The 72,089-nt window shown below is 43.2% G+C and overlaps 1 protein-coding gene across 1 annotated transcript; it reads right to left on the bottom strand.

Moving 5' to 3' along the window:
- Positions 1–24,061: 24,061 nt before the first annotated feature.
- Positions 24,062–70,852, bottom strand: col5a3a (collagen, type V, alpha 3a). The gene is made up of 67 exons (XM_083977574.1): positions 70,596–70,852; positions 61,430–61,597; positions 60,830–61,043; positions 60,229–60,391; positions 55,352–55,474; positions 53,480–53,893; positions 52,522–52,641; positions 52,329–52,439; positions 52,170–52,223; positions 52,018–52,059; positions 51,519–51,581; positions 50,186–50,260; positions 49,936–50,019; positions 49,716–49,772; positions 49,318–49,371; positions 49,118–49,171; positions 48,932–48,985; positions 48,211–48,264; positions 47,918–47,971; positions 47,317–47,361; positions 46,017–46,070; positions 45,778–45,822; positions 45,273–45,326; positions 45,029–45,073; positions 44,587–44,640; positions 43,638–43,682; positions 43,209–43,262; positions 42,619–42,663; positions 42,427–42,480; positions 42,225–42,332; positions 41,687–41,740; positions 41,287–41,340; positions 41,122–41,166; positions 40,868–40,921; positions 40,495–40,539; positions 40,266–40,319; positions 40,079–40,132; positions 39,708–39,761; positions 39,481–39,588; positions 39,072–39,161; positions 38,749–38,802; positions 38,450–38,557; positions 38,003–38,110; positions 37,847–37,900; positions 37,590–37,643; positions 37,391–37,498; positions 37,205–37,258; positions 33,939–33,992; positions 32,352–32,405; positions 32,144–32,197; positions 31,925–32,032; positions 31,778–31,831; positions 31,625–31,678; positions 31,405–31,458; positions 31,230–31,283; positions 31,010–31,117; positions 30,838–30,891; positions 30,590–30,643; positions 30,396–30,503; positions 30,252–30,305; positions 29,557–29,592; positions 29,043–29,096; positions 28,641–28,941; positions 28,394–28,506; positions 28,175–28,243; positions 26,546–26,779; positions 24,062–26,329 (listed from the first exon to the last, which is right to left on the bottom strand). The coding sequence occupies exons 1-67, from the start codon at positions 70,678–70,680 to the stop codon at positions 26,183–26,185; spliced, it is 5,616 nt and encodes a 1,871-aa protein (XP_083833700.1). The 5' UTR covers positions 70,681–70,852; the 3' UTR covers positions 24,062–26,182.
- Between the last annotated feature and the right edge of the window lie 1,237 nt (positions 70,853–72,089).

Genomic DNA, 72,089 nt, shown 5'->3' with positions numbered 1-72,089 from the left:
TCCTGACTGTCTGAGCCAAAGTCTGTCCTTGCTGTCCTCACATGTGGAGACATTGTAGAAGTAGTTAGCCAGCTTTACATCACTTTCGGCTGTTTTTTATTTGGAATCGGAGCTAATGTACAGAATTCCTGGCTCGTTAGTAACACTGAAATATAGTTAAGAAAGTCTTCTCAATAATACCATTATCATAGCTTAAGTTTATTTGTGTCAGTAAAACCATCTAAGCTCAGTGACACTTATATTGCAGTAGTGAAGTACTGCACAATTAGCTTAACGTAAATAAACCAAATGTTTGTGCCAAATGACGTTTTAAACAGCTTTGTGATTTACAAGTACTGGTTCCTTTACAGTGCTTAGCTTCTATAAAGCGACTCCTGCCGCGTCCGTTTCTGATGCAATCATCACACCAATCTAGAGTGAGGAAACACAACTTAACAAGGTCCTAAATGGTAGTCTGTTCAGACTGATTGTTTATCGTGATCCCTGGTGAGAAGAAGGATCAAGTAAATTACTGAAAAATCTAGCCAATTGCTTACACGGGGTTCTGTCTCCCTCTTTGAGAATGACAAGCAATTAGGTTTTCTCCCCCACTGCACTTGTTGTTTAAACGGAAAGGCACCAAAGCAAGTGTTCATTTCCATCATTCTCAACCGTGCTACTGTCGGGAGTCTTCGAGGCCAGACATCTTAAACCAATAACGGCATTCCCCTGGCACTCCTTTGCACCAGTGGGACCCCAACAATATATTTTTTTGCCTCTAAACCTAAATGTGTGTCTTTCAAGTACATGAAACAATCTTCATGCCTGACAACTTAAGCAGAAATTGAGCAGCTTCGGAGAACAGAACAAAGCAGTCTTTTGTCCCCTTGAACAATATTACCTCACCTCTCAGTCAGACTTCAGCATGCTTTTTAAATCAGTTTGATGGCTGGATGGGAATATTAGTGGAACACACATCTTTGTGATCTGCATCCATTCGAGAATGTGAATGATGTTATGCAAAATTATACTGTCAGCAACCACATATTCAAAGTTACTGTATTTGGGATGAAGGGAATATTTCACTTAGGTTACATTTAGTCCTTATTTGTCTGTATTTATTATCACAGCAGTACCTGATCACCTCATGCTGTATATCCACAGAATTTCACCCATCACATTAGATTTAAGCCCTACTCCACAAACAGTACACATCTTCTATTTCCTGAATAAATTGAGTTTTGTGCCAGATTTTCTGTCATTGCTCTAAATTTACATTCTCAGCAATCAATACTAAGCTATTAATATTAACCAGATTTATGAAAAGATGCTGAGTTTTGCAGGAGACTCATAACGATCCGTATTATGCTAACAAACTATAATTTCTAACTCCTGACTGACGACAGTCAATACATGAATGCCGTGCTATATTTTCTATACCTGAAAGTGTAGTTCAAAGATAATCTATGTAAAATGGAGGTTTACCTTTTGCAGAATGATTGTTGGCACAGATTTCTCTGAATGTCTGGGAGCTTACATTTAGAGGAGATGAGTTGCCTGGTCCTTGATATTTTCGACATCATGAATACATTTTTAAAAAGATGGTTTTATGAAATAATTTCAGTGTTTTGAAAAGAACTGGCAGATTTTTTTTTTTTTAGGTTAAATCTACTGCAATACATCTCCCTGCCTATTTGTCAGAGTGGAAGCCATCAAAGTGTAACACAGAGGTAGTGGGCCATACATCACAGAGATGTACTTAATATGCATTTGTGTCGGTGCCTGCCCTGTTACACAGTTTGATGTGTGTGGCCCAGCAAGACACCTGTACCCAAGGTCAAGCAGGTTCCCCACTGTATCAAATTCACTAAGGACCCCTGGGCTTTATGGGTATTTAACAAACACATGCAGTGATCGCACAAGTGCATCTGTCTCATTAAAGCCCTTTAAATATTTCATACAGGCCTGTGCTGAGACTGTATCTGAAAATATGTGGATATCTCATCTCCGCTGGTGGGGGAGTGTTATCCTCGTTGCAGTAGATATGCTAAAAGTCATCAATTCTTTATGTTTGCAGCGCAATCTTTGGGTGACGGGTGGCGTCATATTTTCTTTCAGCCCTGTAAATATTTAATGTGAACACTTACAACAAATTGTCCCCCAAGGCCAATTACAGTAGCAACCCTCTGAAGAGAGGGTTGAGAGATGATAGTAAGTCATCAGCTACATTTTCACATTGACGCATTCTCAAGTGTTTAACAGTGGCATTACTTCCCACATCCACAGTGCTGTGTTGGTGCTTGTGGGGTAGACATGTTGTGTGTGGCTTGGAATGAATCATAAGATTTAAATTGGTTATTAGGCCAAGGGAAACTTATCTACCTCATTTAATTTGAATAAGGTTAAAGAGGCACATCCTCATTTCGTGGTAGTCGTGTGGCAAAGGTTGCGCTCAATGTCACTGTTAAATCAGAGCATCTTGTTTCATACCACCCAGAATGGTTTTCCTCTCATACCATCTGTGCTGGGCCTGATGCCTTTTGAACCCAGCACACAGGTGTAGCCTGTTCATCAGTGAGACCTCCTGCAGAGTGAAAACATACTGTAGCTTCTTCTTCTGTTAAAGGTCAACTGCAGTGTCCACTCACACCGCGGGCGTCGATGTATGATGCAACATATGGCCTTTACTGTTTCTACATGTTACAGCATCAGTGTCAACACTGGGGCGAGAGGTGGAGATACACTCTCCAGACAGGTTACCACTCTGTCGCTCATAAAGACAAACAAACAACACTCGGTTTCATACCTATATTTAGTTTGAATATAGGCAGATATGTAATTGCAGGCAGTGGTCTGGTCATGCTTGAACTCCACCAACCTCAAAGCAAATATCAGCTGTAGTGAAGTGCATTGTTCAGGGGCCTTAGTGATTGAACACCTTGTCGCCCATGGAGGTTTCTGTCCACGGGAACAGGCACAGTTAATAAAAGCGTAGTCTGTCTGCATGGGTGACCCCCCATATATCCCACAGCCTGATATTTTTCATCTCTATCATCACTGTTGTTTTATGTAAGACCCTGCATCTGTCTGGTGGCCTCAGCCAAACGGTGACACTCACCACCACCCAGCAGCGTGGGGGAGGAGGCGCGGTCTGTGGCGCTCCACTGACTCAGACTGCTGTTTTTAAGTGGAGGTGCGACACGGCGCTGTCCGCGGTCCTGAAAACACTGCTGCATGAAAACCAAAGGTGCGAGAGGGCGCTGTCCAACATGCATCTCTCCCAGCGCCTTATCGGATGCACAACTCCTCCACAACCGGCGAACTGTAGCTACTTTATCAGCAGACCCCCTTTATACTTTGTAAGCTGTCGTGGAGGAGGAAGAAGCGGGGTGATGGTGATGGCTCAACACTGCCTGTAATGCTGACCAGCTGAACCACTGCGAGGGTTCAAATGCTCCTGCCTTGACTGAAAGCTTTTCTGGGTCAAATAATTTACCAACCTTCACTTCAATCTACAACTGTCACATCAGACTTCATCATTTTTATGTTACCAAACAGACGCGGCTTTTTTTTACTCCTCTACTCACGATACACTCAAGACACATCGCACATTTACAGCCATTTGTTGGCGCCGGCTTCTGGTTGGCAACACTATACTAATTACGCACGGTTTGTATTCACAGCCACAAATCACACATAGACCCTGTAAACAGACTGTCAGCGTCGCCGCTGTTCTTTCAGCCCATTCAAGTCACGGTGCTTCTCGGGGAGCTCCCCCGGACCTCCGTGCATCGGTGATGCGGAGGTGGTCCGGACGGTCAGTAAAGCAACGACCTCCAGGTGCATCACAGCCTCACAGATCAGTCACACTCTCAAGGTAAAAGGTTACTCTTACTTTTCTCCCTTTTAAGATGATGCCGTCACAATTTGTTCCAAAACATGCGTGAGTTCATTTCCAGAAATAAAACAGAATGAAACCACTTAAGGTGGATTCACTGTCAGCTGCTGCTGCGCTCATTGAACTTTCTTGCCTGTATGTTTTCATTGTTTCTCATCACTACTATAGGTTCTGACAGGAGACACCTCCAGGGCAGTACCACCGTGACTTAATGTAATGTTTTCCGTCCTTCTGAGCTGATTAAGACGCAGGGTTGTGAATGGAATGAGCATGCAGATGGAGGCGATCAGCGCTGCTTTGGGAACTTTTAGACAATGCTTATTCATTGCGTTTGCGCCGGGAGTCCTTACCTCACAGGGCACGATGACAGCTAACATCACAAGTAGGAACATGGCACTGAAGAGATGCATCCTCGTCGAAATGATAGCGTCCCGGCCGACACCAGTTCCCGCTGCTCTTCACCCCCCCGTTCTGGTCCCTTTTCACTGGGGCGGTTTCTTCAGATACAGAGGGATTCCTTTAATGCTGTGTCGGCTGCGCGCCACCAACCTCATCACCAGGACGCGCGGCAGCAGCCCTCTCTGGCTCCGAAAAGCGACCAGCCGCTTGTCTTTTTTTGTTGGAGCATAGACTCTTCTGTGGGTATAAAGCAAACGCAAAACCACGCTCTCAATGTCAGCGCGCGAAACTCTCTCTCTCCCCCCCTCTTTCCAAGATGCTGTGATCGAAGCGAAGCGGACAGTCAGTGAGTCAGCCAGCCACAGCCAGTCATTCAGCCAGCCAGCCAGTCAGTCAGTCCCCTCTCCGTCCTGCAGAAATAACTGCGACTTAGCGATGAGCGCGGAGGAGAGTCGCAGAGGTTGGAAGGTGACTGCTGTGCTTGCAAGGTGCCGACGCTAGGAGCAGCACGTCTGTGTGCTTGGAGCCCAGTCAAAGAAGTACCACTCTTTGATGCAGCCAAGCTTGGCCGTGCGCGTGGGCGTGCGCGCGTGTATGTGTCTTTGACCGAGAGAGGTAGAGAGAGAGCCCTGCTGCTGCACTGACATTATTCCTGCCCAAGTGACTGATGGATGGATGGATGGATGGATGGATGGATAGATAGATAGATAGATAGATAGATAGATAGATAGATAGATAGATAGATAGATAGATAGATAGATAGGGTAGTATTGTAGATTGAGTGGTTTTTTTGCACCTCAAGAAAGACTGACATTTACCATTAGTAATGTCTTCTTGTGTATTATAAGCCATATTGTGAAGAACTGCGTTATTGTTTGAAAGATCGTGGTACTAGCTGTCAAATCTACATTAATACCATCAATTCAGCTGTGATGCATATCCAATTAGAAAATGCCAAAATAGAGGGATTCTCTGGGGTTTAGGGAAACGATAAAGATTATTCTTGCCCAATTACAATGAAGATAATTAATGTCGTCAGCTAACGGAGATAATTAAATGATGGTTTGGCATAATATACTATCCAGTCAAGGTGAGGTGATGAATTGGTGTGTAAACAGCCTCTATGGGCAATGTTTATATTTATACTGTATGTATGTGTCCATGTGATGCATGTCACAGTGACATGGTGTGGGCATTTGATTCCCTTGCTTTTTGACAGGCTGTGCTTCTGGCTCCTGGCGATTTTTGAATTGGTTATGAAAAATACAACAGCCTTCCGCCGACATAATCTGCCCTTTCTTCCGGCTTGGTTTAAAACAAACATGGCAACCAGCTAAATGCACAACATTTTACCTGCGATGGGTGCTTCTAATGACTGACTGCTGTTAAGAAAGCTGAAGCCACAAAGACCAAAGACGACAAAAGCAAGAGCGTGCTCAGCCCTCCCACTCCATTTCCCTTTTTATGTCATTAAGCACCACTTAAGCAACAGAATTTGCCATATTGGTGTTGGTGCATGTTTTGGGTAATTAAAAAAGATGACTTATGGTTGTGTATATCAATTTAAAACATTATTTGGAGATATATCAAAACCAGTTCTTACTCCGGCTCTCTGTACTGTGCTACACAAACAACTTTTTTGTTTAAATGCAATGCATACTACTATAAATACAGCAGTGGAAGGGTGAAAGTGTATCCAGCAGAAAGGCAAGGAGAGCAGGATGGAAGACAGTGACAAATCACTTACACACTGGGACAAACTGGACTGTGGGGCCCTGTGCTGCTCCTACATAAGGTTTATTGGAACTGCATGAATAAAATATTGTCATTGTGCAAAGCACTAATTACCACCTTTTTATTTTCCATTTCCATTTGGGTAATGTTTTTCTGTACGGTTTTCCTTTTTTTCTCCTTTCTTAAAAGGTCACCAACAGTAAAAATCAACAAAATGTTATTCTTAAAGCCCCAAACCCTGTGGCTCCACTTTGTCATGGCTTTTAAAATCGACAACTGTTGGATTAGTGTATATATACAGTAAAACATTCAGAAAAGATTTCAGATCAGACATTGTGATGGCTTCTGCCTTCCAGCCCTTGTCTGGTTCAGCAGAGGGCCGACATTTTCCCCCCTGCTGCTGCCCTCTGTGGCATCGTGCACACCCGTCTATTTTCCCAGCAGGAGAAACCATGAGGAAGTGAAATGCAAGGGTGTTGGTGACGGGGGGGGACAGGAGACGAGGGTGGGGGGTGTTGTGTACAAGAGGAGATGAAGGAAAGAAGAATGCAGGAATTCTTCTTGCCTGCATATGCTGCTGTTTTCACTGCAGTTTGTATTCTATACTGTACAACCCTGGATTGTGCCTCTGCTCAGACTCAGTACAGTAGAGCACGAGGCTGAGAATAATAGAGAAGCCCAAGGCTGCCAGGGTGAGTAAAAGTGATTTTGAGTCATTGCATGGGGTCAGAGTGCCAGTGTGTTTTAATGGTCACACTGAGGAAATACACTGTATTAACAGACTCCGCCTTCCTTTCCCATGGTTGCCCTCCTCCGTCGCCTCCTCTGTCTCCATTCCTTGTTTTGGAGGTAAATGCAAACAAAGCATGACCCATTTGTCAAAAGATGCAGCATTTTTCTCTTTTTATCCCAGAGTCAGCTCAAGAAGGCCGAGAGAGAGAGAGAGAGAGAGAAAGAGAAAGAGAGGGGAGAAAATAGACCTCCAGGGCGACTGTGTGTTCTCTCAGGCAGGCAGGAATTATCTCTCTCACTTCCTGTCACCTCATATGAAACTGCACTGTGTGAGGCAGATGTGGCGTTAAAATAACCATTTAAAAAAAAATGTATTTCCGGTCTAGACCTTTTTGTACCTCTGGAGTCATCGTCTCTGTCCCTGTCTCTGCCTGTGTCTCATTTACGTTACCCTCAGTGTTTTTTGCTATTGATTCACGCAGATTTGACTCTACTTTTATGCTTTATGACTTAATCTCACTTTTTTTTCTCAGTGTGTGTTGCTGCAATTTTTGAGGTAATGCAACATATCTACTATTTTGAAGTGGCCTGAGGACTAAATTTAACAACCACCAGCGCTGTGTTGGTGTATGTGTGCGCGAGTATATGTGTGTGTTTGTTTGTCTCCGACTGCCTGCAGGCACTCTGCTTGTCAAGAAATAAAGTTCTTAAGTCTTAAAACACAACTGTGTAGATGGGATTACTCGCTCTGAGCCACCGTTGCCAAGCCTGTCATTACATAGATTTCCAGGAGTTGATTCTCTTCAAATACAGTGTACAACAAAACTGAGTGTACCCCAGGCTACTATCACTAAAATGTTAATTGCGGATCTTGTCCATTTAACACTTTTTTTATTTGTTCTCGGCAAAAGAAAAAAGAAGTCAATTAAAATTAAACGGAAAAACAGGAATGTTTGATGTTCTTTTAATTATTAAAATGTTTTGTATGTCCCACTATGATTAGATTCTCCTGAGCATGAGGATACCAGTATTTTAGAAATCTGTGAGATGTTGAGATGCTGCCTTTGCTTTTTTTTTTCTCTGCCTGGGTTTTGTTCCTCTACCTGTCTCTGTAAAATAGAAGCACCGTATCAGCACATTCCCACCTCCATGTTTCATAGTGAGCACTGCTCAGTCACTGTGACAGTCCTGGCCAGGTCCACGCCAAACACGCTGGACCTCATCTGATCCAAACTCATTTATTTTGGTCTCATGTGCTGCCAATATTCAACAGGCCTCATTTCATGTTCAATCTTGCAGTTTTGGGAGCAGTAACTGGGTTTCCTCTTGGACAGTGTGCCCTCATTTGTTGGAGAATAGCTACTGTGCCTTCTATCATTGTTGGTATGGTTCTTCTTATACCTACTAACCACTGCTAATGTTGACTGTGGTTAGTTCCCATGAGGTACAATACCATGTTGCTTTAAACACAACCCAGGCTAGAGCTGAGAAAGCTGTGAAATCGTGTCATCGCTCTTTACTGGGAAGTTGTAATCACTTTTTTTTTTCTGTTATCACAGAAACCTGTCTTTTATTGCACGTGTTTTGCTCATTGTTGTCACATTGCCGTTTTCCTGTGGGGCCTGAGTTTCTAACTCGTTTGTTCCAAATACAACATGGTACAGCTATTGTAGGATGACACAGCTTTAAATATTTAACCTTGCAGTGATATTGCACAGGGGTGCACACAGTTGTGTTGTATACTGTAATTGGAAAGCGAGAGGAATTTTAAACATAAACTGTGGTGGAGCCGAGCTGGAGACGGAGGAGCTTAGCGTTTAGTTTGTGGTTATAGTGAATATTAAACAGGCGCGTAGGCCCAGTGTGACTAGACTGCAGATCATCACAGACACTCACACACACGCACACTTAAACACACAGCCAAATTGTATTTTTTGAAGTTGGAGTACAAGTCGCTCTATCCATCCAGCAAACGTTGGAGTCTGTCTTATGACAGCGCTTGGTTGTTACGGATCTTCGTAATGTTGCTGCGGCTGCTGGTGCTGCTGAGTTATTATGGACTGCAAGACCATATGCTTCCTGAAATGATCCAGAAGGTTCAATCTACATTAGGCAGTCCAGTAGGCACTCAGGATACTGTTAAGCATGTGTAGCTCTCAGTCTTTGGTTTAAATGTAATACTCGCTGATTAATAGACTCACAGGCGATCTCCCACGCACAAACAATTCACAACATGTCAATAAGCGTGCAGATGGGCAAGTCTTAACCCCAACACTACTGCAAACAGCACAGATATCGAGGCCAACACAAAAGCCTTACGCAAACGTTACGACAGACTGCATCTCCCATTTGACAGCCATGCTTTCTAATGAATGTCTAATCAAGTCGGGCTTATGTAAACAGCATGAGACACCTCACTCAGCTGTCTTTGAACAGACAAATGGACTGCCACAGCTCACACTCTCCCACCTGCTGAGTCTGTCTTTCCTCTTCACTCGTGCAAAGTCATAAATCTAGGCTAGTTAAAAAATACCGAATTTCTGGATTTTAGACAAAAGCTTATCAATAGAGTTAATCTAAACCTGTGATTCTTACAAATAAAATGTAAAAAAAAAAAGTGTTATCAGTATTTAGGCAAAGGAGAGCTCACTAAATCTGCCTTTCCCCTTCAGACAGATGTATATGTATACAAAACAAGTTAGTGGTGGCGAAGCTCAACCAACCATTGGGTCAGAAGGTTAAGAGTGCTCAGTTGCCATAGCAATGTTCGCTTGAGTGCCCAGAGGGAAAGGTGTGAAACCCTCAATGGCTGCCTGGAGATGGAATTAAACATGGCTTTTCACACCCTCTCTTGCGCCGTCTCACTTTACTACCTGGGCATAACCAAGGCAACCAGGGCAAGGACAACTCAGGTTCAGCTGGGGGGTTTTTCGGAGAAGAAGAGCCCCCCTCTCCTAACACCACCTCCGCTGCCGCCATGCTTCTTGTCTGCGCCTCACTGTAATTCAGCAAACATCATCAATCATTATCTGGATGAAGTGCACGCAGTCTGCTCATGTCGCTGAATCAAAACAAAACACCCGGCGAGTCGCTGCCCTCCACAGACTCACAGAAACATGAAGAAATGAGGGGAGGGGAGGGAGGGGGGCGCAGATTGGCAGAAGTATAGAGATGATCTGCCAAGAGGTCCATCTTTAAAGTGAAGCCACATCATACACACACACACACACACACACACACACACACACACACACACACACACACACACACACACACACACACACACAATCACATCTGCCCATCTTGAACCCTGTCTCCCCTTCCTCTTCCCCTAGCACATCTCCCTCCTTCTGTTTCTCCCACGACGAGTGCTGCTGAGATGCTCCCTGAGTTGTACTCTGTAGCCCGTGTTTGTGTTTAATTGGATGAAAAGATGATGCATAATGCGGGAGGGAGGAAACATGAGGGAACTAAAGTCCATGTCGCCCGCGGCAATAGAAACCAGCAGCTATTTGTTGTTGACATTTTTCTCTACTGTTTTTTCTGCTCGATTGAAAGAGCGGCAGCTTTGTGTTTTTTCATGCATTTAGTGCTCTTTTCCCCCTTTGCAGCCTGTCTGCGGTGTAAAGTTTTGGAGCATCACAAGATTTCACTCTCCACTGCCACATTCTCAAGGGTGAGTGTGTGCGTGAGGGGAGTAGCTACACGTGTTTGTGTGAGTAGCGTGTAGCAGTGTAGTGTAGTCTCTGAAGTGCTACGAGGAGAGCTTTGATGTGCGTCTATCTGAAAAGAGTACAACCACGTTGTCTCCATTAGGGACATGGCAGTAGATGGGTGTTTACCTCTATTGTAAATAACCTGCAGCACCCAGTGTACATCTTCACTCCCATCACCGGAGCAGGGCCTCCGGTGATAATAATAGTCCTGTGGTTGTAATTCGGGGGAATTATGCAAAAGTGTAGTTATGAAGATGAAATCTACAGTGAATTTGAAAGAGAGCAGGAGGAGAAAAGACGTCTCATACAATACCTGCATCTCAGCTCTGACCAATAATAAGGAGGGCATGGAGAAAGGTAATAAGAAGCTCCTTAGAGTGAGGAGAGCTTTGTGCTTATTCTTGAAGTAGCTGCAGGTAATACACCACTTCCCTTATACAGCAACCTTTGTGAACATGCGGTTCTGGCTGTACTTTTTCTCCCCCAGCAGCCATTTTGGCCAACAATTCACAGCTCCCCATACCTACTACATCCCTCTTCTTTTAAGGTACCAGTCCTTTTCAAAAAGATGAAACCGTGACAGAGATGGAGAGGAAGAGAGGGAGAGATAAAGAGTGAGACACTAGTAGGATAAAAGAATGGTTTTACATAATTAAGCAGATAGAAGTGATTACAGCAGCTTATCCACAGAGCACGAACTGCGCACATTCAGCCTCATTATGAAGTTAAAGACTCTAAACTGTCGCTGATGGCTTAATTACAGTTCCACAGTGGAACAAATGCTTTAGAGACATTACTGCAATTCACAAACCCTTTCCTGAACACACAAGCAGTCATCAGAGAAGGTGCTTCCTTTCTTCCCTAATGTTTGTTTTCTCTTCATTTTCATTTGCACCTTTCTCATCTCCACAGCTTTCCCTTCTGCCCTTGATGATCAAACACCGCTTTCTCATTTGCCTCTGGATACTGTTGTGACCAATAATGCAGAAAAAGACATAAAGGAGAAGCTGTCTTTTTTCCTTTTACACTGTTTGGCTCTCCAAAATCCTCACGAAGGCTCCTCCAGACTCTTGTCTTGTTAGTTAGATAGTGGTTGGGGGCTGAAGTTGTCCCTCCAGCTTCCACAGCACTGCCAACACCGCCAAGCTCCACAGAGGCAGGCCAGCAGGCAGGAGGAGAGTGTGGACTCAGCACTTCTCAGGAGTTAGTGTCTAAGGCCAGGCACAGGGGCTTTTATTCTCCAGTCTGCCTCTGCATTATTGAATCAGGGGACTGCCTTAAACCTGGAACTGGACACAGCCGAGAGGCAACATGCAGATTTGATAAATCGATGTATTGCAGTGGAGCAGTGTGGAAGAAAGGCAAGCAGCAGAGGGACACTGGCAGGACTGGATCAGATAGAGCGAGAGCAATGAATATCTTTTTCATGCCTCACTTACTTATCTTTCCATTGCATAGTCATATACTGTACAGTATTTTGAGACATATATACAGAAGTCCTACAATACTGACATTGCATATCCCTATATATATACATATATATAAACACACACAAATCATACTGAGATATAAAACACACACACAGACCCTTGCTCCCTCCCCTGAAGGCCTTCATTAGATAAAAGGAAAACAGCTCTTTCCAGAGCTACAGTGCAATTATTCAGTGTAGTCAAGCATGTCTCTGTGTGACAAAGCAAATTGCTTTTTTCGGTTTGCTGTTCCCGATACAGATAGGGCTTTCAAAATCTGAGGGGAAGCCTCGCGCCACTGCTTCCAACGCTGCAAGAGATAGCGGCAGTTATTTACCCCACTGTGTGAGCTTGTGTTTACAGATGACTTTACGCATGCCTGTGTGCTGTGTATTTGTGTGCAGATAGCATTTTTTTTGCTGTACATAGTGGTGGTGTGTGACAATCAATCACTGTTGTTCCTCATTGCGTTTCGGTGAAATCTGGCTTGATTGATAGGCGCTGGTATGACCTGGTGCGTTATGGTCCGTGTAGAGGAACTTGATGCCCTGCGAACTATGTGGATAATTATGCAGCGCAGAGTGAAAACAGGCAGGCACCTGCTGAAATGATGCACAGTCGAGGAGGCACCAATGCACCGGGCTTCTGTAATGTTTGCAGCTGTATTTCATTTTATTCATGTGTTGATGATGAGAGGTTTCACAGCTGGTTTCATTTAAGAACTATACTCATTACATGAAAATACGGCCAGGATGACGAGTTCCTCTGTAAGTGCAAAACGCATCTCTGAATCCTGTGGATGTCTGGCCATGTTTGAAGTTGAGACCCAGGGCAAAAGTAATAGGAGTGGTTGTCGAGGGTGTTGGTATGAAAGTGGCCTGACAAATACATGACCACTTTCTCAGGCCTGGCAGATGATTACCCTTCCCTTCATGTTAGGGTGAGTGAGAGAGCTGTTCATGGCCACTGACTCCTTATTTATCTTATCCCCACTCCCTCCAGTAGGGTCCCAATCAATATCCAGGGACTTGGAGCGAGAGAGGGAGACAGAGGACAAGTCATTTGGAGGGAGGAGGCACCAGGAAAGAGAGCGCAAGGACAGACAGAGCACGGAGATTTATTTGTGCTGCCTGTCGGTTTGTGACCACACACAGGGAGACAAATGCTTATGGGAAGCTTCAGGGATCTTCTATGTGATTTTGGACTACTTCAATTGATTTTGTAATGATTTTCATTTCTGTACAATATTGACCTGCTGTATATTAGTCAGAGGTAATCTTAGTTTATGATGACACAGGTGATTGGAATTGGAAAACACAGCAATGAATGGTTGGCAGTTATTGGGAAGCTTTATTTCTTATTTTATTTTCCAAACGTTACTCACTGTGCTGTTATCCAGCGAGTTACCTGGGGCCTATATAATGACTGCACTCTGCTGCTGGTGGGTTGTGTCTGTGAGAGGAGCAAGTGCAGGTTTTTAACCCCTACCGGTTCAGAGGGAAATATTGATCGTCATCTTCTGTCCCACTACCGAGGGACCTGGGGAGAGCTTGAAGCAACACTACGTGTCCAAACACCCTGGAATCTAGCTGCCTCCCAGTTCGTTGCCATAGAGACGTGTTGTTGTCATGCCGACAAGCTATCCAGAACATAATGTGGGGAAAAAAAACAGGGAATGAGGTGAGAGGATCCGACCAAGGAGAAGCTCCAAACTTTGCTGTAGGGTGGTGGGATGGCAGTTCCTTTGAAAATCAGTCACCTCTCAGGATGCGGGTGCACAGTGATCAGACATGGAAGGGCTGGTAGATGCATTAGTATTAACACAGAGTTGGATCAAGATGAAAGGCCCAAAGAAAAAGAGTGGGAAAGCTTGCAGAGGCAGACGTTGACACTTTATAAAGAAAAGTGAGAGAAAGAGATTTGGCATGAAACTGGAGGTAGAAAGGAGGGATTTCATGTTCTGGTTCCACAGAGCCTTTTCTGCTCACTATACAAGCAGTCTGAAGAACCCTGCATGGGTACTTCAAAATACTGATGATTTATGCCCGTCAGTGGTGTCCATATGTGCCTGGAATATCTGATCAACTCCAGTGATGTAGCCCTGCGCCTGCTGCGGGAGGGATAGTGGGATGGAGGGAGGCAGGGAGGCAGGGAAAGAGAGAGTGAGTGGATGATTTATAAAAAGAAAAAAAAAGAAAATGAGCCATGGAGAGTACAAATGAAAAGAGCAGAGGATGGGATGAAAAGAAAGAACAAAGAAAAGAGAAAGAGACAGAGAGAGCAGGGGCAAAGGGGTATATGAACAGAGACTGACAATTGAGTGAGAGATGTTAAAAGAAGAGGCTAACAAATGGAGAGAGAGACAGAGAGAGAGAGGGGAGGAGAAGGAGGAGGAGGAGAGAGTGAATGAAGGACAGATAAAGGGAAGAGTGCAGCTGAGCTGTGTTGGGCCCCATGGAAGCCACTGACCACTCTAATTATCCTCGATTTTCTTCAAACATGGCTGAGGCATTGTGAGCCAGTCCCCTGGGACACAACCCGCTCCTCATTTTCTCTGAGATTCAATTCCACTCCATCCTCCTCTATCTTTTACATATAAAACACTTTCTTCAATTATTCCTGCAACATTCATATCTGTATTATTCTACGCCTCCGCCTATTCAGAGTGACTGCTCATTTCGCCCCACTCTAATGTGACTAGAATCAATCCCAGGATCATTCCAAGATGGGCAGAGAGAGTGAATGTGTGTGTATATGTGTGTGCGTAGAGTTGTTTGTTGAGTATGATTGAAGACGAGACACAGAGTGAGATTGGAGAAAAAGACAGACCAGCAGAGGGAGGGCAATATAATTTAAAAAAGGGGTGTGCAAATGTGTGTGTGGTGTGGGTGTTTGTGTGTGTGCACATGCAAGAGGGAGGCCAAGGAACTAAGTATACTGGAGTGTTTGGTGTAATGAAGGTGTTTCCATCTTATCCCTGCCCTTCTCTCTCTCTCGTGTAGGACAGCATGGTTTATTTGAGATCAAATGAGGCTACAATTACACAGTGGATGCCTTTCCCTCTCGATCGATTACCAACAAAAGGAGCATTCCATCAGACTCTTTTAACTAGAGGTGCTGCTGCATGCGATGCCGTCTATAGCTCACGGGCTCATTGTTCCTTCGCTTTGAATCTCGCAAGAAAGAGGAGTTAGCTTTAAGAATAGCCAGAGAGTGATTTTCAGATGGATGCTCTCCGCCCAAATAGACGTTTAGCACTGAATTGAAATTTGAAAGAGCAGTCTTCATGCATTACCATTTCTTTTCCAGAAACACTGGTTACAGGCTGCTCAAAAAGACTTCAGTTGATATTGTGCACTAATTTCCCACAGAAATATATAGGTTTGCCCCTCTATTAAGGCTGGCGTTACATCTATGGATATTTCATGCATGTTATGAACCTGATACAGAGTAAAGTAGGTATATTTGTATATATTTAAATATATCCGTGATGATATTTTATGTGGTAGAACCTGTTGCAGCCATGAATGGTAACAATATTTAATTGTTAATAGCAAGTTTAACATATTCTACTCATGCTGATATATGTTTTTCTTATTCATTTCTCATTAATTCTTAACATGTTTGTCTTCCCATTCCGGGAAAGAGGTCTCAGGCTTTCAAACCTATATGACTAATATCTACCATAAATACGTGTCGTATACCCATATAAGCGTATCATTTTGGTTAGACGTGTACGGATATGTCAAAATACAATTTTTTTTTTATTATAGTTTTTTAATTTATTATGAACATTAAGCATATTTCATGTATATATTTCATTTTCAGTTCATCCATGAAATATATGAGGTGAAGACTATACTGTAGATTAGATGAGCAATTTATCAACACAGTTATTAACAAACATCTTCATGGATATTTGTCCGTTTTTAAAGAACAATAAGAAAAAAAACTCTGTGATATTTTAACAATAAATCTTCATATTTAATTGAATTCATCAAAATCATGTAGGCAGGGAAATTGGAGTAATATGACACAGGAACCTATATCTCGGTTATGAGGTGTATATCAGTAATAAGTAAGTTAATCTACCGTATAATTAAAGCGTTCGGCAGTCCTTTCCCACAATCAGAATGAAAAAGTTAATTAACATGATGGCTAACGTGCTGTCTGGCTGAGTTGAACTGACTTTGGTTTTCTTTGCTGGATAATCTGTGTTATCTTTGTGCCTGCTAAACGTCTGAAACACATGGCCAGCTTGTCTATGACCCTGCAGCTTGCCTGTTATTTCCTGCCCGCATGATTCAGCCCTTCTGCTTTGACTTCCTGCCGACTTAAAACAGATTTTGTTCATTGTTCTGAATAAACTGCCTGTTAAACCCAACGGCCACGGCTTTGTAAAGCATTTGATTCCAGTTTGTTTCCTGTTGTGAGATATTCTGCACATAGAGCAAGACAGGCAACCTGCTGAAGCTTTCCCTCACAACATGTGAGGTATAATGTATCTGTGGCATTGATGTTTACTGACTGAATTGTTAGTTCTCTACTGTAGAAATGCATGTGGTGCACATTTGTTAAATAAATAAAAGGCACATATCAGCCGATGAACTTTAGCTGTGATGTGGAGGTGCTCTCTCCACCTTGCCACCGATGGCGGTAGCCTTTTATGCTTTTTTATGTCACAGCCGTCTTGGTTCAAAATTGAACCAGTGCTCTGAAATCAACACATTTCACACCATATTTGTATTTTCACGCATCAAGTCTCGGCTCCAGTCAAGCTTCAAACATAAACCCTATGTTACACAATGTTGCACAAAGAATGAGTTTAGTAAACAACTGACTTCAATACAAGCAGAAAACTATGATCTTCACTGTGGACCCCTCACAGCTGCAGTGGGTTATCATTAGAAAAACCTACACATTCATGGTTTTATATCATACCCTTAATAATATAACTTTGGTCTGTGAGGTCCCGGGGATGTTTTGCTGACTGTCGACATATATTCCAATATTAGAAATAGAGGAGAAAACATTGCACTGTGTCGATTAGAGGTGGGGCAAGAAGATCGATACAGTGCAGAATCATGATTTTGTGTGGCAATATTGTATGGATACATGGGCGGAAATATTTAATGTTTTATTATGGAAATTGCAAATTCAAAGATTTTCTCTGAGGACATAATTTGCAGTTGCAAACAGGTGATAAAATGTATCACATTATGTCACAAAATCTTTATAATTGTAACAATGTCGTATCATGATATTTTGACTGACATAGGCTATTGTATAATACAGTATCACAATAATATTGTAGTGTGAATGAAGTATTGTGATGATAACTTATGGTGATAATATCGTGTAGTGATAATATCACATTGTGATAATATCGTATCGTGTTGTGACAATAATAATCATCTATGATTCCTATCCCCTAGTGTTGTTATTCTGCTGTTTGCTATTTTGTCATTTAGCAGCCAATCAATTGATTGTACCTGAATTGAAATCCACATTGTGCTGCTTTGCAACTTACAGATACACGACAGTAAACACTTCTTCTTTTCTTCTTTTATATTTGTTTTACCACCAGCTGAGCTGCCTCAGTCTGGTAGGAAAAAGAATGATGACATGTTCCACTGATAAAAAAAAAAAAAGGTGTTTTAAATTTAATTTCTCATAATGTGTTGACAGCCTTTGAAATAGAAAGAGGTGTTTTAAGTCAACACAGCAAATACCGTCATTGTTATTCACATTTCAATTTGTCACATCAGGCTTACATTGTCCTCTTAGATAAGCCTCCAGCTCTGTCCACAATGTGGCCAAACCAAACGTATTCCAAGCCTGATTTCAAGGAACACCATTCACAGTGTGATGTTCCTGTAAGACTGTGCAATCATCTCTGGATTACTGACTTGTTCTGTGAGCAATTTCCTTTGAACAGCAACGTGACACAATTATAAAACTAATGAAACTCACACACATGTACTTACAGTTTCTGGGTCACCTTGCAGAAGAGTTTTTAACTTTCTCAGAAGGTTGTCACAGAATGAAAGCGAGGCAGACGATAAAGGTGGCAGGAATTTCACAATAGTTTGACAGGACTTAAAAAAGTGAATATCACATTCCTCTGTAGCCTTAATCTTTTTGTACCTTTTTTTGCACTCTGGGCTTCATTCAGAATTTACATCTGGCAGGTGTTTCCATATTCACCGAGGGTCTCTCACCCCAGTGGGAACAGTCTGAGCACACAGGTAATAGGCACGCTGCACTCATGCTGTCAGGGGAAAGGCAGGATTGGCCTCTGCTCCACAGCAGGCACAGAGGACCCAGATGAAGGGGATTATGATCTCTCTTCATGTGTGTACGTGTGCGTGTAGTCTTGGGCACATCTGCATGGGCTTGTGCATATGTGCATGTGTTTTCGTGCTTTTGTGTGTTTACGTGCGAGTGTGTGTACACATAGGGGAAGGGCTGCCGTTCCAGTCTGCCGGCTGACAGACAGTCTCTTGGTTAATGAGCAGCTGTCGGCCATCACTATTCATGAGCCCTGTCACTCACCTTCTCTCTCAAAGCACCAGCACCTGAAACCCTGAAACCCAGAGTCTCTCATTAGTTCTGCAGCAGCGAGGGCAACGCACATCAACACACAGTCTCTGAAACACAAGCATGCGCTCATTCTACAACATAACGATAATACTCATACACGTGTAAAGATGTTATAAAAATAAATAAATTAAAAAAAGAAAACATACGGAGAGCGTCGGTGGAGCCTGCATATTCAGTAGGATTCACATGGAAGCATGGAGTCAGTCACATCACTGCACTTTCATCTGATGCTGAAACAGGCATGCACATGAGACTTGACTAGAAATGGCTGTTTGATGTATCCTAGAGGAAATGCAGGGGGAGTGGGGGTTTAACTAAAGACCTCTGTTTGTGCTCGCACAGTATGTGGGACAGTCAAAGAAAATGAAACACTCACATCAAGACTTCTCTTAATGATAGCGACTGTATGTTAACATGGGCTTGCTTCTTCTGCCTTTTATACTTGTCTACTCTAACCCAGAAAAACAGGTCAGGGCTTCACCACAACAAAGACTGACACCTCTGACTTGTCACGCTTCAAGAACCTGCTGTAGCCTGTTTAGTCCAGAAGATGAATTGTAGAAAAAGGCCTTGGTCTGCATGGCCTGCTGATTTTGAAGTGACCATCCAAACATGAACTGCTTTCATCAATATGAAAAATCATGTCATTCATTATGCAAGAGCAGCAGTGATGATTATCAGTACCCAGCGTCCCCAGCTCGCTCTGATCAACCACCAGTAGCGTTTTTTGTGGGACCAAACCGTGCGTTGCATGTGTATGTGCGAGTGAGATGAAAATGAGGGCATGAGTCTCTTGTGCTGCGAGGTGCCATCGTATATACAGTATGGAACAAAAGAGAAAAAACTAGGTTGAAAGAGCAAATCGGAGTTAGCAAGAAAGACAGACGTGGAAAAACAAGTGACTGCGAGAATAATTCCCAATTGAAGATTCAGAATATTGCTACCCGTCTCAGGTTCGTTCTGAATTATTGAAGAACAGCAGAGTCAGACCCAATTGTACTCATTACTGTGAAACATATGAAAGCATAATTCAAATGTTCCCAGTTGCACCAACGAGTAGAGAGAGAGGGATGCACTTTACCCTCTCAGCAAGTTTATTGATTACTGGGTCTTATCTATTTTTGCTGGTATAAGTACAGAGAGATTTCGCAGCACTGGCAATTATGTTCAAGTGACAGAAAACACATTGCTGCCTCTAACCACTATATGAGTTTCAACACCCTCATACCTCAAACTAGGTATTTTGTCTATATCTCTTTTTCGATTAAATGAGGCCTTTGAATACCAATTCTTTCCCGTTCTGTCACGTTACAAGCTCCGCTTCCCCTGCAGCTCACCTCTGCCTTGCAAGATTTATGAAAAGTGTCCAGGTGCCCATGAAATGCTGCCACGTCTGATTCTCTGTGACAGAATAACAACCGTGTCAGTGCCGCTACAGGAACCAATACAGGACAGGCTGCATTGATCATTCAGAGAGGGAAAAGGGAGAACAGGGGGAAGAAAGGTGCAGGAGAGTGAAGGGGAAAAGGGGTGACAGAGTGAGAGGTGGAGAGGAGATGAGGATTTTCTTTGCATGCAGGACACAGACCCGGAGCAGCCAGACTCATCGAGGTGAATGGAAACGATTAGTTTCCCTTGCTTTTCAGCTGAGGTCTGGGCCAGTGTACTCCCACAGCTGAATCACTCTGTCTCTGTCTCTCTCGCGCTCTCTCCCTCGTCTGATTTATGGGAGAAAATCATCTCTATTGAGCGATGGGGTCATGCAGTTACCACTCTCTCTCTCACTCACTCACTTACTCTCACTCAGGAACAAATCAGAAACACACACAGAGACTTTCACACACACAAAGCTGCATACAGGTCTCCTGCGACTGTTCCTCCTGTTTTTCTGATCAGGGCTAAGTTTGTTCATTAACACTGTCTGCATTAGATTTATGATCAGCTGTGTCTGTTTAAATTGGCCTGAGTGATTCATACAATGCAGGCGTGTCAAGTGATTGACTGTCACTCTCTCTCTCCCTCTTCCCACCCTCTCGTTCCCCCTCTTTCTTTCCATGTCCCACCCCCTACTCTGGTAAATAAGACACCACTGATTGTCTTGGGTGTCTGGGGGAAGCTTACAGACAACTCAGTCCTCCTTTTTTTACTGAGGACTTAGTTAAGTGAGACTGGCATGCCTGTAGTAGCGGTTGTGGCTGCGGCTGTGGATGCTGAGAGCTGCAGCAGACGGCAAATTAGGAGTAGGGTGTGTGTGCGTTAGAATCGGCGGGGGAGGTTTTCTCAAGCTGTGTGTTTGAATCCAGGCTCTCTGTCTGCTAGATAATCATCTGACACTCTCTCAGACGCACAGGGCCTTGGGCTTCCAAAGTATCTCCAAGCTCTTTGTCCATTCGCCCAGGGATTTCTATTGCCCTGCTTTGCCTTGAAGTCATTTTTTCAAAATGCTTTACTAATGTTAGTTTTGCCGATAAGCGCTTCTGATAGAAACGGCATCTTCAGAAATGATTCCCTCCACCTTACCTGAGATAAAGGAGTTGAAGATGGGACCTGGCAGGAGAGGTGCGTGCATGCACACTAATTAGAGCACCCCCCCATCCACCCACCGCTTCAGCTCTTGCTTGGCCACACAAATGCGTGCGCAAGCGTTAGGAGGAGTCAAGGAGCATGTTCGGCACATGCCGGAGATAATCCTAGCCACTTCACCACCACTTGTACAGCACAAGATGCTAAACTGAGAGCAGTGTTCGTGCACACATCAGTGGCGTGGAAAATAATTTCTGCTCTTATCTACTGTGACACAACATCAGGATTTTGGTAGTGTCGAGACCAAGGGAATGTCCCTGCTCACCCGGAAATATGGATATTCATATTCCCGCTGACTCGCTCTCATTAATCTGAATGTCTGTTTAAGTTGCTCATTTGTCACTGTGACTTTGTGACACGTTCAGCTTAGTTAGAATCAGTGTCACAGGAGAGGAGCTGAGGGCAGGGGGAAAATGGAGAGGGAGAGAGATTACAGGAGGGAGACTAGACAGTCCAACAACCAAGAAAGAAAAATCTAACATTCTCAACTTGAGAATAATGAGGCAGAGATGTGAGAGATGCATGTGAGAGAGGGAGCCACAGACAGAGGGAGAGAGGAGAGATGGAAAGAGAGAGAGACAATCTTGTTTCCAATATGTAGCACAGCAGCTGAGGATCTCGCTGCCTGTTGGTTATGTGCTTCTCCTCCTCACTCTGCCAAGCGCTGCGGAGTCGGCCAAGAGTGTAGCTCAGGAGTACACCTCACAAGGTGACAGCAGATATCCTGTATCTACCACAGATAATATTGGGAAATCAGCGTGCGTCTGGTTCTGTGTGTCACCCTCTAGATGCAGCAGAAGAGATACTACAAAGATATTACAACGGCCCTGTTCAAAGTCTATTAAAAGACGGAGCTGGACCGGAGGCTGTGTCTTCCAGAGATCACGCTCCCAATCAATAATAGCCCTGCTTTGCCTTCTGATACAAAACTCAACTGGCATGAAATTCAAAAGTCAAAAGCAATTGTTCAAATATTTTTTCACTATTACCACTGTTAATGTAAAGCACCCTTTATCTGTCCTCTGAATTGTAAGCCTTAAAGGAGCCATTTGTAAGTTTAGCTTTTGCCAACGTGAGCAACTGTTTACTTACGAGTGTCAAAAAAATGTGAGTTCAGCGTCAAACTTGAATCCTTTTCTCACCAAGAGCTGTCCCCATTGGTCGAAAGCAATGCTAGCTTTCATCAAGCAATTGCTGCCACCTGCTCAAAGCAAGAAACCCCATTTTGCGGGACAAAGAACTTACAAATAGTCACGTTATTCTCAACCTGTTTTGTATCAATTTATAGGTTTTAGAATATGTAAAGGGATCATTCATTTGTCTTGTTATCTTGTATAACTTTTAGACATTTAAACATAATTTCAAAGCACTTTATGTAATAACAGAGGGGTGAGATATTAAAGATTTTATGATGGCAAATAGTATGTCATTTCATATTAATTTGTAAAATCCTCAAAGCTTTTATTCATGCACACTTTTCATTTGTATGTTTGTATTTGTAAATACAAATTCCTCTCGTGGGAGTGTGATTCCATGGGATTTCTGCAGACTTCATAGAGCTGAGCTCCGGGATCAGCTGGATGAGGAGCTCTTGTTATTGCTTTGCTCAAGCTGGTTTATCTCGGCACAGTGGAGAGACTGTGTACCAATGCTTTCCAAATGATTGTCATGTTTGACAACTCAATTCTAAGAGTGAAGTGCTGCGTGTTGTAGCTTTATGATGTGTGAGACGTTTACTCTCTTTGCATTGCGTTTGTTCCTGTGGAAGTGTGCCTGTGTGCTGCACTGCCTTGACAGACTATTCCCTCTCACTCAAAATGAGATATTATTTGTTGGCTACTGCAGTAGTCCCACACCGTGCCTCCACCAGTCACAGTGTATATTAACCTAGAATAAAAGATTTTCAGATCTCAGCAGAGATAATATTCGTACATAGCTGTACAATAAGAAAGGTTCAGCTTGCAGCAGGAGAGAAACAAGACTTTGGAGACACAATGTCACGGGAACAGAGGGCACTAGAGGATGGAAAGCGAACAAGGAGAAAGGGCATAGTGCTGTGAAATACCATATTGACAGTCACACTGCTCTTCTGCTTGATCATTATTCTGAGGTAGTGGCAACAAATGACCTTTCCTGGTCAAGAGCTTAGTGTGGTTAAAATTCAATTGAGTGGAGGAGAGAGGAGAGGAGGGAAAAAAATAACATGGTAACCTTTATTCTGCCATCGATGCTAACCTTGAACAATGGGCCCCAAAGGGGATGAGTGTCTTGTACTTTAATAGTTGCACCAGAATAGGCTTTAGAGCATGTGCGTGCGTGTATGTGTGTTGTGTATGCGCATGACAGTGTGGTGTTTTTGTGGTTGTAAGAGAAATAAGAACGCAGACAGCAAAGCAAAGAGAAAGACTTATGTGAGGAGATGTGATGAAATAGTTAAGACACCAAGTCTGACAGAGGTAAACACAGTTGTCACGGGGCCATTTGCTATTTCTTTTTCTCTGTCTCACATATAAATATAAATCAGCACTGCTCACGCTACAGCCAGGAAAAATGTCCAAATCTCCCCCCACTGCTGCTTCTTATCTGCAGCCATTTTATTACTGACCTTCTCTGTTGTTTTCAATATCCATCCCTCCATCCTTCCTTTTCCTCTGCGTCCTCCCCACCCTCCCCCCTCTCGAGGTCTGAAACAGGCCTAATTGAAATAAATGAACTGGGGAGCAAATCAGACTTGATAACATCAGTTGTGTGGGGATGCTGATTGCGAGCTTGTTGAGTGAATGTCGCAGACTGGTTGGTAATGAAGAGCCTTGTTTGCCTATTAAACGCTGACTGGACATCGCAGACAGCCACGTGCTCTCCAGGATTATCTCCTAACCCACCTGTGGGAGTTCGGAGAGGGAAAAGAAAAGTGAATGATTTCTTGTTTGTTTTTATTCGCACATCAATTTTGAACAAATGCATTTTTTGTTTTTCATTCAGGCAACAGGTTATTGCTCATAAAGTCCTCAGAATAACTGTACAGTATATAAAATTAGTACAACAAACACTATACACAGGAGGGGCAACGCAGGATGGGGACCAGAGGAGGGGAGTTAATCACTGGAATGTATACTGTAAATGCTGTGGAAACAAATCCAACAATTGCAAAATTACACTTGCTGGGTACACAGTCTACCGTTTGAGTTGGAGGAGGTGAACAGAGCATTAACAAATTTCATTTGCTGGAGGGAAAATGAACCATAAAATAGAATCACATACAGTACACATGTAATTTCTGTAATATTTTGCAGCTCTATTTGATAATTTGAAAAAGAGAAGAATCCATTTAAACCAAAAATGCGGAGACAGACTGTACGAACACAGTCATCCTGTAGCGGCTCCACTGACATGAAAATTTTAATTAGAGTAATCTTACTGGTATGTGAATTTTACTGGGAGCTCTACAGTACAAAAAAAAATATTTGAAAAAGATATCTAGGAGCAACATTTGCACAGGATCAACTTATCAAAAAAATATTACAGCATAACTGCAACTCTGGTGTTCTTGATGTAATTTCTAGCTCAGGGAAAGATGTCTGTATATGTAGATGCTGATTTATCCTCTAAAATCACTTGAGCCAGCAGAGTGTCAATTTGATTTGATTTGAAGAGCTGGTTTTCCCTTTCAAGCGATCAACCACATTGCTCTGAACTGTCCCAAACCTCCTTTCACTGGCCTCTGTGAAATTGACACAATCAGCCATAAGATGTGCAAAAACAAAAAAAACAACAACAACACAGCAGACTGCGTCTCCCAGTTCTGGGGGTGTTTGGTGCTGCTGAAAGAGCAATAACCCCTTTCTCCCTAGTCCTATAATCCTGCCCACAGAGACACACAAACATAGTGACACAAAAATCACAGAATCATCTTTTAGCACCACTGAAAGAGCAAATCATGTCAAAAGAACAGCAACACATGCTGCTCCAAATTTCAACATATGAACAAAACAGAGAAACAAAATCCTTTTGAGCAGGGCAAAAAAAGTGAAAACATTGATATGTCAGCAAATCTAAAATGCTTTCAAGAGCTGGAGTGTAAAACATCTCTTGGTATAAAGGACTGCATTTAAGACTAGAGAACAGAGAACATTTTAATTAGCATGCTCTTAATTCTTGCCCTGAAACATCTCCATTCTAGTTTCTGAGGTATGTCCAAGCAAAGACAAACCAGAGTAGAACGGATGTTAGTCTGACACATACAAAACTGTCGTCAGTGGAAACATGGGGGTACTCAAAAAGCTTATTATCAAGCCCATAGAGGGAAGCAGTCCAATGCAGGAAACAACCTTATTCATTCAAGTAAGTGTCGGGTTCAGTAACTAGCTACACCTATTGAATACTAATCAAGGTAATTCACTGCAAAAAACTGCAGTTGAAGGGTAAAAAGGACAATTTATCATTCCTGCACACAGGAAATTAATTATGGCGCTTCTGTGAAATTAATATGCTAGGCTAGTTCACAGCTGCTATGCAATTGTCATTATAGTGAAATCTGAGCATGCAAATGAGTATGACGACGTCTCTGATTTATTCAGTCTCAGTCTTTTTGTAAAACATTAGGTAGCAACTAGCTCGTCCATGATCTGAGAAGTCCCCACTTAACCAACCCATACCACAGAATCACGAATCCGACAGATCCGTCTCGTATAAGTGGTCATTGCCAAGTGGTGCGGTCCTTGTATTTCTTGAGGATCAATTTGAGCACAGTCAGTAAAAAAACAAAAAACAAAAAACATTTAAATATATCTAACTGGAATATTTCCCTTTGGTAAATGTGCTTTGTGCCCACTCTTTCATGTCCTCTTTCTTGCCATTCTTCTTATTGCTGCTGTAAAGCCATAGAACCCACTTCATTGGCTGCTGAAGGGTCTTAAATAATATACCACAAACCCACCACATACAGTAACATAATGTAATAAATATTGATTGGGGCGGTGGTAAAAGTCCAGTTTTCTGTAACTGAAATCTCGCTGTGCAGGTCTTTTATTGTTTGTTCGTTTGTTCGTTTGTTCATCGCTGGCAAGATGTTAACCATTGAAGCATACTCGTCCAACTTGGAATCCAAACTTCTGGTTGTTGCTGCCAAAGTCGACTGCAGCCACGTCTATAATGGGGAGCAGCTCTGCAGAGGGGGAGTCGATCTCCAGAACAGTCTTCTCCTGACCTTTGCGGAACTGAAAGAGGAAAAGCCAGCAATTAGAATTTGCTCAGCCTAATTCATCTAACTCTCTCCACTCTGGACTTAATCCCTGTTCAAGTCTGTGATTTGATGACAGCCCATTCACTGAATCAAGTACCAGCCAACAAGAGCAACACAACTAATAAACTTCATTAAGGTTCATTCTTATTAGTCTCTGCCTGTGGCAATGTGGCATGTCCCCACTACTGACCTGGCATCCATCATATGCTGCACTGATAAAAGATGTTTTGGCTTGCGTCAGCTCCTCATCATTGCTACCCCGGAAGCGGATGGCACGCTGGTAGGAACGGGCGGCGCTGTCAAACCACCCTGCTGAGTTCTGGCAGGTGTAGGTGAAGCTCTGTTTGGCCGTGGCGCTCAGTAGCTTCAGGAAGGTCAGCTGAACTACATGCACAGGGTTCCCATCCCTGTCATTGTAGGAGAACTGGATGACACAAATACACATATATTAGGGCATGACCATGGTAGAGGATGTTAAAATGTATGTGTTACCTTGAGTGAGGGAAAACACAATAACAAGAGGTGAGTGGAGCTACTGTACAAGTGTCCTTTCTTCTGCCAGTAAATATGGGAGGAAGGCTAATGTTACATTTGGAGAGACTGAGGTTTTATGATGAATATGATGGGGATGACAGAGCTCACAGACCATGGCTGTTATATACAGCCTCATTGTGCATAGGAGTCTGTATATACCTATTTTCTATTCATTTATTTTTCCACTCTTTGATGATTTTCTTTAAAGGGACAACGAGGAGTTTTGGAAAAGCGAAGTGTTTTCACACTACATTTATGAGCCTCCGCGCACCGTGAAATTCTTTGACCGACGCAAGACGGACTCATGTTTTCATTCATCAAGAATTTAAGTCAGAGGTTCAAAGAGGTTCACATACCGTCGTAGTTCCGACCATAAACGGCGATTCGGCTGCATTATTCTCATGACTCGCCACGAAACCGAAAGTAAAGAAAGCTGGTCGGCTCGACCAGCATCTCCGCCACCACTAATAATAACAAAATAACGATAGAGACAAAACGATATATTTATCGAAAATGGGCCCATTAACAAGTGTGGGTAACGTAGATTCATCCACATTAACGTGAGACTTTTTTATAACCAAATAGAAACTCCTCGTTGTCCCTTTAAGGTATCTGCTTTATTATTTAGCTATGACCATGGACTACTGCTGCAAACATACATGTGCTATGTTCTATATGTTACTTGATATTTTCCCTAGAAAACAAGAGGTGAATCCACAGAAAAACATGTCTGAGCTTGTTATCTGCATCAAAAACACTTGGCTTTTTCCATCACATCTTCCTGTGTTCCAGAAAGTTAGGAAATTACAGGTGGGAAAAAAAACAAGTAAATCCAGGCACCCTGTGAGAAATCCAGCAAATTGCAGTTGTGCTGGCAGCTCTGTGATTATCTGAGAGGGTTATGAGACCTCTGATCAGGTGCGCATGAAAAGCCACTGCTCCAAGCATGCTCCTCATGAATACTAGTCAGTGAGACAGACCTGCCAATATCTCTGTGTGTGTCACTGCTCTAAACAGCTGCTGCCAATGCCAAATCTGCCCTCTCCTTCTACATAGGCTAAAGAATTAATACCAACTAGTTCACTCTCTCACTCTCCCTCATGTGCTTATGGGCATACAGACACATATGCATGCCAGTACAGTATATCCATGTCACTTACATACAGTAATATCACTCAAACACTCTCAATTAGGCAGCTGAAAAAGACTGTCAGGCATGTGGAGCCAGCTGAAATGAATAGTAGGAGGTTAGGTTTGATGTTTATTTATTTATTTATTTTTGTACCTGCTTGCCTCTCCTGTACTGGCTGTACCAGCTTCCTGGCTTCTCTTTGTTCCACGCTGCTAATTTCACCTAGACACACAGAGGGAGAGAGGGAGGGAGGATGTTGTAAAAAAAAAAAAAAAAAATTAGGCTCAAGGGATATGAAGAGTTATTTGTGCTCTGATGCAATGTGATGAGGTCGGCTTTGTAAAGGCTGACAGAATGACATTGGAAACTTGCCATCTCAATCTTGTTGTCAGGGTAGAGACAGGTTTCTCCATCAGCTGTGAAGTTACAGAAGACCTTAATGGAGTCCCGGTTACAGCCCTGGTTAGGATCTATCCAGTAGTCTCCTACAAAGTGTACACACGGGACATCCATCAATCCAGCACCAGATGTTAATATAACAAATTGACAGTGTGAAGCTGGATGTGTGTATCTCTGACATGTGTCCGTTTATGGGTGAAATAGGCATCAAGATGCTAACCATCTTTGAAATTAGGTTGAACCATCATCAACTCTTTGCAGGTCCGGGCAGGGCTCTCGAAGGTTCCCAGAGGCCTCCTCATCAACTCTACTTCGGTTTTCATGGAAGAGAGGGTAGCAAAGACTTCTTCCATTCCCTCAGCGTCCTCCAGAGGCTGATCTCCCTGGAGAAACTCCTCCATGTCCAGATCCACATCCTCCTCCCTGGCTGGAGCTGCTCCCCCTGCCCGATCAGAGTGCCTCCGTCTCTTCCTCCTGCCCTCCCTGATGGGAAGGGGCTCAACCATGGTTGCTGGGGGTCCCTGAAGGAAGCACAGAGAGGTGAGCAAGAGGTGAAAGGGAAAAGAAAGGGCATGAAGCTGGCACTGAGAAGGCTGTGATGTGGATCATTGGATGTACTCACGGGGAGTCCTGGGGGGCCAGCAGGGCCTGTATCTCCTCTGGGACCAACGACACCCTGTAGAGTGGAAGAGGACAAAACTTTGTGTCAATCATGCCTCACCTGCAGCCTCTCTCACACCACTTGGCTAAACCCCCGGCTTTATCCAGGCAGATATGGCTTCTGCTTTATAGGATTATCCAGCTTTGTGCATCAGCACTCTGCGGTCAAAGCCTTGGCTCTCAAGACACACTATAGTGGTTTTCATAACATCACACACACCAGAACCAAATCCTATTAAAAGGGACCCGATGGAAAAATCACACACAAGGCAAGAGTGGCTGTACAGCAGGCTTTTAGTTCCAAAGACATGCAGTAAACACAGTAGAGCATTATGATTATGAAGCATGCAACACTTTGGCCAACAAACACTTTTTCTCTCTTCCCCAGCATATGCTCCCAGCAGCTGCAAACCAAACTATGGCCTGAGCACCGGAGAGACGAACTATAAATAAGACTGACGGACTACTGTACTCACCAAATTACCCTTCGATCCTTTCTCACCAGCTGCACCCTGTCAGTCAAGAGGAAAAGTGAGTAAACAGTAAAAAAAACAAGAACATATACGTAGAACTTGTTAAAGCTTAATTAGTTGTAGAAATAGTCTTCAGCTCTTCACTGAAATTTAACACCTGCTTAGCAACAGGTTGTGGATAAACTCGGAACTCTCACTACTTCGTGACCATATGTCTACATGGTAATTATTAAGTTTTAACTCAGAGACTTTATCTACAAGCTTCATTACTTTCTTGCATTCTTTCCTCAACATATTTATTCTGCTTGTTTTTTAGTCACTAGACTACAAGGTTGATACCTGATATAAATGGCATTTACATCTGCATTCACAAGATGCTGCAGGTATGAACTTCATACAGTAAGTTCAGCAATTTCACTTTAAATGTAGCAATGACACAAATCTACACAGATAACATCAAATAACAGGTTTCAACACTCCACGTGAGGAGCATATTTTCTTTATTTCATCCAAGACGGCAATAATGTCCATGTTTATCTTCTCAAATCAAAAGTGGGGATGAAAACATTCCTATAAAGTATTTGTATACTGTGACTGAGCTTGTCTTGTGTTGAAAATGAAAGAACATAACATGAATGCTAACTGGAAACATAATGGATCGGAGGCAGAGATATATTTGTAACAGCTTTGTCACTTACTGACAGTCCTGGTGGTCCTGGAGGACCAGTGGGACCATGTGAGCCGACCACACCCTAGAAGTGACAACAAAAACATGTTGTTAGTGAAGCAAATATTCTGTCTACATACACGTATGAGAGGCATCATGTTGTAATTATATGTACCATGTCTCCTTTCGACCCTTGTGTACCCTGGTTCCCTGGCAGGCCTCTGTCTCCCTTCTCACCAGCTTCTCCTGGGGGCCCAATTAGACCGATCAACCCACCGTGTCCCTGTAGATAGAGATATGGTTCATTAGCATTGTTTCACAGGGTTTACACCAGTTCAGTGTTCTCTATGTTAAAGGCTAAATACTCACTTTATCTCCCTTATTTCCAGGGTCTCCTTTTAGTCCTAGAAGTCCTGGTGGTCCCTGTTAATGATGCCAGAGCCATTAGTTGGTCACATAAGGTCTGTAGAGTCTATATATGTAAACATAAGTCTGTAGAGTCTATATATGTAAAAATCCAGTTTGGTTGTGTTTGGTTTAAATGTATCATTATTAATTTACCAATCCCCCTTTCATTTAGTATGCTCAAGGGAAATATAATAACATCAGGATCTTACTATTGGTCCTGGAGGTCCAGTTTGTCCTGATGGTCCAGTTAAACCTTGTTCCCCCTGTAAATTAACACAGGAAATAGAGATTGGAGTATGCCAAAACATTATTAGACATTAACAACAACACAAAAAAGATCCCCTATTGTTAAAATTTGGATCATTGTTGGTGCATACTGACCGCAGAACCCGGGATGCCTCGAAGCCCTTCTGGGCCAGACCTCCCTGGATGTCCTTGGGGTCCTACGGGGCCTGTCTTACCCACTGGACCTGGGGTTCCTATTGTCCCCTACAGAAAAAAAGGGAGAACACCAGGCAGGAAGTCATTAGAAGCAAAATAGATCAGAAAGATTTTATTCAAAGTCGACATATTCAGCCGGTGCAGCAGTTTTCATCCTTACCTTGGCTCCCTTCATGCCTTGCTTCCCTTCTTTCCCAGCAGCACCAACATGACCCTGAGGTAGATAAATACAGTCTTGTAAGATGATGACAAGCTGTTAACTATACGCAAACACACATGCAGGCACATACACATGCATATATACATCCACATAGTATACAATACACTAATCTTACCCTCCGTCCAGGAGGTCCCGCAGGACCTGGCTCTCCAGAGGCTCCTGGGGGTCCCTGAAGAAGAAAAATGGAAAATGAAAAGAGAGTCGACTTTTCATGCAGTCACAAACACATAAAGCCCAACCACAGAAATGAAGACTTTCACTATATCAAAGAAAAAAGAACTTTAGCTAAGCATACAGTACAAGAGATAGTTTGAAAAAAAAAAAACACTGCTTACTGCTTTGCCAGATTCTCCATGGTCTCCCTTAGGCCCTGGTCCTCCATCCACTCCCTGAAGTGGAAGAAATATTATCATACAAGGGACATTAACACAAAAAATGTATGACAAATACTACTAATAATTACTAATAATTGTAACAATAATGCTCACATTGGCGCCGGCTTCTCCAGGGGGTCCTGAATCTCCTGGGAATCCAATTGGGCCCTATAGGCAAAAATAAATTATATGCATGACATTAACAGACTGACCTGACAATCAGAGCAAGAAAAAGACACTAAACCAGTGAGTACGACTCACAAGGTTGCCTTTGGATCCGTCCTCGCCTGGTGTTCCTCTGGGTCCTGGGGGCCCAGCTGCACCAGGAGGACCAGCATCACCCTTCTCCCCCACATCGCCTTTACCACCCTAGGACACCAGCAAATGAGACGGCAATCATTGAAAGGGCAAGGAAAGTAAGGCAAAGAAGGGATGACATTGAGCAAGCCAGTAAGGAGTGATAGTGGTAACGTGACTCACGGCGGGGCCGGTCTCTCCGGCTGATCCAGGGTCTCCAGCCTCGCCGTCCTCACCCTGGCAGAGAGGAGACATTCAGTAAAGCCACGATACACACACACACACACAAACACACATTAGCATGCAAGCCCATATTCACAAACCACCAGCATGCTACTGTATCTGCACGGACACACATGGCGTACAGTAGTCGCTGATGGGGAATGCTGACCTTCTCTCCAACGCGTCCAGGCTGACCGACTCCACCGGTCATTCCAGGTGCACCCTGTAGCAGGAGGAGAAAGGGAGAACATTATAAAATGAGGGCAGGTTTTAAATATTCATTTGATTCTTGAAAATCAAGTTCTTGGTGCAGTATTTATTTATTTATTTATTCATTCATTCATTTACGTTTGTCAGCAGTTTTGCTAACAGAACGCTAAACACTAGATTTATCACAACACTAGGATAAATAGTGTGAGTGTCAAGTTTGCTACTGTATGAGGATAGTGTGTGTGAGAGTCACACAGCAGGGGGGCCTTTCCCCTCACTCATAAGTTGGTTTGTTTGTTTGTGCATGTGTACAAGTATGCGTGTTAGTGTGCTTGCACGTCATGTCAGTGTATTGTGCTTTGTGACTCGAGACTAACCCAGTAAAAGCTTGTCTTCAGTAGATTGTACAAACATGAGAGTCGAGTACAGCCACACACTGCTACCGAACTCCTGCTGGCAGCTACTTTCCTCACATGCCATTCAGCCCCCATTTTGCCCCCTCTTTTCCACTTTTCCTGTATCAGTCCATTTATGGATCCCACCATCTCTTGCACCGCTGCATTCCCATGCTTCCTGTGATGAAGCACTACCACGGCTCACACAGCTTTCTGCAACTCGCTGCTGAATAATTGACTGGTATGCGAGGCTGCAGAGAGACGGCCATTACTAGAGGTAAATATAACTGCCTCTCAGGGATGATGTCTAATACATCTTAATGATTCATAGAGCAGTAAATATAACTCTCTCCTAGGGATTATATCCTAATACTCTTTAATAATTCAAGTTTCAAACGCAGAGGAGGGTCTGCGGTAGACTGTATATGTAGAAATGAGGGGCTGGAAAACATAAGCATCTGTGGTGTGTGTGAGGATCAGCTACTGTTTGGTTTGAACTTTCGATAAGGCTGCAACTTGAATTAGAGTCTTCTAGAGTCCGAAGACAATTCACCATCATGTTTTCTGTATAACTCACAAAAGGACGAATCTGCCATCACTTAAAAATATCAAAACTCTATGTATACACAGTACTGTATATGGAATTAAAATGTACATAAAGTAGATCAAAAATATGATGATAAAAAAGAACCAACCTAGAATTAAGTAGACCTCTGTGAATTATCTTAAAAATACAGGACGTAGATCCCATAGACAAAAGTTATGAAAATGTATGCACATTTATTCATTATGAGACAACCACTTATAACATTTGGTAATTCTGATTATGATAATCACAATTACCAAATGAACTAGACCATGCTTGTGCATCTATTATTTCAATTAATTTAACACTTATTGTGAAGTCTGTGCATGTCTTATTGAAATGTTTTTGCTAGAAATTAGGTTTTAAACAAAACACAAAGGAATATTTAGCTGTGTTGCAAAGATGCACATGAACAGCTTGTTGAAATAAACTGTAACAGAATTCTGTCTCTCTTTGTGTAGAGAGTATTCTCCTCCATCATATATTACTAAAGTCATCTTGCGCACATCGAAACCCAAATATGTGATAAAAACAATGGCATAAAAAAAATGTTTCTGCTGTCTACCTCTCCACCGATGGGGCCCTGAGGGCCTCGTGGGCCATGCTGTCCTGGGGGTCCCTGCGGAGAGAGAAATGAAATGTTTTTATTAGAATCTCAGTACAGACAAGAAGGATATACAGCATTAATAAAATACACACAGAGATACAAACTGAATTTGAGCAAGGGGTTGGCTGGTGCCTCCGAAATTAAATGAGAGTTAGAAGTCAGCCCATGGTGGATTGCTTATGTAATGGCCCCAGTATCTATGATCATTATCGTAGTGACATGATGAAGACGTCCAGACAGGTCATTACCCTCAATATGACACAGGCTCTGATTCTTTCTCAATATTTCCCACCTTCCCCCTCTCTCTTATTAATAAGAAAACCTCTAGTCTGTGATGTACAAGACCATATTCTTTCAACCACAGTGACGGCATGTGATTTGAGTCTTCTGTGCAGCTCAAGAGAGCGCCAAGCAATTAATCCTAACTGTGCTCGGCTTCAGTTTCAGTTGAGTAGATGTGGAGCTGTGCTCTGAATCACTCTGAAGTCTTGGAGGGAGTCTTGTGTTGTAAAGACACTGAGACAGAAAGACAGACAATCTGCCCAGAGAGAGACTGTGTGGGACTAGAGGAAACGCATATCCTTCTGGCGGAGAGATACTTGAGCATTAGAGGGGAGAATTTTGTGATCCGCGACGCTCACACATGAATGAAACTTCCCCACTGAGTCCACAGCATCTTTCTCCCTGTGTGTCTCTCTATTTCTCTCTCTCCCTCTGTCTCTCCCTTTCTCTTTTGTTTTAGTTCCATTTTGATGCATCCCCTCCCTAATCTGACTGTGAGAAGAGAGGCTATAGAGAATCTTGTTGAGCGTGTGTTCATGGTTGACAGCGTTGTGAGATGACTGTCACAAAGGAGGATGCTCATTAGACAGCCAAGGCTGAGGCTAATCTGATTAGCAGCTGTCACACCGTCTTCCTGCTCACAATCAGTGCCCCCACCTCTTCCTTCCACTCCATTGCTCCACTGCCTCCTTTCTGTCACTCTCTTTCTCTTTTTCGTCTTTTTCTTCCTCTCACACACAGGACCACCTCTTCAGTTTCTGGCCTTGTCTTTTTTGCACATGAAGTCATGGTCTATTTTGTCTTTCACTCTCAGCCTTGAAAATCCATCACACAGGGAAAAGATGACTTGAGGATGTTAGAGGGTTGAATGGTTTAACAGGTCTGAAGGTTTTTCATTCTTTTCACCAACATTGTTGATCTATTATTTTAAGCTAACAGAGAGATAAATACGTTTTTAACCCATGGTTGTATTCTTTCACCACCAGAATAATACCACAGAATTTTCTAATATTCCATAGTAATATGATTGAGTCATTTCATACAAACATACATTTATTCACTATACGAGAATTTAATTATTATTTTTTTGTCTGAGGACCAGTAATCTAAATAAATACAACATCTACAGCTCAACTGTCAATATGACTTATTATACATACCACACACTCTTATACATATACAGTACAGGTGCAGATGATGATGATGATGATGATGATGATGATAATAATAATATGTTTCAGTACTATTACACAAATAAGTCATTTATAGTAATTTAGTTATGTGCTATCTCTTGTGTTTCACACACAGATCCTGTTATTATTAGAGTTAGCCAATTATGGGGGCTGTGGCTCACCTCCACAATAGACCAGTCTAGCATCAACACCCATCACTATGTAACTTGACAGTATTAGAGTATAAATAATTTAATTATAATCTTTCTTTTAGATAAAAAAAAAAAAAAATTGAATTGACAGGTTTGCATGAAGTTAACCGCTAAGGATAGTTACATGTAGCTATTAGAGCTGTTCATTGCTGGTCAAACGCATCATCACCACACAAAGCTGTGTCGCACAGTGTCATTAGGACATGATTGTGATTTGTCTTTACTATATGAATCATTATTAATAATAGCCTCATTTGATTTAGATTTGAATAGAAGAACCATAACTATTGTCAGATGTTACATTTTCTGTTGTCAAATTATCTGCTTTGAGAAAGACATATTCTTAGCAAACAACAAAGTTGCCTCAGTTGCCCAACAGGTGAGACTTTCAGTGTTGTCAAGGCCAGCACAATAGAAAAACACAGCCCTAAGCTCATAGAGTCAGGGAGTACAACAGACTGATCTAAATGACTCAGCTTTTGTGCATTTGATTGATGTAAGAGCAAACACAGGGCTAAACATCATTGAAACTAATGATGGAGCCGAGCTCCACTCAAGACCACTGCCTAGAGTTTGAGGGCGGTAAACACTAATGATTATCGGCAGAGGGAAAGGTTCTTTCATGAGTTTGACCAACAGCAGCAGGATCAGCACAGCTGGTGCTAACAAACTAAATAGGTGGCACTAATTAAAGTTTAATGAGCTGTGGTGGGTCGTCTGTGTACCAGCTATAGTTCATAGGCTGCTGATACCTTGAACCTACACAATAATGTAATTACACATAATGTTAGGCTACCTACAGTATAATGTATAATTCAGATGTAATACTGACTCATTATTAAGTTAAGAAAATGAGTGTCCTCATTTTAAGTATGAGGTATGAAATGTATTATATAGTACAATAGGATTGCCAATTCTCTGTTTGAGGCTGCATTATCTATTCCATCTATAGTAGCATACTAACATTCATACTAATTAATTGTTCCTCTAACGGGGTATCAACATTTTATCAGTGTAGGGGTGATTTTTATAGTAAGTATAGTTATAGTATAGTTGTTTGTTTTCTTTTACTTTTACTGCATTATTCTGTAACGGTAGTCTGTGTATCACTAGTAAACAAGTATTTGTTTGGTGCTTGAATATAATTGTCATGTGCAGTTATGCACAAGTGAAACCTGCACCTTGTGACATCAATCTAATCTCTAATCTAATCTCACAAAGTAGAGGCAGGGCAGGTGCTGAGATAAAATGCAAACTAACAACAACAACAAAACAGCAAATAAATAAATTGCACACTGCAGGGCTCCAATTTTTACTTATTTATAAACAGTGAGGTTTTGAGCCTAGAGCATCATGGGGAACACTGCCAGTATTATTCTCTAGTTATCAATTTAATCATACACAATGACTGGACTGAGGAGTGTCCTAATAATACACATGGTCAAAGTCATGATAATCGTGAAGCAAACAAAGTGCAAAATGTGAGGGAGGTGGTGTTTCGAACAGGCTTGATGTGTGATGAGTGCTGTATGTGCTGAGATTGCTGAGCAGGACTCACCATTGAGCCAACATGCCCACTCTCTCCTTTCTCTCCTGGTGGTCCTGGCATTCCCTGCAAATGCGGACATGGTGAGCGAGCAGTCTGAGACATGACATGGAAACTGATACAAGCTAACGAATGAATGTCAAGTCAGAGGTGACCCCAGGAGATGCAGTTAAGTCCCGATTTAACACCAGCATTTACCTGTAGTCCAGGAGGACCAGTTGCCCCCTTAAATCCCCGATGTCCTTCATCTCCTTTTGCACCGTTCATGCCATGCTGTCCGCGAGGACCTGGCTCACCATCTGAACCCTGAAACATACACAGACACATAGCCATTGTTAACACTGCACAAACCATAGCCAACTTATAATATGATAATATGCTTTAATGTGATGCATACTGGCAGTCCAGGCGGTCCCACAGGTCCTTGACTTCCAACAGGTCCTGGGGGTCCCTACAAAAGCAGAGGGACAGTTCACTACACTTTTACTGGAGGAGAGACATGATTAAAACCATCTGCTCATTCCACCAGAGAATGCACTCTGCAGCCAAAATTATTAGAATGAGCTACTCCAAACCAATTATAAGCCAGTCGAGTTCTACCTCCTGGTGATGCAAAGTAATAATGTGACATTAGCACTCGAAATTCAAACTCACAGATTCTCCTTTGTCTCCTTTACTGCCTTTCTGTCCTGGTCCTCCCGTCTCTCCCTATAGAGATGAATGCAGAAATACACAAGGAAGGATTTGTCAAAAAATAGTCAAATAAACAGTGATTTACAGATGTGCATGCTAATTATCAAGTGCCAATACCTTGTCTCCGTCCTCTCCAGGAGGCCCAGCAGGTCCTGCAGCCCCCGGCAGCCCCAAAGGTCCCATTTCCCCATCATGCCCAGCTGGTCCCACAGGCCCTTTTTCTCCCTGAGGAACAGATGGTACAAAAGCACACATTTAGATCTAGCAACTGCTAAAATACTTATTATCTTCATACGGCAGCATGACACTTTGATTAATGTATCACACCAGGATGGAGACTCGCACCCCAAAAAAGCAGGCTTGATCACATTCATATTTCACCCTCTGTATTGCTCTCTGTGTCTCCTCTTTTTGCACCTCTCTGCTGCTTTCTTGTCTCATGATCACACATTAAGACACGAGAGCTCATGTCGTCTATTACCCAGTGGTGGGTGCTGACGGCCGACAATGTGTTAATGGAAACTGTTGTCGAAGAAATAAAATTAGCAATGTTCCAAATCTTACTGGCTCGCCTTTCTCTCCCATCGGCCCAGCAGGACCCACACCACCGGGCCGTCCTGGCTGCCCGATGGCTCCAGCCGACCCAGAGGGACCCCTTTCTCCAGTAGCACCCTGTAGAATAAGAGGAGACGGAGAGGTGAGTATGTCACATGATTCAGTCTTTGATTTAATGTGGTGGTCACGATCACTGATCACCATGGAAACAGCCTGCTGCTTCGTATGCCCTAGCATCCTATATCACATAGCAGCTGAATAGAGACCAGGGGATGGGATGGGAGACGGTTTAATAAGATCAGACTTACAATAGCTCCTGCCACACCAGGTAGACCCTCGCCTCCCTTCAGACCTGCAGGACCCTGGAAAGACAGACATCAGCCTTCACCATCAAGTGACCACATTCATAACAAGATTTATGATCAGTGGGTTACAGTGGGTTACAGTGGGTTACAGTTGCTTTGGTTGAACCTGTCCAACAGTTTCAGTTTGCGTAAGTTCTTATGTAATTGGTATGCTCTTGTGATTTTCAATTGAAGTTTGATTTACGATCTAATTATAATCTTCAGGAGACTCTGACGTGGACAGTGAACTAGGGTGAGGATATGAAATCTGTGTAATTGTGAATCACCATTGCACCAGGGGTCCCTCGGCTCCCTCTGAAGCCTTGGAGCCCAGCAGGGCCACTTTTTCCTGAGGCTCCTGGTGGACCTGGGTCTCCCTGGAAACCACACAGACACACATATGTGATTAGATATCAGGAAAGTAGCCAGCAGACAGCAGGCTCCTTATGTGCTCATAAATCACAGCAACCAGCGAGTCACACCAAGTAGGAACATTTATCTTTTATGAGCTATAATACACTCAACGCAGCAAGGTTTCCTTTCTTATTTATTAGCAAATTAGAGGATAGGATGAGACCGGCAAGATAAGATATTCAGGCAGTGCTGAGAGAGTCCTTGGGTTTTATCTAATATAACAGTAATAAGGTGATGCTGGTAAGTGATTATGATCCTGACATTATGATGAAAACCACTCACCTTGGCGCCTTCTTTTCCGGCAACTCCCGGTAAACCATGCTCACCCGGTGGTCCTGGTGAACCTGGATGGCCTCTGTCTCCGGTTGGACCTGTCTCACCAGATTTGCCCTTGATGCAACCAAAGCAGACGACAAACATCACATTACAGTTATTTAAACACATGCTGCCTGAAACAGGCAGCTGTTTGCTTTCGGATCAACCAATATACAATGGGGTAATCTTCCTACCTGTGGTCCTACAACACCTGTGGGTCCAGGGAGGCCATTCTTGCCTTGGAAGCCCTGAAGAATGAGACAAGTGAACCTGGTGACTATGAATGAAGAGGTGAAAAGAGAGGCAGTAGGTAGAATCTGAGGATTGTGGGTAGGGCAGGTTGTTGTACTACGTGTAGTTCGGGCCTCTTAGCCTGCACTCTGAAAGGAACTTAAATAATTCAATGCTCAAGTCATAACTCTTGACTTCTATGTTGTGTGAACACAAAAAGGTAGTCATACCTCAATCAATCAGATGGACTTTACTTAATGCTGGGGTGTGCAACCCCTAGAGGAAAATGCTCTATACAAACGGTGTAGCTTTATTGAGAGTAAAGGTGACTCACTGGTTCCCCTCTCTGGCCTGGATGACCTGGTATCCCATCTTTTCCAGGCTGACCCTGTAAAGGACACATTTTGCTTACATCACTGAGTTGAAATTAAGTTGAACAAAGGTGAGCATAAAATGTGGAATGAAAAAATTAGAAACATGAAATCACAGGGCAAACAACTGCACAGTGCATGTCCACTCACATTAGGCCCTCTAGGTCCTGGTTCACCGTGTCTTCCTTGTGCTCCTCCGGGACCCTAGAAAGTAATAACAGAGATTATCACAACTCTGAACCAAAACCCCAGATCGTATTTTCTGCTGCTTGTCCTGTAATGATTTATGAGACTGTATTTGTGATACCAGAATAGTTTTTCAGGCTTTATATCTATGGCCTCATTTATGTGCAGGGTTATCTGAGCCTCTGAAGATTACCTGTTCTCCAGGGGATCCTGGAGGACCATCTTGTCCAGAAGAACCCTACGAGGTGGACAAGACATAAGACTAATAAAAAACACAGTTACACAGTTACTGTTGATAGCTTTCTGCCTGACAACAAATCTTTAGCTCTCCCAAGATGGTCTTCGTGGGTGAGAGTGTAAACTGGAGCATCCCCTTTCAGACAGAGACTTCTCACTGCACCAGATGGCCTGTCATCCAGAAGTGAACAGCAACAACCAGCTCAAACCTGGTCGCCGCATTCATTAATACTTAATGAGGGAGCCAGGTGCGTGTTTATGTATGTGTAACTGCATGCACACGAGTGTTTGTTGTCTGGGTGTGTGTCTGTGTGTCAGCCTGGGCTCACCTTTTCTCCAGGCTTTCCACCAGGCCCATTTACTCCTCTTCCCCCCCGGGCTCCCTATTGGAAAACAAACAACAGCCTGATTAGCACATGGAGGTGGAAGGCAAGACGTGTGGTTATATGGAAACACTGCAGTGATGCAACACTCCCACAAGTTGTAAACAAGAAATGGTGTCTCATTAGAGTAAAAACAGGTTTGCACATTGAAAAAAAATATGCTGCATAGGCACGGCACCCATACTGTACTCTGCACTCACATTAGGACCTCTCTGGCCAACAGGTCCTTGCTGACCAGCTGGACCCTGCAATGTAGAGGTCGACAGTTATTTATCACTCAGTTTTACAACAGCTCCTGCAGAGAAAAGTTTACATATTAAGAAGTCAGAAAGTGATGTGGATTAAAATGTCAGCACAGTCCTCACCCTTCGTCCTTTCTCTCCGGGGGCCCCTGCCATACCAGGGAAGCCGAGTGATCCCTGGAGACACACACAGAGGTTAATCAGCCTCAGCCTTTCATTCATCACACATCACCCCCAATGTCTCATTAACGTATAATTAACTACTGTATCAAATTAAAGCAAATCTAATCCATGAGCCCAACACAGTCTTAAATACACCATTAATCAACATGTAATGAATTGATGTCGCTAATGAACTATTAATAAAATAGCCTTTTTTAATAAGCCATTTATCATCCTTTATTTTTAATCAGACAGGAAACAGTCCAGTCAAAGACACACATCTTGCTGGTTAAAGCTCTGATAAAGGAACCAGAGGACACATGATATAACTGATCATAATAGCTCATCAATGCTTAATCACCTTAGAACCCTGTCTTCCCGGATATCCTGGCAATCCAGGCACGCCAAGTTTACCCTACAGGGGGAGTGGGAGAAAGAGTGGGGAGGGAGAAATAAACCAGGGAAATGTTAGAAAAGAAAAAATTTGCATGAAAAGTATTTGATTAAGATTTTTTATGACACACTGCTGACTATGTATGTGGTAATACAGAAGGGATATCTCCACATTAATTTACATAGTGATGAAAATACGATTAAATGCTTAAATATACACACTGGCTCAGTGGCAGTTTTGCTTTATGAAGATCTCACAAATGTTGTTGCATTAACATCCATATGTTCATTATTCCACTTCATCTATAAGATATTTTTGTCACAATTGGAAACTGAGAAACGAAAAAGTAATGGTTCCACCTCAGACTATCATGGATGTAGCAGGATAAAGTAGCTTTAGATAAGATTTTTCTTATAATTTGCAGTCCACCTAATAATCTCCCTATCCCTTTCTTTTTTGTCCTAACCTTGTCTTGCAATGTAAATTTAATCTTTAAAAATAGTACCTTCTCGCCAGCGATCCCAAGAGAGCCAGCATCTCCTATGAGTCCTCCTTGACCTTTTGCCCCCTCTGGTCCGTCCTCTCCACGTCCACCCGTAGCTCCATTATCCCCCTGAAATCCAAATGAGAGTGATATATTTTATCTCCACTCTGATGGAGAGTAACTACCAGGAAATTGTGCAGAGGTGATTAGAGGACGCTCTCACCCGGTCTCCCTTGATGCCCATATCACCTTTAAACCCAGGGAAGCCATCTTCTCCCTGTAATGCAGTGACAAAAGGTGATGTCTAATGAAGTTTGCTTTAATTGTGAATGACATGATTGTTTTGCACTCCATTACATATCCTCAGTCAGCTTGACAAGCAGCAGAACAAAGGCTCACCAGATTTTTCACTCACCTTTTCTCCTTTGCTCCCCTTCAGACCCCTAACTCCATCTGCCCCCTGTGAAAAAGGGAAGAAAAAAAAAGAAAATATGAAGAAAATACTCTGGTATTCACTGGAGTTCCAGAGATGCCTCATCTTAAAACTGAAATGATTAATTAGTATGTATTGATTTTTCTCTTGACCTTACATGCTCTGTTGAGCAATTACCAACCCTACACTCATGTCATGCTCGACAAAGCCAGAATTACCCGTAAACATGTGACAAAAGCAAACAGCAGGCAGAATGCGATATCCCAACTTCACTGTCATTTCTCAATCTCAAAAGCAGGCTTGAAGTTGAAATGGAGTGCACTGCGGTGCTAATGCACACAGCTCTGCTCTGTCTGACTGTGATGTTCCTCCTCTCCGTCAAACGTTCCTCGCTCCGTTGTTAGCAGTCCCCTTGAGAAGCGCATTGCTTTCCCTCCACCTGTCACCTGTCAGTCATGGACTCAAACAGCTTGTCCATCACAGGCAGACACGTACAAGCCGAACAAAATGCGTGAGGGAATAGATATCTAAGTGGACGTTACACGTGAGATCATGATGCCTTTATGTCTCACCTTGACTCCTCGGGTCCCTGGGTACCCAACAGGCCCCTGAGCGCCTAGTAAGCCCTACATGAGAGCACAAAAAACAACAGTATTATTCAGTTTTTGCAGCCAGAAACAATATAATTCTCTGTCCAGATATGACTGAGCAATGCACTCAGTCACTGTACCATATCCTTAATTGTCAGAAAAGAAAGAAAGAGAAAAGGCAGATGATGCTGATGAGTTCATGCTGCTGACTTTAATGGGCCGCCGCTCTTGTACAATAAAGATGATGACATCGTAGGAACACAATGATTATAATGATGAGAGAGAGCCTTATTGTAACCCAACAAGCGAGTGAATAGTTACAGCAGATTGCAAGAAAGAGCACACGAGGCTGCATCTCAACCTCTTGCTATGACACTATAAAAGACAAGCCTCAGATATTCAGTTACCCACTTGAATTCCTTTCTCTCCTGGGGGGCCCTCTCTTCCGGGGTGACCCTGAAGCAAAAAAAAAAAAAAAACATGAATCAAATTGACTTAGCTCTGTTGCAAATAAATCACTATTGTGTTGCTGCCTTGACTGAAATTCCTGAATGTGCCCAACCAGTGAAGAGGAAGGAAAACCCTGATGGCATTCAGAGTGAAGCACCATAAAAAATACCATTGTGTGTCATAATGCTTTGCAGAGCAATACAAGAAAGATTAAGTGAAGTCATTCAGATTTGTCTGACTGCAATCTGAAATTAATTCTGGGAGATGAGAAAAGCCAGACTCTAAGAAGATTTTTCCTTTCTTTCTTTTCTTTTTTTTTTTTAAATGTCAACCAGCTTTGGATCACTTCCAGAAACGACTCCAGTGCTCCCCTAGTGGCAGATGACAGAAAATACCAGTTGGCAAATGTCATCCTCCTGGCTACACTAGACACACTTACTGGGTATTATTCTATATGGATATATGTGTACATATAAGCATGTGCGTAACAATTTAGTTGCATTTATTGCTTATATAGCATCAAGTGATGGAATTGAAAGTACAGCTGCATACTCAGTCACCAGTGTCTTGGCTTCTTGCTTTTATTATGTGGTAGCTATGAGGTTTTGCTTGTATATTGTGATGAATGAGTATATATTTTACCTATTTTGTTCAAAACGTTTGAATAATGAACTACAGTTGCCAAAATCCATTTCTTGAATGAAGTGCAGACTTTCTAGTAAATCAATTGATGCAGCTTAGTTGTCATTTGCATTCAGTGGCACTATCTGTATGTTTATGTAGAGTGGGGTCCATAAATCTCAAAGTAATCTGAGACTTTTTCTAGATGCTGGACGTGCAGAGGCAGGGTGTGTGTTGATGCATGCATGTGACTGTGGTTTTGCACTAATGTATGCATTTGTGTACTTACAGGAGGGCCATCAATGCCTGCTAGTCCCAGCATGCCTTGTTTCCCCTGGGGACCCTGTATGGGAAGGAGACAGGTATGAATACTTTAGCAAAGCTTCAGCTATGACAGAACACCTCTTCTCATCCCTAAGAGACCACATTTACCACTTTGCTACTCCTCTCCCAAACATGTTGTATTTATGACTAAGTGCAGTTTTTATTTCGTTCATCAGTCTAGCCTCATGAAGTACACCGGTCAAGGCCGGTCCTCCTGTCTGGTACGCCAGCGTGTGTGTGTGTATCTTGTGTATTGATTTCCTGTCTAGCCTTATCTTGTCTAAATGGGAGCCAGAAGTGGCTGGGTTGTACTGTCTTGCTCAGCCAGCCTCCCTTGGGTATGTGATGACAGAGGTCACAAGGTCACAGCTTTAATTCTGAAATTAAGTGAGAGACATGCTACCTACCTTCTCTCCTGGCAGTCCAATGGGACCCTGAGGACCAGGCAAGCCCTGGACCAGAACAAAGCATCAATCAGGTTAGGTGTCACAAGACTATAGGAAAAGGATGGGAGTTGAGGTTTTGCTTGTGTGTGTGCATATGTGTCAGAATCAGCAGTATGTGTGGATGTCTTGAGATGGCAGGTTGGATTAGACTGCTGACATGCTGTAAAACTTAAAATGCGATTAAGTCTTCTTTGTGTGGCAGCACCTGTACTCCTGGATTTCCCTGTTGACCCGGCGGCCCGATCTCTCCAGCTGGACCCTGAGAACGAGAAACACTGGTAATCACACACACTCAGCACGACCTTTGTCGTAGGCTCATCATCACATGACTGGTTACCAGGTTCATTAGAAGGCCAGACTAATCCACTCCAGCTGATGTCTTTATGGCCGAGATCACTTTCAAAGAACAGTAGCTCACATACTCACTTTCACTGAAAACTATCTGAACATATATTATAGCAGAAGTCCTGGATCCCCTGTGCCATGGCATTGTTGGCCACACGGAAAGGACGAGCTGACATGATCACTCACCATGCAGCCAGTCATTATTAACTGTCATATATTTATTATTTGTGATCACACTATGTGCACACACGTCACGTGAAACTGGTCCACCATGCAGTAAATCTCAGGGAACTCTGTATTATGGTCATCAGTGTTATATAGTGACATTTATGGGGTAATTTGTTAATAAAGGTGCCAGCACTGACCAGATTGCCCTTTTGCCCCTGTGCTCCATCAGTTCCTTGAATACCCTGAAAAATGCACAAAAAAACAACATGTTAGAAAACACTGGATGATCCGTCAAAGTTTGACTGAGACAGGTTCAATAGTTTCCCTGTTTATATTCAGTGGCATATTGATGATTCCGTGCACCTAGGAGGGGGCTTTTATAGAGTTGAAGAGACTGAATAGCTCTGATCTTGTAATCAAGGCGATGTTGACTTACCGGTTGGCCAGGTGGGCCAGGTGGCCCCCTTGGCCCAACAAGACCCCGAGTACCCTGGAGACAAAACACAGCAAATAGTCAGCAGCTAACCTGCATGCATGATGAGCTGTGGTGAGCGTGGAATACTAAATCATACATCAGAAGTAGAGAGACAGAGAGAGAGTGAAACACAGACATGGATGGGTAATATATTTTAGCGTGTGTGTCCATCCGTGTGTGTGTGTGTGTGCATCTGGTTTTGTATGTGCTAGCCACAGAGGCTGTGCTAGGCTGTGCTTGCGCGAATGTGTTTGTGTGCTCTGTTTTTGTCAGCCTCCCTCTTTGTAGGCTGGCCAAGCCACCTGTTCCAAAGCCACATCTGTGATCTCCTGGGAAGTGATTGATATGGAAATATAATCATTCAGGCCAGGATTTTATCTCTTCCCTCTCCGAATCTCCCTTTTTCCTCTTCCCTGTCTCCATCTCTTTTATCTCATTCACCACCGACCAAATTTCTGTCTTCAGTTCGTCTCTTGCTCTCTCACTTTCCTCATCACTGCCTACTCCTCATCAAAACAACCAACACGCGTCCTTTCCTGTGTCTTTGTAGTTTAACACAGCTTCCTTAACGTGTCTTATGGCACTCTATTTCCCTGCGCTGGGTGATCCATTTGGTGGGACAGAGCCCTGCTGAGCTCCAACCTCACCAACTGGGAGAAAGATGGAGTGTGAGTCATAACCAATCATCCAGTGTGCTCTGAAAAGAACACACTGAAAAAAATGACAGGTTCTTCAGCGGTGCTCTTCAGATCTTCATGGTCTCTCACTGATCCAAAGTTACTTTTTGACAGAATGTGAATACACTTGCATGCTCTGCCACTGTTTTGTTTTCAAAGTGAAGCCCTACGCCTTTTACTGGTGGCCTTTTCTCTGCTAATGTATGGCTGAACACCCTGGCAGTGCTGCATTAATAAGGTTTGTCTGTACTATTTTTTCGTAATTGTTGCATATTGTAAAATTTTGTTTCTATTGTAGAGCATTTCTATAAGTTCTCCTTTAAGATTTTGCCCAAAACCTCTGCTAAGGCTAAATCCTGTGATCCCCTACAACCCCCTCAGGGTTTACTGTGGAAATCACTTGTTCCTGTGAGTCTGCTCTACAAAAATTGTGCATTTCTGAGAAGCCAAAGCAAAGACTTGAAAATGCAGCTTCTACATTAAGTCATTTTAATGTAAAGACACAATAACCATGGCATGTTTTAACATAGAGGTGTGCTGTGATGTGAGGGGAATATTATACTCTTCCAGGTGCAGTTACTCACAGGTTCGCCTGGCTGCCCTCTTGGCCCCACAGGTCCATCAGATCCCTAGAATAACAAAGAAGGAAACAGATTCAACACATAAATCTCATGCACCTCTCTAAGTCAACCCCAGGTGTGGATGAATTTATATCCCACCGACATAATCTGTGAAAATGGCTCATTAAAGAAATTCACTGCCTGACAGATAAGGCTCAAATATCTTTGAACAAGGACTAATAGACCGCTCTCTCAAACTTCACCCGCCTGCCTGTATGGATAGATACGATCTTGACAGAGCCTCTATCTTTCATATTTTCAATTCAATGTCAGGGTTGCACTGCCTGGTTTTAATTTCTTTAGCAAACCTTGATACTGAATGAACTCAGGCCAGCATAGCTGAATTAAAAATTCAGGAGTTTATGACTTCATTTCAGTGAAGCCCACTTTGATCTGTGATGCTTTACCATTTAAATGGTTTGTAGAATTGATTCGTTGATCTGGAAAGGATTTCCCTTTTAACCTTGCTTGATGGAAAAATGAAGCAAAACAAAGAACTGCAGTAGGGTGGGTTTTCTAGGCATTCGTTGTTACAAGTCGATTTTAGAAGGTACCCAGCACTCACCTTTTCTCCTGACTCTCCAACAGGCCCATGAGGACCAGGCTTTCCTCTGTCCCCCTACAAGATAAAAGCATTAGCTGCAAGCTTCAAGTTATTTAGGACTGTTCTGTTTATAGCAGAGCAGTTTTTAATGCACACCGTCATCACAGAAATCACAATAATCATCATGATCATAATATGCAAATAAACATCTGCTGTATGGTGTGTAACGTGCTCATGCGTGCCACTTTAGCCTGTTAGTGTCTGAAGGACTAAATAAATACAGTGACAATGTCAAGTTACCGAATCAAACTTACTCTGTGTCCCTTGTTTCCTGGGAGACCTGGCAGACCGTCAAAGCCCCTGTCACCCTGAGAAGTAATAGAGAGGCATTAAACCCTGAAACACGCACACATACGATAATGTGTAAACATTAGCAGAATTGTAGTGAAAGTCTCCCCTGGCAGAGAGCCTCCCATCTGCTCTGAGTGTGTGTCAGCGAGAGGAAGCTTTCAGATTAGCTGTAGGTCTGCTAAAATGCTGCTTTGACTGATAAAGACTCTGCTGTTCTGTCAGGCCGGCATCAGGGGAGCCTGATTTATTTACTAAGTTCTTCCTGCAGCTGTTAGGTATTGAGTTGCCTCATTGTCAATACATATAATAAGCTGAGGGCTGCTTGATACCTAAAGGCTTACACTTGCAAGTGGAGATAGTTTGTTATCGTGCAAAGCCTTGCTGCCCAGACATGTGTGATATTGCTGAGTTCATGGAAAAGAGAAACTGGATGCAAGGAAACTCAACAGCAGTATTAGCTATATCTATACAGTATAAATACAGAGAGAGAATTACTAAATTGTCCAACAGCTTCCAATGTAGCTTTAAGACAAATAGTAAAACCAAATAGTATCCAAATTTCGAGCAAAAATGATAATACTGTACTGTGTTGGTGTACAAAATCCGTGAGTTCTCTGTGCAGCTTGTCTAGATGAGATTATCACTACTGCATTGCAGTGCAGTGATAGCTCTAAAAAAGCTTACCTTAGTGCCAGTTTCACCTGGAGCTCCACGACCCCCGTCCACTCCTGCCCGCCCCTACGAGATGCACAATCCAGTTAAAACAGGATGTTGCTTTATATGTACAGCTGGCACAGTATGCCTTCAACGCAATGCATGCAGACACAGAGATTTTCAGTGTGGACACGTGCAATGCTCAAGGTATCTCACCCTTTTTCCTAGCTTTCCATTAATTCCAGGAGGGCCTGGCAACCCACGTGGTCCCTGTGTGAGGGAGGAATAGAGCGGGACAAATGGGAGGAGGTGTAAATGGGGAAAGCACAAGGACAAGAGGAAATCAATAGTGTAACAAAGAAAAAGAGTGGTATAAAGGAAGTTAGTAGTGAGCTGGAAATAATGTTCGGACTTACAGAATGGCCACTGACTCCGCTGTCCCCTTTGAGCCCAGAGGGACCTGGAATGCCCTGCAAAAATAAAAACAAAAGGTCATTAAAGAATGCCTTGGTGCATGGGGGTGGGGTTGCTGGTGGACATTTCCACTCTTCACTTAATTTTGGCACCAAAGAAGAAAAAAACAAATGAACTAGGAGCAAATCTGCAAACCTACAGTATTTTTTTTTTTAATATATAAATGAGGGCAGATTCCACAAGAGAGTTTAACATACTGAGCATGCATAATGATGTGGGGTTAGAGCAGGGAGGGAGGAGAGCTTATGCCTGGTCAGCCAGAATGTGAAGCTGAGGTTAAAGGTTGCCGGAGCCCTTGAGGTACGATGCAAATTTGGTCAAGGACAGAGGAATGCCTTACCAGTGGGCCTGGTCGTCCTGTGAGACCCAATGGACCTGGAGGTCCCTTCATTGACAGCTGGAATAAAAGCACAACTAGATGGTTTATTTATGCTGCACATCATGGTTTGTTTTGGTGTTCTAATATGCAATGAAATGACCATCGAAGAGCATGTAATGGGCATGTCACCTCTCACTATGTCATAATATGGCAACCAAGTGCAGGCTACTGATACATGTACCTGAGCCTGTTGCAGAATAGCTTGTGCCTGCGCCTCCTGGGGAGACACCACTGGTCCCTTCTGGGAATCGCCTCCATACTGGAACTGGGGACAATGAGAAGGTGGAGTCAGTCCCCATTGTAGGATTTCCCAAATGTAAAGAAGTTCAATCACACAGCCCCCCCTTGTGGTTATGCCACTACACCACATTGGGAAAAGGCAAGCTGTGTGTATGTGTGTGTGTGTGTTGTGTGTGTGTTTTAGGTCTTACTGGTAGCATCAACAAGGTTCCTGGAGGACCTGGAATCCCATCAACCCCGGCAAGACCTGGACGTCCTGGGGGACCCTGAGAAGAACAGACAGGTAAAGGGATAATGTATGTGCGTGTATGTGTTAGTGTGCAAGTATGTATGAGGGAGAGAAGGAGGGGAGGTGGGGGAATCTAAATGGAGAGAAAAACATCCCTGTAATCTAATCACTGTAAAAACAACCTTTACTCTCTTTTTTCCCAGGGTGTGTCACATGCACACACACTACCTTATCTTGTTTTTATACACTGCAAATGACCATTTTAACATAATTGAATGTAGTGAGTCATAAAGATAGCGTGAGTCGGATTACTAGGTAATCTAACAAGAATTGAAATTGGTGCTTTTATGCAACAAATGCCCATATTCCCACCCACTACACCACCTGAACCATTAAACAGTTACTGTACTGCTAGAAGCCGTAACGTAGGTTGCTACTGTATGACAGTGGTAAGAAAAAGGTAGTTTAACACATGAAGACTAGTTGGTCAGGTTCATCCCACAGCCTGACAGTCAGCTGAAATGTTAAAGGAACATTTTTGGCTGTTGAATGAGTCAAAAAAAAAGACACATTGAGTATTTGTTATTTGGTTATTTTTTGTTATATGCTTTCAGTTTAGTCTGCACTGAGATGTTGAATAATAAATGTCAATGACAGGAAACTGTGGGTGTTTTAAAACTTTTGACCAGTAGTCTCAAAAGTTAATAGCCTATATACAGGATTTTTTTAGGAAAATGATTTACTCTTTAATGCAATGCCTAAATATTTGTAAGTGAACTGAATTTGTTCACCCAGTTCCCACTGTTGTGTCTCGTTTGATTTAATCTTTGGAAATAAATCAGGTTTGTTGGTTTGTTTTGTGGACTGAAACTAAACTATAAGTAGCTACTAGAAGCGTGTAAATTTTGCAAGCCATGGGGATCTGCATGGTAATCAACTGCCATCATCGTCTCTGCAAAGCAAAATGATAAAGACCGTCAAGCTAGTGGGAAATGACAGAGCATCTGTCAGTGCGTGCGTGTGTGAGAGTGTGTATGTGTGTGTGTGTTGGAGCATGTTCCATTGTGATGAATCACTTATCCGAGCAATCAGACACACAAAATAAGAAAATCAGGTCAAACATGTGTGAGTCAACATCCGTCCCTAAAGGTCCAGCAGGTTCAGTTCCATTGAACCAGGACATTGTGATCCCATGGACTCGATTCAAACTGATCCACATCTCACGGGGTCAAACTGAGGTCAAACTACCCCAGTAGAATTTCAGTCATTCAGTCCACATCCGAAGCCACACTCACCAATTCACCGGGATCTCCCCTGGGTCCTGGAGGGCCTGTCGGTCCAGCTGGGCCAGTGAGCCCCTGTGAAGGACACATTTACAGCACTCAAACACATCGAACAGCCTCACCAAACTGTTAGCTTTTCGATTAGACGATTGTCTTATGTGTCACTACTCTAACCCTGCAAATGCTTGACAAGATTATCTTTATCTAGTTTGGGGTCAGAACTGTTTTTCTTCTTTATAATAGTGGAATTTCATGTTTAAAATAATATAAACCAAACAACAATATCATCAAAGTCTCATTTATCTTTGCAACAGATGTAGTGCATGGGTCTCTCTTTTGGACATAAAACCCTGTTTCCTTTCATAAGAACACCACAGTTGCATCCTGATGGCTACAATCCAAAATTCTTGATATTATCTGGATGGACACATTATGCCACATCCTGTATCACTACGGAGACAATGACCATTATTTCCATTTTCTCCTGTTTTCAGGCAGAGAGCAGACTTACCTCTGGCCCTGGTAGACCTGGGGGTCCCGCAGCTAATGAATCCTGGAAAGATGCACAGGTAGAATGGAACGTACATCAGGTGAATATAAACCTATTCTCATGCTCATGACTAAGGCTAATAGATTATTCATGAAATGCCTCCAGGAGCTCACCGGTTCAATAATAGCTGGCTCTCCCTTCTGGCCTTTCTCTCCTCTGACGCTGCCCTGAGGTGGGGAAACGGATGAATATATGAGGATTGTTAGAAAGTCAGTTGACAAAGGCAATTGAAGTCATGACCACTTAGTTGATGAGCTCGTTATGAGAGTTACCTGTCCGTCCCATGTCTCCGCTCTGTCTCGCTCTGCAAAGTCAAAGCCGTCAGTGTATGCTTCATACTCCTCATACTCTGTGTCATTCTTGTAATCTTCATATTGGACAAGCTATTAAAGGATGAAGAACTCCATTAGCGGAAGGTACTAAATGCTTGGGTAAGGACACTTCTTGTATTTGCATTTAACCTACCTCATATTCAGTCACATTTGGGCCCACGGTTACCGTGGAAACTGAGAGATCCTCATAGAGGTCTTTGTAAAGGTCATCTTCATACTCTTCCACCACTGGCTTCTTCACAGGCTTGTCCTCCTGGAAGCCACACACACACACACACACACACACACACACACACACACACGTGGGTTTGAATGTGTCACAGCAGCGATAGACCAGGGCAGACCGAGCAGTTCTCATTAGCACATGATGTCTTCAAGTGAGGGCACATTTTGCATGTTAGGGATGTTAGAAATACAGGTGGAATTCATTGCAATGTGTTGGGTTATCCAGAATACAGGTTGACAGGTGTGCAGTTAATTACAGCGCTGGAGTGTAATTAGCTGATGGACTACATCAGATTCATGTCGCAGCATGGCAGAGACTGCAACAGCTACAGAAACAGCATGAGCATGAAAAATTAGTTTACTTGGGAAATTAGCAAATAAAAATGAAGGAGACATACAGAAACATCCATTCTCTGTTGCTGTTTAGGATTGACTGAATTTAACAAAATATGTACAGTTGTGTACAGTTTATACAGTTACAGTTTGTATGGAGTCTGAGCACAATATTCCCTGCAAGTCAGTATACATCAAAACATATGCTGTATGTACCATGCATACCCCGCTTTTTGGATAAGTAGAATGCATGTGCTAGTGCATGTTGTGGGGAGGAAAAAAGGGGAAAAAAAACACACACTGCCAGAAGGCTGAGTGAGATAACACAATTTCTCATTTAAGATGCATTTTCCAAGTTTCCTGCTAGGGGATGAAGAGGAGGTGATGATTAGGATGGTGCTGGTTAGTGGTGGTGGCGGTGGAAAGCAACTGGAGAGAGAAGAGGTGCTCACTATTGTTAGGAGGTATTAGGGGAGTGATCGGTTAGAACTGCAAATGGTGGGAGAGGTGAGGTTGGAGGCAAACTTGTCTACCTCCTCAGTAACCACCGATTCTGGCACTGTGCTGGGTACCAAAGCGGATGCTTCGGTCGTGGAGTCAGGTTCATGTGTGGGCATCTCCACGAGGGTCTTGTCGAGGTCTTCAGCAGGAATGGCCGTTTCTTTGGTGGTCTTAATTTCTGGCAGCTCTGTGGTCAGAAAAGGTTCCTGGGACAGATACTCAGGCAGTTTTGTGGACACTCGGAGGAAGCCGTCCTCAAGCCCCTCTTCTTGATGCTTCTTCTTCCTGGATCCCTTCTTGCCCTTGCCCTTGCCTTTGCGTTTGCCTTTTGAGCCCTTGTCTCTCTTCTTTTTGTTCTTTTTGCCTTTCCTGTCTTTTTTGGGGGCCTCCTCTGGTTCATCGGGCTGGTCACTTTGCATCAAGGCATCAGAGCCAAGTCGGGCATTCTTTTATGAAAAGGGAGGAACGCAAGATGAGGGCACAGATGGAGGATGGAGAAAAAAACAAACACTGCTGTAAATGAAAATACATTAAAAGAAATAGCCTGCAAGAAGAAAACAAGAAAGTGCACATAGGTCAATGTGACACCTGCTGTGGTTCCCACTTGTAAAAAACCTGAAGTAAATATGAAATGAGAAGGAACAAACAAATGTAAAGTTGCTTCCTCTCAGTCAAAGCAGAAGACATATTTGTTTGTGTGGTCAGGGGGTCACCCTGTCAATGATCCTATAGAGGTGCTAATGTCTTGCAAATTCTTGCTCTGGCCTGTGAGTAAACATGGGTTGTGTCATCCTTCAGAGTGATGTCCATTACATGTCAATGATATGAATGGCCTCTGCCTGTAAAACGACGCTTAAAGCCCAGTCTGTGACATGATTTAAATCCACTTGTAAACAAGGTCTGTGAGTAAGGGAGGACGATGAGAAGTAGGTCAGTGGGGTGACAGATGTTGACGTGTTCTGGATTCAGAACCCATTGCTCAGCTGTAGCGCTACCAAAGCCAGCTGGATGACTATTGGAATGGCCTCACTCTACCATTAATGGGCTGCGCCTGGAGCATTGTCATTGCTGCAGAGCAAACCTGCAGAAGTGTGCACAGATTGTAGTCTATGCCTGGGACATATGTTGACAAAAATAGCCACATACAGCAGACAATTCAGTGTTAAAGCTGTGTATTCCTTGAAGCATGCATCTCCTCCTCTCGTCTGCTTCTTTCCTCCGTATCTTTATCTTTCACACACCACCAAAGAAGTATACAATAATTCATATCCGTGATTGATTCTTTTTTTTATACATGCCTAGAGGAGGGGAAGAGCTATTATATCATGTTTGAGTTATAGGGTCTTGGAACTGTGTATGTGTGTGCGTGTGTGTGTGTGTGCTCCTTGCCAAGCAACACCTGAGCTTAAAATGCTGCACTGCTGGCCGTATTTGAAAGAAGACACTCATACTTGCAAAACCCTCAGTACTTTGCTCCGTGTTCAGACCTTTTCTTGGCTGGAGCTGATGCCTGCTTGTAAATTATATGATCAAGAGTCTCCAGGACAAATAGCTCCATTGATAGGCGCTTATGTGGCTTTTACTGGTTGGCTGGGATGCAAGGGCTTCTTCAAGCTCACTTTAGCAGCCAAAAGGGCCTGACATAAGTGTGGAAATAGAAATACATCTTATCACAAAAACTTCAAATTCTCTTCTACAGTACAAAAATATATAATACACAGTGAAACTGTAAAAAAAAAATGAATGTAGATGATATCCAGGCCTATGTTTTCAAATAGTAATACAAGCAGTTAACTGGGGTGATATTAAGGCTATGCCTCACATTAACTGTCAAAGGACAGCAGGAAGATCCGTGTGGGTTTTTCCAGCAGACATTTGTCTCCTGTTGGTGGCAGTGTACTAACCTCCTGCAGGTCCGGGATGTGGCTGCTGTAAGGCAAAGCAGAATCACAGTCTGGTATGTAGTTTACACAGTAGCTGGCAGCGGCCTGGGCGTCCTCCAGGATCAGTAGTTGTTGAATATCTCCCTGAAATAAACCGGGAAGCAGACAAAAAGGCAAACAAGTGTCATGTTATGAAGTCAGATGTACAGGAGGAGCAGAATAACCCCATTGGAGCAGTGACAGAAACATTCAGCAGCTGCTACAGCACAGTGAAGAGAGATTGTGCCAGGACAAAAAGGCGGAACAATGCACTACAACACCACAGACACTGTGAGAATGACAAAACTGGCTGCATACCGAGATGTAAAGCAAAGTGTAACACAGTGGCATAAGAAATGAAAAAAACTGCTTCAATTGCTAGTGACTACTGCTTCTCTGTGTTCCATAACTCCAGGAGGGGCCTGGCTGCGTACACAAAACAGTCAAATAGCTCTCTCACCCCCTTGTCAGGACCTTTCACTTCCCATCCTGCCCCAGAGGCGTAGCCAGTGTGTTTATACAAACATGCACAGAGACAGCACTGCTGGACCCTGCAGCGCTGAGCCCAGAGCCTCTGTTGGCTTTGTGGCCTCAACATCATTCTAGTCTCCTGGCCACACTGTACCATAACATAATGCTTTATAGTGCTGAAAAAACAGGTCGATGAATTTTCACAAGATGTATTGCGGCACAAATGTCACAAAAAGTACAACTCAGAGCTTTATTAAAAATGTTTTTCTATTACATATCACAAAGAAAAAGTATTAATTATTGTTGAATATTATGAGTACAACAATTGTGGCCCAATTAACCTTTCGCCACTTGTCATTATTTTTTGGCATTTTATGGGTTCAGTGGTGAATAAAAAATACATCCAAAAGATGAACTGATAGTGGAGTAACTGTCTGCAACAGTGTTAATTCTCTGAAAGACACAAGACTGAGAAGAATTCAATATAAATGCAGGCAGCCCCATGGCACTGTGTTTGACAGGGTTTAGATTACATTAGCGATACGAATCTATGTAACTGACAGGCCACTGCAAACATATTACCGGTTGAAATGTTATCCAGGGACAGCTGGGCAGCCATTTGTGATGAATTAACTCAGATTAACTGCTCGATGTTGTGGTAATTAAAGTCTCATTGTAATCTCTTTAATTAGGCTTTAGCGGCCAGAGGTGAAATAAATCAAAACATATCGCTTCTCCGTTTCCCGCCACCAGATATACATCTTCTAATGCAGCTGAAATCATGCCTTATCAGCACTTCATGTCTACGCAAAGCCTGGATCACCATACGCAAAACTGTAACCCTCGGAACGACTGTTGAAACACTCACTTACACTTTAATACATCAAACATGAAAGGAGTTGTTATCCACTTATCCTCTTTTTTTTCTTCTTGCTCTGGCAAAAAGCCAGTGTCAAGCAAGGGAAATTATTGCACTCTAAGGTGAGGGAGAGAGAGTGAGAGAGAAAGGCAACAGGGAGTTAATCCAATCTAATCCAATCTCAATTTGAGATCAAAGGCAACACTTCTACGGAGAAGTTTTCCTGTTTTTCTTGCCTCGCAGGGGCTCTGCACTGAGTAAAGTGTTGCCCAAAATCATGTGTGCACTGCCATTCCCCATTTAGGATGAGGGCAAGGACATTTGAAGAGGACATGAGGATGTGCTGCAAAGGAAAACACCTCAGCTGAATCCACAAGTCTCTGATGACTCACAAACATCCTGCACGAGGTCACACATGGCTCAACTGGCAAAAGGTTCACTGCTGTTTCTCTTTGCTTTTCCCTCCCGCTGTCCGTGTTTTGTGCCAGCTAGCCAACACGCCCACTCCTCTACCGAAGTGCAGGCCTAATACAAGGCACCTTCCACTCATTTGCACAGCCCTAATCAAATTTTGATCTTTATGAAATATCTTGTGTGACTCACCAAACCCACGTGGGCGAAAGAGGAGCAACCGGATTTTCGCCACAAACAAGTAATGGAGCAGCTTGACGATGCTCCTCATTTGCTTAAAGTGCACCAGATGCTCAAAACTAACCAAAAACACATGAGCACCATCAGACCTAAGTCATTACCAGGGCAAAGTATGACTGAAACAGACCTTGACAGATTTGATGTGCGTCTCTGATTTGTTTGGTAAGTCGGTGGGGGTTGCTGAACATTAAAATAAAGCTGCTCTTTAATGATATGCTTGACAAGTCGTGGTTTCAACAAGCTTGTAACAGCGGGCCAAAAACATTTATGATTTCCAGCGCTAATCGAGGCAGAGGGGATCTGAATTTCCTAACAAATAAACGCTGGGCTGGATCTTATCTAAGCAGTCGCCGTGTTTGAGGCGCAGACACGGGGCACACAGCAGCCGAGTAGGAGCACAACCAGACTTGTGGACAGTTTGATGTTTGCTTTGCAGCAAATGCAAGCAGAGTGTTGAGCTTGAACACCAAGCTCCTTTAGTCATTTGCAGGCAATCTGGAAGCAATAGAGACATTAGTGGCTGACCACGGTCCCCATGCTCCCACGCTGAGCTCCCACGCTGGGAGAACTGGGCCGGAACACCGGCCTCCTCCCCCAGAACCAGGGCCTGGGAACAGAGGCCCAGAGGTCAGCCTGTTTAAGTCTCTCCTCCCCTGGTACCGGCCTCATCCGAGGTGTGCAACACCGATGCTCAGACTTGTGGCAGTGAACATATACATACCCGCGATGACACTCATATTTCACCATCACATGATTTGGATGAAAACTAAACAGATGAAAAATAATTTGACTCATTTGAGGGGTTTTTCACATGTTCCAACAAAAACAATAGTATCAAGGCTCAGCTCCAACACATTGACACATTGACCACAAAAAGCACACATGCTCGGCAACCGGACAGATCTGTCCGAAGGGTATTAGTCATCACGGAGAATACTGTATCATCACCGTAACTCTTCACATAGGATGATGTATAAGGACGTGGGAGTGTTTCTGGAGCATGGCCAAAGATTAAATGGTCTCTGTTGCTTCTGAAAAGGGGAATTTATAGAGCCTGCAAGGAGACACGTTTCCTGACTGAAGTGGAATATAAAGTCATTTGGAATCTTGAGAGCCTGTCAGTGTCTGAGAGGGGAGCAGAGAGCAAGATGGGAGGGGCAGCTGAGGTGAAGTGAGGGCATAGGGAGAGTAAAATGAATGTCTGTACAAGGGCGGTGGGGAGTGTCTGTGTGCGTATGTGTGTAGGGAGGGCGTAGCCATTGACTACACACTCAAAATCCAAATGAGACAGTGTTCACCTGTCAGGACATCTGGTTTTCTCCTGGAGAAAGTGAAGAAGGTTGGGTTTTTATGTCTATTAGGCCAGTGGGGAGTGATAACTACCCTCCCTCTGAGCTTTGTTAAAATTTTACTACTCTATAGGACACTGAGGATAAAGATTGTCATTTGTATGAACTTGTGTGCACCTTATTAAACCTGTATCTATATATTTCCTCTTCCTTCCTTCTCTGCAGCTGAGCAGACACAGGGCCGCAAGGACATAGCAGGGGAAGGGGCTTGAGCTGATCTCTATTTCATGCTGTGGGCGGGAGATTTAGAGTGGAGCCTCTCTGGGAATGACAATGGAGCAGTTGTTGCATATTGTCATGTGAAGCACAGAAAATGACTTACGACAATAGAAGTTACTGCACTGAAAAAAAACGTAGAAATTGGATTCACTCCCAGTTTCGTTTAAATCCTCTTGCTCCTCCACTTTTCCCCTGCATATTGATACATGTGTGGGCGCATACTCCCAGGCTGCGAACTGAAGAAGCACACTTCAACTTCAAAAGGAACAAAATGATCAACTTTTTCAGGTAGATGCAATTTGAAATAACAAAAAAATAGAACTTTATCTGTGATTCATGTTCCCTGCTTCTCATTGAAAGAAAATGAAAAAAACCAAACAAACAGGTGCAGCCACAAGACGCAAGTATTTTTCCTGCAGGAGGGAAGATCCCAGGCCATCACGAGACATGACCAAACAGTCAGACATGTTTCCTGGCGTCCAAATGCACAGATGGTCATTCAGAGTCACATCAACACATCCATAGCCAACAGACAGCTCCAACCGATAAATCCAGAAAGCAAAGAGTGTGTGTCATGTCTTGGCTTTGCAATGACGAGGCTGGGCATGTACGAACAGCATGCCCCCTCCTCCCCGCCCCCTCCAAAACACCTCTTTTCTTCTGCGCTGCTTTGTTCCTGCAGCACCTGATTGACAGGAGACCCCTGTCACCTCACAGCCTCTTGAACTGTGATTTTTTTTCTCCCTTTAAGTCTTTTCCTAAGTAGCTTTAAAGGTGTAGGGGTGGGAGGGGTGAATTCCACAGTCAAATACAGTTTATTTTCTGCTTTTCCCACCATTTCTTTGGCAGAGCTGTGCTGTACTGTATCATACACCACAGATCACATATAGTACTAGGATGTATAGTAGTGCATTAAAATTAAACAGCAAACTATTTAATGTGTTGATAATTTGAAGCAGATGAACAGTCTTTGGCTTTTACAGCAGCATGAAGAGGTTATCTAACTTGATCAACAAACTGACCAAATATCACTTTACTCAACTATAGCAGCAAGCCCGATTAGATGATGCTCCTCATATGAATTGTGGCTCCCATGGTTTCATGTACACACTAAATAACACAAAGTTGCTGCCTCCTACAGTATTTGTGTCTTAATGCCTATTTCGTACAATACAAAGATGCACAAAAACACACTTGGCTTGTGATTTGATCAAATGCAATGAAAAGCAACTTAGTAAATTGAGTAAGAGTGTAATTCCCAAATGTTGTTATCTGTTCTCAGGGGCAGCTGCACTTTGATAACATCTTACCTCAAACACATCTTCGTCCAGCAGCCGTGTCCCAAACACCGTGACACCCTCTGTGCTGACGACAGCGTCATCCCCTCGCAGCAGATCCAGGGTCTCCACCTTCTGACAGTCCAAGTAGAGGGTCACGGACTTATCCTGCACGCTGTAGGCTATCCTGTGCCATCTGACAGAACAAATACAGAGTGAGTGTTAACAGACTGTTAGATCATTGTACATTGTGTCTGCAGGTAAGGCTCAGAATCGCAGAAGCACTGAACGAGTTGTTTCATGCTGCTTGTAAGCTCAGGAAACCAAAAAATGCCTTCAAGCCTAAGCAGAGTGTGGAGGATTGGTATCTTTAACCCCTTTGATCAGGTCGAATAATTTGCAGCAACTGTTCCACAACCATTTTACTCTCTTTGAGGTCACTCAAGTTCAACACACAGAGTGAGCAATATGAATTAGCCTGCAGATTTCAACGCTTGGGAAAGTTATACACAGATTACACGGTGCTGATCTATTGAATGCACACACACAGGATGCAATGCGCTGTCGAAAACCAACAAATCAGATGTTTTATTGATATGTAGTATAATGGATTCCAGGCCTTCAAGCTACCCACTTTCCATCGGCCAGGTTGATTTTCTTGAAGGTGGGGTACATTTCTGGTGCAGGCTGCCCATGCTGGTCTTCGTAGAGGAAGACAGGCGAACGTCCCACCTCAAGCCCCAGCTGCTGAACCCCCTGGTCGTCATATACCGAGAGCAGGAAGAACTGGGAGCCCTTTTTCGCTCGCAGTGTAGCCATCAAGGAGAAATTCTCCGGAAATTTGGAATCTAGGAGAGGAGAGGAGATGTTAAGTCATACGAGAGAGAGAGAGAGAGAGAGAGAGAGAGAGAGAGAGAGAGAGAGAGAGAGCACAGCAGGAAGCAGACATTTTTATAGCATGCAGACACCTCCCGCTGCCGGTGAGACCTGAGCAAAGATAATAATGATGAAAAATATTGCCCATGGAAGCAGCAGGCACCCACGAGGAGGAGTAAAGGGAGTTCAAAGTCGCAGTTCTAAAGGTTTTACAGAGAGAAAAATCCTTCACAAAAGTGACACCTTTGATTGCTTTTTGCCATTTTTGGAAATTCTAACTGCAGGATGGAACTGGAGGATATATACATATGTATGTGATCTAGTAGAGAGAGAGAGAGAGAAAAAAAGAGTCTGTTACCAGGGAAGAACTGTTTGGTGGGAGCACTGAGCTGAATCTTTTTGTCTATCTTGTAGGCCAGGTCTGCCTCCTCCGTGCCCCTCCTGCTGCTGCAGAGACCAGCCTCCAAGGACACCCCCTCCATGTTCTCTGACACCTCCAGCTCTCGCAGAACATCGATGATATCAGCTGAGAATGGAAACAAAGACAAGAAGTAACTACACACACTTATAGAGCAGATGCTACAGATTCTGCCTCCCTAAACAGGACATAGTTGGGATGTATGGCTTTTAATAGGATGATTTGTTTCTCTTCTCTTTATTCCTGTTGCAAGCATTATATGAAGACAAAAAAAAGTCATGATAGGGTGGAGCTTGAGGCAGATGGCAGCAGCATGTTCTTAGTCATGTCAGACTCGCAGTTAAATTCTATCAGTGTGACAGCACTTTGTTGTCTGGCTCAGTTAAGTGCCGGTTGTTACCGAGCTGAAGAGCAGGGTTTAGTGGGGCTGAAAGCCGGTCTTAAAGCGAGGAGGCTTCCTGCTTCCTCGCAGTCGGAAGAGACCAGCTCCTCTGAGATGTGGCGGCAGGTGGCCAGGCTTCTGTGGGTGTTATTATAGGACAGGGGTGGTACACAGCCTAACCCATAATCCTCCTGCAGCACACCTGACAGCTGACACCTGCACACCGCTCGCCCTGCACCAGGGAGCAACAATATGCCCACATCACATTTATCAAACTTTAAATACCTCACTGGCATAAATAAGCACAGTACTGATTCATATGGTCTGACTGCTACGACATCAGCTTCAACAAATCACACTGTTTTGTATTAAATCTTTCTATGATTAATTTTCCTGCGAATAGCATGAGATCAGTGTTTTTGCTCCCCAAGCAGTCTCCTTATTCTGTAGAAGTGCATGTAATTTCCTAAGAAGAAAAGACAGAATAAGGCCAGTTGTTGCAACACCATGGAGATAATAGTTTTCCCATTCAAGTTAATTTTTATTATATTTATCATTCACATGTTTTGTTGTGCAAATATACAGTAACCATTGTCTAATGATGCTTATTTGTAACGAGCAAAGCAGATACTGCCCCTCGCAGCCATGACATGTCTCCCAGTGGTGGGTCTCTCTCATTTCAATGAGCTTGTACTTTATTTGCAGTCTGGTGGTCATGTTACTTGATGTTCCGTTGATAAAGTGTTGCCATGAGCATTAGCCAGGATCAGAGTTTTGTGCGCAGCCAGTCTCCCACCAGCTGCTATAGAGAGTCTGTTTGGGGCAACTCAGCACTTAGCATTCTAGGCATCTGATATGAGGATCCTAAACCCAAATTGCCTCCTGTAGCTCTCGCCGCTCATACAGAGCTCGCCTTTTATTCTCCTCGTTAATTAAACATGTGGAGAGAGTTTACTGTTGCCCGGACGTTGCTTGCAGAAAAACGCCGTGTTACGTTTTATGGCTTTATTTATTTGCATGGCAGAGACCATTTATTCCAAGCTGCTTTCAGAGCTTGCCCCCTCATTCTTATAGTATAGCAATGGGGTTGTAAATAGGTTAAGCTGTGAATTACAGCCAGGCTTTTAACAATGGAAAACATTAAGTACAGATCTATAGGCATTTAAGACCTCAGGGCTTGAATTTTGAATTTATAGAGCCATGAACAAATACTAATAATAATCAAATAAAATAATAAAGTGAATACTTACAGAAGCTACAGGCTACTAATAACAAGAACCTTAGGCTGTTATGTACAACTGGGACCAATATACATTCACCCACACAGTCATTTAGAATACTTGAGCCTTCATGATAACGAAGCGAGACCTAAATGTCAGGACTAAGGTATCTATTGACTTTAAAAGGTCATGGTCGACTCTTTTTTTCAAGAAGAAGGACTCTGACATTGTTGTTTTCAATTACACATTTTCAGGGCACTTCTTAAAGGAGCTTCATTCCAAGCATAACATGTTTAATGACTCCGTTTCACACCTCATTAAATGAAGGCTTTGTCTTGTTTGTCTCTTGGTCTCATATGGTTAATAAAATAGAACAGGTTGACAGTGCTGCGTAGGTCGACCTATAACATGAATACGTTGCAACAAACGCATCTCCATGACATTTACTAAAAGTAAGTGAGTCATCAAAAACAAGGCGAGCTGCATCCTTGAATCCCCCAGAGCAGACTGCCACTTCAGAGGCACAAAACAAAGACACGCTGCGCCAGTCTCCTCATCGTATTATTCTCCATTAAGTATGTACGCATCTGAGTTTCTGTCAGGCGACTTTATTCTTTACAACACTTTACTTTGTATTTACATTATGTCTGGGCCTTAATGCTTAATGTTTGTGTTTAATTGCCTTGGTAAGAGTGTCTATGTTACTGTCTGATCCCATGTGAGCTCTTTATAGCTCTGCTGTGGCCTTGTTTGATTCCTAGCTGCAATCACTCAGACTCAATTTCCTTTGGGATGGCAAAGTTGAAGGACTTGTAGTCGTAGATCAGGATCTACTAAATTCTCTCTCTTTCCATCTGACTATCTACATTCTCTCTCTCTCTCTCTCTCTCTCTCTCTCTCTTTCTCTCTCTTGAGCACAAGAAGGAAGAGGGGTCATAAGGCAGTTATGTTTGGAACAGTCTGAATAATGTTCTAAACTGAGGCAACATGGGTCTAATTATACAAAATTCTTGGGTTTGTGTCAAAGCTTCCAGAGCAGCACCTGACAAAAAGGACATAAAACAAACTAACACAGTTATAAAGCAATCCAAAGATTATATTTCTGCCTAAACCACTGTGAGTTTTTAAAGTTAACCATTGCTCTATTCTAAACATGTCCCAGCTCTGGGCTTACAAGAGACTGTTGACCTCTGACACTCTCAAGACAACAGAAATGAGTCAAAATGCACAACAATGCCACAGGGAGAAATCTGAAACAAGCAACAGAAATTCCTCCCAAAAAAAGAAACTGCTTTCACAATGATCTTTCAGTGGAACATGCAGGGGGAAAAAAACAGGCATCCCACACCCAAGTGTGCAAAATAAACTGCTGAGGGATAAGTTTGGCAGGCTGATTCGAAAAGCGTGGGGAGGGGGAAAAAAAGCGTTGGACTTAAAGAGCTGCAACCCTGATAGCTGCTACAAAAAAAAAAAAAAACATAGGATCAAATAATGACAAGTTTCTGTGGAATATCCCCCTCAGTACCACCACCCCTGACTCTGGCATCAAAAAGAAAACCCCAGGCTAGTGGCAGGCAGCCATATGAAGGCTGGATCCACACAGCATTCAATAAAGTAAAGCTATCCATCCCCTGCTTTGGATTCATTCACATCACCTTGAGTTGTGCCAGTTCTCGCAATCTCACCACCTATCCTGAAGCACTAACTGTCTGAGCAGGCTTTTCTTGCATCTCATTAGGCTCTGTGGTAGTCATGTCCTTACCTTACCTGTCAAACATTTATCTGAGATGCTTTGCAGGGGAGGATGAGTATGTCTGCTGATAAACAAGATGTGCAAACGTCTTGTGGTTACTCTGCGGGCCTGTGCAGCATGCTGTCCCCGCCACTTAACGCAACGGCTCAACGTGTTTGAAATAGCTCAGTTGAATCTCTAAGGACTGATGACTCAGTGTTCAATTCAATCACGCCAAAAGGTCAGAGTACATGGGAAGCAGCTGAAACATCCAGCGCATTTCACAAACATCTGGAAATTCTGGAAGAACAGTTGCAGCAAACCCCACACACTGTACAGCATATGATCACTGTGTTGGGTACATGTTGAAGCGAACACACACGTTCTCTCTCTCTGGTCTTCCTTTTCCTGTCCTAGGGCTGCCCAGCAACAGTGTTGTCCACAGTTTTCCTGACTGAAAACAGCCCGAGCAGCCCAACCTCACATATCACCCTCTTGCCACCGCACAGTGTGTTATCTGTGTATTTTCTCTGGCTGTGCCACAGCCTCTCTGTGCCCCGCGGTCACACATCTCAGTACCACTGGACAGTCACACACAGACAATAATGTCTTCTCTGTGTTTCCAGAGCTAATGTCTGTGAAGACATTGTTTATGACTCACACCACCTACACTCCCTGCTCAGCCTGAAAATACCACTCGCACGCACACACACACACAACACTAAACTGTCGAAAACTATTGCGCCTGGGAGCAGGGGGAATTTTAACTTCAAATTAAGCCAATATGAATCCGGGCAATGAGAATTTCCCATGATATCTTGGACCACACCCTGAGATGAGAGAGAGGAAAGGGCTGATATTTAAATGTTTTGCTGTTTGGAGATGTGCATTCTTATAATCAAAAACATGTAGTGGCTTAATTTGTATATAAAGCTAAAATATATGGGCAGTAAGTTATTCTCTCGCCTTTTCTCCGTGGCTCTAAAATCTTTGTTTATTGAAATCCCACTCTCCATAAACACTGCTGATGAGTGAGCAATTCTTCAGAGGGGATTTAAAATGTGACAAGCTGTAAAACAGACGGTGATTAATGATGAAAAATTGGTGACAGATCCAGTGGAGGTGATCGAATGAATCCAGACACTGTTTCTCCCAGGCTGCATGAAGAATAGCCTTAATCTAATTAGCAGTGGGTGTGACCTTTTGTCTGGGTCACTGCTGTGTGAGGACAAGAACACAGTGAGACGAGGAGAGAGAGAATACACACTATGAATAGATGGAAATTTGAACACATGAGCAGCCAAATATGATTGAAATAGTGATTGTGCACACGGTCACACCAGAATGGCTAAACAATTTGCAATCACTGTTTATATGTAGCTCAATTATAACGCCCACAGAAGGGGGTGGGGGGGCAGACAGTACTTTGGACCTCTGCCTTTCTCATAATTTCTCTCTATATCATGTGTCATTTTATCTGTCAAACACTCTACTCATTTGCTTGTAAACAGATTATTAAAACACAGGGTAGCATATTAGAGACATCCATGACAAAGGTAAATGTGTTGTAACACTGAGACGGAGGCGGTTGTTGGACTGGGAGTCTGCAAACTGAGAGGCAGTGATGTTTATCACCCTGACTGTGCTTTTTTGTGGTTGGGTCTGCTTTCAGTTATCACTGGAGAGTTTAGGAGCAAGTCAAACCAGTGGTTGTGCACATGCCTGCTGGGAATAGTTTTTAACATTTTCTGAGAGGTTATGGGTGATGAAGTCATGAATATCATTAGAGAGACAATGAAAGCAATGATGAAAAAAAAGCAGTGCAGCCTTTTATTACGTCTGATCCATTTTAAGCATGTAGCCTCTAATACTAAATTATTTGTAATACCACATTATTAATATTCATGTCTATGCTCTTTATGCCTGTGCAGGCATGAGGCGAGACAAGATAACAGAAGACATGCAGAAGCAGAGGGTTTATGGAGGATGTGGAGCTCTAATGCTGAACTGCACAGACACTGGAAAAGTGGAGAGGAAGGACTGGACTTGAGTTGAAAACAAAGCAACAGGAAAGGTGCTAAATGTAAAACAACAAAGATGGCAACAGTCATCTTGTATTATAAACTCATTATTATACTCACTCATTAAAGTTGTGAACAAGAGATATGGAGGAACAAATGAGAACACACAGTACTGTAGCATGTTTCCTCTTCTAACACATGTCCTCACTTATTTCATACAACACAGTTAGTATTGGATTATTAGGTGAATGTCAGTAATGATTATTATTTCTATTATTGGGCTTGTTCAGACTGTTTTGCAGAATATAGGTCAGTGGCTGTGTCCTGCTGTTTATGCTCACTGTCAGTTATACATTTGGCACTGACACTGAAGGTCTGTGGTGGAATCTGGTTACAAGTTTCCTTCCAGTTCTCATCAGCATCACATTCTTCAATCTCCACAGTTTGTTCTGCTCATGTTTGTTCACAGCAGGTTGGGCCCACAGGCCAAAAGCTGCTTGGCCCGCAGAGAAAACACCTGCCCCTCAAGGCCTCTGACTGGGCAAGCTGTCCACACAAACACACACACACAGAAACACACGTGTGTACTACTATACTTGAGAGGACATCTACTGTAAATCTATTTCTCAGACCATAATCTCCACTGCATGCCTTACATTGGCCCTTAACCTAGCTTGACCCAATTTCCAATCACTAACCTCCCTTTAAGAGGTGGAGGTTGAACATTTTCTCCTGTTAGATGATCTTTTCTCATCTCTTTTTCCATCTGGGGATATCAGGTCTACTTAAATGTGTCAGACAGCACCACCAGACACAAGCAAAGGTGCACACACACAATTTCTGTTGCGTTTGTGTTTGCAACAGCGTTTAAGACCTCAGGCACAGAGGATTACCCAGATACAAACATGCAAGCATACACATGACCAAGCCCATTCGCGTTTCAACTCCAAGCCTTTATTAAGTCCCTCAGACATCATAATATTGAGGCAGCTATTACCGAGTTTAACACAAGAGCAGCCAAAATCAAAGAGTAACACTATGTGTAACACTGTATATACAATATATGAGATGTTGTCAACAATTCATGTGCTCTGTTGAGCTCTAAGATCAAGTTCTTTCCCTTCTTTGGCAGCAGATTAACATCTATGCTAAAAGCTGGAGTTTGAAATATGAGCCGGTCACCGTGTCACTGAGGGTAGCATATTGTTTTCAAGAGGCTACACATGGCTTTGGTAGGAAAAGTTTACAACTGTGACCTCTACTGAGATGTGAAAAAGATGGATGGGCATGATAAATCTCTTGTGAGGCCCATAAACTTGGATAAAGAGACGGATGACATGTAGAGGGATACAGCAAAGGAGTCAGCTCCTCTGATGTCTGCTCATTGCAATTCCACAGGAAGCATCTCGCAACTAGTGCCACTAGAAGCTGCTTGAAGCATCTAGTGATCAGAAGCACAGAGCCAGAGGGTGAGGGAGTTACCGAGTTTCTGGATGCCAGATGTGTGGTGAAGACTATACATTGCAGTTACGGTGCCATGAACTGTTTTAGCATAAGCATTGTACATATTAAAGACTCTGGAAATTCCAAATAGTTTGCCTCATCAAAAAAGCTGAGAGGCAGTTTTGATGTGACACTTGCGGCATCAGCAATCGGGGGGAAAGGCATCAGCATCTGTGACACCGCTGATGTTTAATGTTTCCATTAGAGAAACACAAGCACACATAACAGACGTTTTTTTATGCCTGATACAGCTCTACTGTCTTCTTCACTTTTCTTATTCTCTACCCTGCTAAATTCATATGCCTTTTTCATTTGCCACTAATTTGTTGTCGGATCAAAGGCGAACAAGTCTTGCCGCCCTCCTCTGGGAGTCTGGTGCAGGATTGGCAAGGAAGCTGGATCAAACGGGACGCAGTGAGGGGGCTATATGCACGATTTCTCCTCTGTCATAGAACCAGTGAAGGATTAAGGCATAAGCAGGAGGAGGGAGATGATGTAAATGAAGTGATAATGCATATAAAATAAAAACAAACACTCCCTATTCCCAGACTTTGAATGGAACATAAAAAAAAGCAAAGGAGAAAGAAAACTGAACAAAAAATGTGTTGCGGCAAAAGAACAGAGGATTCTGAGTGAAACTAACTGTGGACGTGTGCAAGAATGTCTCACTTCCTGTCAGCAAACATGACTACAAAGTGCTCTCTCATCTCTCTCGAACACACACAGAAAGCATATGGGAAAACATTCTTTCGCTGTAATACACACACACATGCACACAAACACTCACAGACTCAGAGGCACAGACGCATTATCAGCCACATGCACATATCTAAGACTGCCGTATCAGTGCTGCCATATGTCCCATGCAATTTGAAATCATCTCAGCCTCTCACTTCACAGGCCCTCATTAGAGAGCAGTGGACACCACAGCCGCTGTGTCACTTGAATACGATTATGGCAGCTGGCTCGCTTCCTTCCTGCTATTGCTTTATTCAAGCCAATGAAATTCCAACCGCTCCATGCCAGCCGTGAAGTGGGTGCAGTCGGGAAAACCCACCGGTGGAAATGAGACATCTTTAAGCACTTGTGAGTCAACCTCTTCTTTGAGGGCATGTCTCTCCATCAGGGAGTCTCTCAACCGCAGTATCGGTGGGGAAATGGTCTGCTGCCAGTTGAGGATACTCATGGACTTGGCCACAGGGCATGGAAGCCTGTGTGGCAGAGGGCCAAATGACATACGGTGTCAATGCACAACCTGATTCTTGGGGGCTATCTTGGGAACAGGGAAGTTTTAAAATGGCTGCAGGGCTTGTTGAACATCCCTGAAAATGCATCAAATGTAGACACTGTGGCATACAGACGGACAGTGTGTAAAATATTCAAATGTGCCAGAAAACTCATTACTAAAGCAGTGAGTGAGTTATGGCTAAGCACCTTCACTTAAGACCTATGTGAGCAGAGGGCACATTAAACAGATCCATGACAGGAATTTTAATCTACTCAGCTCGGTCAGTGTTCAGCCATTCACCTCTTTCTCAAGCCAACGCTAAACCTTTTCACAGTAAACCGACGCTGGTCACAAGCAAACTCAAAACATGACATCATGCATGTCCTGAGGTCGCTGCGGAGCACACCTGACCCTGCACGGGAAAACACGCATTCACATTAGCAAAGCTTGGAAATTGGAAATGCGTTCAATTACAATGCAAACTGTAGCAGGCAGGAGAAGGCAAAAAAAAGGAGATTGAATCAAAGCGTGCCCCTTGTGCACCGATGCGGATAATTAATAGCCTGTGCATATTCACAAATCTCTGATACATAATTTGCACGTCATTTGCAGAGTTCTGAAACGTCCCGACAACTTCTGAAAAGTCATTTGAGCCGATGCAGTTTTTTTTTTTTTTTTTTTTTTTTTTTATCTTAGCCCGGAGCGACTCTGTGGGGCAAGTAACAGCAGCATCACCACACAACATTCACACAGATTCAAAGCACAGATATCAGCCTCTCTCCCACAGCAGCTTGTAAGTGAACCACAAAAAACACAGGAGAGTGAAGCTTCTGATTTTTTTTGTTTTGTTGCTCCAACAACTTGGTGCTGGCTGCAGGCCAAGTGATGAATGAAGGCGTCTGGAAAAAGTAATGGAAACCTAGATAAAGGAGAAGTGCATCATTTACAGAAGGCGCTGATTGAACTTCTGTGGGTTATTCTACTTTCTCTGTGTTATTTCACTGCAGCTTGATACTTTACCCGCTTGTGTCGCCGTCACGTGAAGCAGGATACAAATAAATATCGATATTCTCCTGCGCGACCTGGTCCTTACTAAATGGTCCATCTTTCCAGGCGGAGACCCCCCTCTGCCTCCGCAAACACAAGTTTCTGCTGCAGTAGTTGTACTTGCGGGAACTAAGCAGCCATGCGTGAGGAGAAAAAGGGAGAGAGAAGGCGCTCTGTAGTTCCACTTGCTTGATTGTTGGAGAAGTTTTGTTGTGGTGGCTTCTCTCAGTTTCGCTCTGTCCCTCTCATTCAATTTCTCCCCCTCACCATCACTCCCTCCCTCTGCTCTCTCCACCTCCTCCCCCTCCGCCTCTTCCCTCCCATAGGACGGTGTCCTGGGACGCATGGATGAGCAGTGCGCCCGCACAAGACCGCATCATAAATCACCTTTATTGCGCGCGATAATTTGTTAGGTCTCACTTCTTAAAGGTGGTCATTAGCCGCAGAGGTGATGTCAGCACTCTTACCTGGTAACCTGTCAGTTTCCTCCTTTTCCTCCACAGAGATTGTACTGTATAACAAGGCAGAGTCTAAACTGGATTTAATTTACAGTGATGGACATTATTGATGATGATATTAATAATGAAAACAATTCAGATATTTCTGTTTTTAATTCTTAGTATTTGGCCCATGAATGTGAACTGACACCAGAGGCACATCAGAGGTTTGACTAAGTCATATGAAGCTTGAAGAGGATGTATAACTTCACAGAGGCAGGTAAATACACCTCAACATTTGCAGATCAGGGCAGGTCTTCCCTGTCATTAGTCTCTAATCTAATCCCTGCAGCACTGCAATGCTTGTTCGGGCTAGAGCTTGACCACAGAGAGATGGAGCGAGGCTGGAGGCTGGAGGCTGAATCATCTCAGGTTAGAGGTCACCGCCTGCTGACAGTGCAAGATTGGCTAGCATGACTTGTTCTGAGGCAGTAACACCTGGTTAAAAGACAGTATTTAAACCAATAAGATTTATTCTTGCACAAGAGCCAACTTCAATTCCAGTGGCCGTCCCACCTTTTCGAGCGTTGCAACATAGACAACATCCACCAGATGGTGGAAAGTTCATGTTTGCACAAAACAAAAATATGCGTTTTGCTGAAGGAATATTTACATTTGCATGTTTTTACAGGTAGAACGTAACATTGTATGGACCAAATTTGCATAGAATGTTAATAGGTAGTAATGTTTTAGTTTGGACACCACTGACAGGAGGAGTGAGAAGAAGTGATTGCTTGCAACAAATCACTGTCTTCTTCACACTGCATCGGACATACTGTATGTCCCAATCATTTGCCAAAACTTCGGACAATGTCTGTACCGTCGATCACTTGTGGAGGCTGACTACCTGCCAGAAGCCCAACTAGTTCAAGGAGACTGTGGTATTGAGTTGAAACATGCTCTGAGATGAGACTTGTGAAGACCATGTCTAATTGGAAAACTACCAAAGACCAAAAGCTTTTTAGAGCCC

This window comes from Trachurus trachurus (genome assembly GCF_905171665.1).
Source record: "Trachurus trachurus genome assembly, chromosome: 8".
Taxonomy (NCBI): domain Eukaryota; kingdom Metazoa; phylum Chordata; class Actinopteri; order Carangiformes; family Carangidae; genus Trachurus; species Trachurus trachurus.
The sequence above is the reverse complement of the archived record's forward strand: the minus strand, read 5'-3'. Positions and strand labels throughout refer to the sequence as shown.

What these genes read in the sequence shown, in the direction of transcription:
- col5a3a (XM_083977574.1), bottom strand. Translation starts at nt 70,680, where the DNA reads ATGGACCATTTAGTAAGGACCAGGTCGCGCAGGAGAATATCGATATTT. An exon ending in CCGGAAAAGAAGGCGCCAAG is followed by an intron (nt 39,162 to 39,480) that starts GTGAGTGGTTTT and finishes TGTGGTTTCCAG; the next exon opens with GGAGACCCAGGTCCACCAGG. An exon ending in GAGGGACCCCTGGTGCAATG is followed by an intron (nt 38,803 to 39,071) that starts GTGATTCACAAT and finishes CTGTCTTTCCAG; the next exon opens with GGTCCTGCAGGTCTGAAGGG.